Below are 72,089 nucleotides of genomic sequence, written 5' to 3' on the forward strand. Positions count from 1 at the left end.
ACTATATACTCGTCTTGTCTGCAATCAGCCAAGGCAGGTTTAGATGGTGCAGTCTGGATAACAAGCATTCAATACTGAAGTAGTAAAATAAGATAGAAACGGAGAAATTACTACTTGCACATTTTTTGCCCCCTTTAAGGCCTATTAATCCTCAGGCAGGGACCTTTATGAGCATGAAATTTCCTGCCTTGGGACTAATAATGTGCTTTAAGTTTTGCAGGGTCGGCACTGTGGTCAAACAGCACAAACCAGGATGGTTCCAAAAATGACAACTGATCTCTCTTATCTTCTGCTTGGGAGAAGGAATGAAAGAAGAGGGAGATGGAGGGAACTTAGCTGTGATCTTCTGCTTGAACCACTTGAAGGAGCCGAATCTTGTTTGACTAAGATAAAACCAGATCTCAATGTGCTTTCGTTAGGACAAAATTGACCCACTCTCCCCTTCCCCGTATTATTTTGTTCCAGATGTTGCTCTTTCCAAAGATAAAACTAGGATACTCTCCCCTTTAATCCCCCCTCCCTCTATCGGTCTGGATTATTTTTCTGAGTTTTCGTTTTGGGTTTTTTTTTCTTCCGTGAGATAAATTTGGGCACTTTTTCCTTTGGCTGCTGTTTAGAGAATTCCCCCTTTCTGTTTGAAAGGCAACCCCTGCCTTGTTTCCAAAGCTTTCTAAGTCCAAAGAGGGGGGGGGGGGGGAAGTGGGTGGTTTTTTGGTTAAAAGGGTGGGGAGAAGGACAACCCCTGGATTCAACATACCACTCAGGAAAGGGCCTGCCTCCAGACGATGCTGAGCCTTCTGCAAGCGGGATAATTGAAAGGAAGGGAGGGAAGGAAGGAAGGGGGCGTTGGGGTGAACTCTTTCTAAAATTACTTTTGGGCGGCGGGGTGGTGTTTTTTTTTGGGGGGGGGGCGGTCGGTCGGGAAATCCTTTGCCAGGCTCCCTTCTCAACCGGTCGTGGGCGGCTGGGAGCCCTTTGAAACCAGTGATTACAACCCCTAATTGAGTAGTAGTAGTAGTACTAAATAGGAGGAGGCGGCGCCGGCAGCGCGAGAGAGCAGAGCAGAGCAGCTTTCCGCGGGGGACTTTTTCTGGTTTTTCCACGGTTTCTCTTCGCCTTCCCCCAACTCCAGCCCAAGGCATGGACCCTCCACGCCGGCCGTCCTGGTCCCCGCTGCTCCTCGTCCTCCTGCTTCTGCTGCCCTCCGGCCGGGGACAAGGTAAGAGCAAAGGCGCTGCGCCAAAATCGCGGGGTTATGGAGAGGGAGGGTTGCGCAGAAGCCGGGTCTCTGGATGCGGAGAGAACTGCCCGGGGAAGGCGCGTGGAAATCTCGGGCCGGGGCGTGTGCGTGGGACCCTCCAGGCAGCATCCTCGCCCAGCCCCCACCCCCGTTTGTCCCCTCCTTGCAAATCGCCGAGTCGCAAATCGCTCCTTGCAAATCGCCGAGCCGCCGCCGGAGGGCAGCAAAGCGAGGCGAGATATTCCCTCTTGCCGCCCTCTAGCGGACTGGCAGAGTCCTGCAGGCCCGAACCGCGTAGCCCCGCAACGGGATCCGCTGGGAAAATGGGGGTAGTAGGCTTTCAGTGGATGAGTTCACTTCTCCATTCCTCACCCTGGACATTTGGTTTTTTTGTTCTAAAGTGGTGGTGGCTTCATGCCTTCAAAACCACCTGGGGAGGCAAAGCAAAGGGATCCAGTCAGGTGCAGTTTTGAATTGACGTTCCTGAGATCCCTCCAACATCTGGGCTACTTTGAAAATCCTCATTTTTGTAGCCAAAAGGGGCATGGGAATGGGAGGGCAGCTTGCGCAGAGGGCAGAAGGTTGGGGAAGGTTCCAGAAAGTCCTTGTTTTGACTTGTGAGGGGGGAAGCAGGGAGCCATTTCTTCCTTGTGAAAGATAAGGTGAAAATGCTGCTGCTGAACTTTAAACTTTCTCTTCTGTTTTCTGTGACGATAAGGGAAGGAAGTGGCAGTCCTTGCTTAGAAGTAACTGCTAATTTTATTCTTTCCAATGTACATGGCTGCCCGTCTTCACACAGATCTGGTTGAGATCCACGTGAAAATTGGAAAAATGCTAAAGCATGATGGTCTGAGAGAGGTATTAAGATGCTTTTCTTCATAATAAGTCCTTGGTAAGGTCACACTTGGAATACTGCATCCAGTTTTGGTTGTCACGATGTAAAAAAAGATGTTGAGACTCTAGAACCGGGATGGTGAACCTATGGCACCTCGCGTGCCACCTGTGCCATTTGTCCGGGCACGCGAGGCGCTGCCCCATCAGCTGAGTTCAGCCTTTTTCAAAGCCATTTTTCGCCCTCCCCAGGCTCCAGAGGCTTTATAGGAGCCTGGGGAGGGCGAAAAGAGCCTCCCCCACCCCCCCACCCGGAGGCCCTCCGGAGGCTTCATGAGCTTCCTTGAAGCCTCCGGAGTGCAAAAAAACGGCCCTATGGGCAAACCGGAAGTTCGGGAACGGACTTCCGGTTTGCTCGGAGGGTTGTTTTGAGCGCTCCGGAGACTTCAGGGACCTTCAGGAGGCCTCCCTGAAGCCTCCGGAGCAGTCAAAATGACCCTTCGAGCAAACCAGAAGTCACTTCCAGTTTGCTCGGAGGGTTCTTTTAAGTGCTCCGGAGGCTTCAGGGAGGCCTCCTGAAGGTCCCTGAAGCCTCCCGGGGGCCTCTGGGGGCGGGGGAGGCTCTTTTCGCTCTCCCCAGGCTCCTATAAAGCCTCTGGAGACTGGGGAGGACGAACAAAACATGCAAAAAATGGGGGGAGCGCCCGTAGTGCGCGCATGCGCACTGGGGGGATGTCACACATTGCATTATGGGTGCGGCACACGACCCCCCCTGAGCTCCCCCCACTTATGGCACGCGAGCCAAAAAAGGTTTGCCATCGCTGCTCTAGAAAGACTTCAAAGATGATTAGGGGCTGCAAGACCTGGGTAGTTTAATGAAAAGGAGGACCAGGGGAGACATGATAGCAGGATTCCAATATCTCAGGGGTTGCCACAAAGAAGAGGAAATCAAGCTATTCTCCAAGGCACCTGAGGGTAGAACAAGAAGCAATGGGTGGAAACTAATCAAGGAGAGAAGCAACCTAGAACTGAGGAGAAACTTCCTGACAGTGAAAACAATTAATCAGTGGAACAGAAGTTGCCTCCAGAAGTTGTGAATGCTCCAACACTGGAAGTCTTTGAGAAGATGTTGGATAGCCATATGTCTGAAGTGGTGTAGGGTTTCCTGCCTAAGCAGGGGGTTGGACTAGAAGACCTCCAAGGCAGTGGTGGGAGTCATTTTTTTTTTTACTACCTGTTCTGTGGGCGTAGCTTGGTGGGTGTGGCATGGCTTGGTGGGCATGGCAGGGGAAGGTTACTGTAAAATCCGCATTTCCTTCCTATTCCAGGGGAAAGTTACTGCAAAATCCCCATTTCCTCCCGATCAACTGGGACTCGGAAGGCAGAGAATAGATGGGCCAGTCAGAGGTGGTGTTTTCCGGTTCTCCGAACTACTCAAAATTTCTGCTACCAGTTGGAAACTGCTGAATACCCCCTCTGCTCCAAGGTCCCTTCCAACTCTGTTATTCTGTTTTCTGTTTTTCAGTATTCAGACTGGAGCCAAGAATCTGGATAGTTACGAATACTTTAGACCCCGTGTTTGAATTCTATTGAAATCATAATAGCCTTTTTCTTTTCTTTTTTCTTTTTTAAACAAAGTTTTATTGGTTTTTTTTAAAATTTGCAAGGGAAAAGGTAGTGGAAAAAGTATACAAATTTTGGCAGTTGCAAAGTGTGGTAGGCGCCCCCTCCCTCCAAACTCATAGTATACATCTGAGTAAAAATCATTAATACATAGTCATATATAATCAGCATGTTAATTCTGTTGATACTTTCAATCAATTTAATACATAGTAGTATATAGTCCACATGTTAATTTCATTGGTACTTTCGGTCAGTTTATGTCAATTTTTCTGATATTGGACGGGCAGACGATGTTTGTAGGACTTGGTGTCTCTCTGAAAAGTGTTTCTCAATCTTGGCAACTTTTAAGACGTGTGTATTTCAACTCCAGGAATTCCTCTTGCACCATCACACATCTTAAAATTGCCAAGGTTGGGAAAGACTGGTTTAGAATGCTGTTGCCAGCCTCTTTTATTTTTAAATAATCTCATTTGCTAAGAATGTGTAGTGCTGAGAAAAAATGCAACTCAGAAATTATAGCCAGTTGTGGCATTTTGAAAAACCAGTAGAACAAGGACATTTCTCTGGCTTCTATTCTTTATACTCATTGTAATTCATACCCCTGTAACCACACTGTGGCATATAATGTTTGAGTATAAATATTTGAAAACCTGATGGCTGCCATGATTAAGGTGTTGGGTTTTTCTTTCTTTCTTGGTCATGCCAAAGAGCAACATACTCTTGACAGCAAAAAGGCAATGTTAGACATACCGTATTTTTCAGAGTACAAGACGCACCGGAGTATAAGATGCATCAAGGTTTTGAAGAGGCAAATTTTTAAAAAAAGTTTTTGCACTCTGCAAACCTCCCCAAAAGGCCACTTTTTCACGAAAACAGGCCCGGTTTTTTTCCTCTCCAATGAATAGCCCTTTGGAGGCTTGTAGAGTGTTCCTGGAGAGGGGAGGGGGGCCAAAAACGAACAAAAAACAGCCTGTTTTTTGCAAAAATGGCCCGTTTTTGGTAAAAAAAGGGGGGCATTAGGAAGCTTATAGATTGCCCCTCGGAGCTGGGGGAGGGCCAAATTGAGCAAAAAACGGCCCATTTTTTGCTCATTTCTGCCCTCCCCAGCCCCCAGGAGCACTCTGGAAGCCTCCTAAAGGCTATGCACGGCCATTTTGGTGAAGGTGGAGGGGTTTCAGGAGGCAAAAAAATGCTTCATTCAGTGTATAAGATGCACCTAGATTTTCAGCCTCTTTTTTTGAGGGAAAAAAGTGCATCTTATACTCTGAAAAATACGGTAAGTACATTCAGGGGTGAAATCCTCCCGGTTTGGCCAAACCAGTAGGGACGATTGTCGTGGGTTCTGTGAACCGGTAGTTAAAAAATAATCTTCCGAGGATTGCGCGGCTCAGCTGCTGGAATAGGCAGGAAAAAAATCCTTTAAAAAGTGGGGGGGGAAAGAGCTTCCGATGCTCGCGCGGCTCACAGCTGATCTGTGCGATCATCGGAAGCTCCCCCCCCCCACTTTTTAAAGCATTTTTTTCCTGCCTATCCCCCCGAACTGGCAGGAAAAAAATGCTTTAAAAAGCGAAAAAAAGCTTCTGACGATTGTGTAGATCAGCTGTGAGCCGTGCAATCATCGGAACGGCTCCCCCACCAACACACCTTTAAAAGCATTTTTTTCCTGCCTATTCGCCCGAACCGGCAGCAAAAAAAAAATTCTTTAAAAAGTGAAAAAGAGTTGGCCACACCCACCCAGTCACATGACACCCCCACACCAAGCCACGCACACAGAACCAGTGACAAAAAAAAATTAGATTTCACCACTGGGTACATCTTTAATTTACATCTAGTCCAGGTGTTGATAGAGAAGTGAACAGCCAAGCTGCATCAAGGTTAGAAGACCAATGATTCCTCTTGAGGCCTAGCCAACCTGTGGCTTTTGGTCTGCATTGGGTCACCTGTAAACTTTATAAATGTATCATCCAGTTCAGTGACGAGTCCTCTGACCCTCCATTCAGGGAGCCTTCTTCAGGTGCCATAATTCACCCAGTTGTAAGTCCACCTAACAACCAACTTTTCAACAGGAGACCCTCATGATTCTGCGTTGAATAAGTTGTCAACGTTGAGAAACGTTGGGAGATGAAGTTGGACTGGTGTGATTTGTTTATAATAAAGTTGGTGCTGGCTCCTATTGCTAGCAAAAAGTCTATCCAAGTCCTTGCAAGCACACTGTTTTGCCATCTGTTCCTGCCCAGTTTGCAATCAACTGATGGGTCTATTATTTCTATGGTCCTTGGTCTAATTCTCTCTGCGAAACTCTAAAGCAGGGATGTTAAACTCAAGGCCCAGAGACTGGATCCAGCCCGCGGGGTGCTTAGATCCCCTGCCTGGAAACAGCAAAGGATCTCCCTTTTCGCTGGCAGGGGGCTGCAGGAGGCTGTTGGGTCTGAAAAACAAAAGGAGAAATGTTTCCCTTTTTGCAGTTGACTATCCAAGAAGGGACAGGAAAGGAGAAAGGGAAAGAGGAAAGACAAAAGAAAAAGAAGGAAAGATGGGAAGAGAGCAAGGAAGGAAAAATAAGGAAAGAGGAGAAGGAAGAATGAAGAGGGCAGGAAAAAGAAGAGAAGGAAGGAAGGAGATTATAATGAGAGTGAATGAGGGTCTCAGGGAAATCCTAGCTTACCACTTTGCCACCACAGGTACCCCCAACATGAGTCCCGTGACCAGCATGCCACGGTCATGGCCACCATGGCCACGCCCACACCCAGCCCTCCAAGGTCAAACAGAACCCTGTTGCGGCCCTCAATGAAATTGAGTTTGACACCCCTGCTCTAAAGCCTCTGAGATGAATCTGTTTGATTGTTAGAATTTTAAATAAACGCATTGATTGATTGTTGCGCCATCAAATTGGTGCCTAGGTTCAAATTTCACTTGGCTCAGTTACTCAATGAGTGGCTCTCTCTAAGCCTAGCCTTACGTCACAAACTTGATGCTGGGATGCTATAAGAAAACATGACCCCCACGTTATGGCGCCTCAAGTTGATTTCAGGAACACGCCCCATACATGACCTGGGGAAAGGAATGGCACGGACCTTGCAGAGGTCAACACTACATGAACAATGTAAGCTGTGTTTGTGCATCATTTTTTAATCTGATGCAAAGTGATGCACGTCTGTATTTTACATCATTTACATATAACAGGACATTGTTTCCAGGTTCATGTATGAGCCATAAAAACATAAGCATCTATTATGATTCTCAAAGTATTGGGACCTTTTCTTCAAAAGCCTAGGCTCCTTTCATGGTTTGTCTAGAGGTGCTATGCTTGTCCTTCCAAGGGATTTTTTTATTTATACCGTATTTTTCGGAGTATAAGACGCACCTTTTTCCCTCAAAAAAGAGGGTGCAAATCTGGGTGCGTCTTATACACCAAATACAGCATTTTTGGCCTCCCAAAACCCCACCCCCCTTCACCAAAATGGCCGTGCATAGTCTTTAGGAGGTTGCTGGGGGCTGGGGAGGGCAAAATGAGTGAAAAACAGGCTTTTTGCTCGCCCCCCCAGCCCCCAGCAGCACTCTATAAGTCTTCTAAAGGCTGTGCATGCCCTTTTTTGGACAAAAAATGGGCCCGTTTTTGTGAAAAACGGGCCGTTTTGGGGAGGTCTGCAGAGTTCAAAAACTTTATTTTAAAATTTTCCTCTTCAAAATCTTGGTGCGTTTTATACTCTGGTGCATCTTATAATCCGAAAAATACGGTAAATATTAAGCCCATTAAAATGCAGGTAGTCCTGGGCTTACCGAGTGGTGTGGTAGCCTAGAGATAGAGCTCTCACTCGCAATCAGGAGGCTGTGAATTCGATCCTATGTAGAGACAGATATTTCTCTCTCTGGGCATCCTGAGAATATATCTACTGAATAACACTTCGCATTGGCGACAGGAAGGGCATTAGGGCAGTAAACTCTCAGCTCCATTCAGTTCCCCAGACTCCACCCCACAAGGGATTATGGGATCATTAAAAGAGGATGATGAGCCCTGGACTTACCACCACAAGTGGGACCACAACTTCCACCACTGAGTCATGTCTGATTTTACGACCTTTTTTGTCATGGTCATTAAGTGAATTCAGCTTTCCCCATTGACTTTGCTTGTCAGAAGCCTCTGGGAAGGTTACAAATGGCACTTGCATGACCACAGGACACTGCAACCATTGTAAACATAAGCCAGTTGTCAAGCACCTGAACTTTGACCATGTGATTGCAGGGACACTGTCAGACATAAGTGTGAGGACTGGTCATAAGTCATATATTCCAGTACCATTGTAATTTCAAACAGTTGCTAAATGAATGATTGTCACTGGAGAACTTCTATGCATCAATCACTCATGGGTGTGCAAAAATGTACCAATGCGTACTATTGAAATTATAAAGTTGCTATTGAAATTGTCAGTACGGAATATATGTTGCAAATGAATAGTAAACTGTACTCTGTGTTGAGTATATTTATATGCCCATACGTATACACCTGCTCACAGGCACATGTCCATATACAATTGCTAGATTACTTTATAATTTTATTATTTGCATTCTGATGAACAAATCCAAATTATAGAAAACTCTAGTGAATAGGAAAGGGACGTAATGTAATAATTGTAGGAGAAGCAGATCTTGGGGGGGGTGGAATCAAGAGAGGAATAAGCCTAGAATCTCTATATAGACACAAACGGTCCAAGTCCAGCCCCCTTTGAATTCCGTTGACTCTTATCTAATGCCAATTTAATGCTGACCATTAGTTGATCAGACTCTTGTGTATAGCCATGAGCAATAAATCATCTTAATTGGAACTAAATGTGTGGTCCCAATTCTTCAAGCCTGACAATAATTCGGAAACTCAGTGCATTGGAGTCAATTCTACCACCAGATTTCTGAGAGTGCGCTTGTGCGTTTGTGTTTAAACAGGAGTTCGTTTACTGTAGCTCTGCGTGATTCCTGTTCTCTCCTGGTCTTTTCAGTTGCTTTCCAGGGGCACTTGCAGGGAATGACTCTTCTATCACTCTGCATTGAATGTGAGTGAATTTGCCCACCAAAGGCAGTGCAAACATTTCACCAACATTACAATTTTTCTTTTTAAAAGAGGGTGCATCTCTTCATGTTTTCCTATTCCAGCTGCTCTTTTTTTTTCCTGTGGAAAAGGTATGGATTACATACCTTGAAGGGAGGTAATTCTTACTTTCATTTTTTAAACAGAAATAACTTTGTGGTAGCGGTGAGTTATACCTCTTGGTATAATTCCAATTTTTAAAAAAGGGGGAAAAAAGCTCTCTCACATTGCATAAATTTGGACGGGTGCTTGCGAAATTCATTCTTTGGCTGGCTTTCATTGCACCTGGGTACATAGTACTATAGCCCATTTAGTAGTAGGGCTAAGAAACTGGAAACCTGTGATTGAACCCAGCAAGTCAAGTGGGTTGTTAGTAGCAAAAAATAAATCCAAAATCTTGTGCAATTGTGTGTGCATGTGTGTGCACTTACACATTTAATTGCAAGTTATATATTAATTGCAGTAATAAATTGTATATGAAAAGATAAAGGTTCCCCTCGCACATATGTGCTAGTCATTCCCAACTCTAGGGGGTAGTACTCATCTCCGTTTCAAAGCCGAAGAGCCAGCGCTGTCCAAAGTCGTCTCCGTTGTCATGTGGCCAGCATGACTCAACACTGAAGGCGCACGGAACGCTGTTACCTTCCCACCAAAGGTAGTTCCTATTTTTCTACTTGCATTTTTTACGTGCTTTCGAACTTCTAGGTTGGCAGAAGCTGGGACAAGTAACAGGAGCTCACTCCGTTAAGCGGCGCTAGGGATTCGAACCGCCCAACTGCCGACCTTTCTGATCGGCATGCTCAGCGTCTTAGCCGCGGAGCCACTGCGTGCCCTAATAAATTGTATATTAGGGTTCTTGTATTTGGCTTGGGGCATCTAAAGTTAAGAAATCGGTAACCTATTGTTTTTGCAAGCTGTGAAGAAAAGAACATAGATAAACATATTCGAAAACTTTCAGCAATCTTTCGTTTTCAACAGACTGCATATCAAAAAAAGATTAGGCAGGAGAATACTATCTCCAAAGTGTCCCCTCACAATTTTTTTTACATAAAGCATAGTTCCACTGAATGAAAGGTTACATTTGAAAATGATAACATTTATTATTCATCTTTGTTATCAGTGAAGTCATTTTGTTCTACATCAATTCTTCATCGAGAATACAAAGCATGTACTCCCTACCTCCGCACACACTCAATCCCACTTTTCTTGTATAGTTCTGCAGGAGTAAAAAATAACCAGGGAAATCAATGATATAAGTAAAACCAGTTTATAACAATACAATTCCTAATTTTCCTGGATCTTTTTCCATGCGATGTATCCAAACACCCTTTTGCACGTTGCCTTTGTTCTTTGAATCTCTCACTTTTTCAAGATCACATTTGATTCCTTATCAGGGATGATTTTCTTGTCTTCTTTTCCTCTCTCAACTCGTTTGCTCTTCCTTCATATTTTTGTTTTGCAATTTGATCCTCATTTATTCACTCTCTATGACCAAACGACTCCAAAATTCCCTTTTTTTATCGTCGACTTTTATATCTATCCCACAACTATTTAGTGCTCGTTCATTCTTGAATCAATTTCTTCTTGTTTATCCACACACCCCTTAAGTAACTTATTCCCACTGCATTCAATTTACTTTAATGACATAGTTTCCAGTTTCATATAACTTTTGGCAAACATTCCTGGCCACAGACCACGTGTCGCGGCGCTTACTACCTTTGTCCCAACATTTCCACTGCTTAAAATGTTTTCTATATTTAGGAAATATTTTCAAAAACTACACAAATTCTTCTACTGTACTCTCTTCTAAAAATATTGCCACTGTAGTTTTTCGTTGGTTATGTGTAGTTTGCAATTGTTCACTCCATCTTTCTGTCAAAAGAACTAGTTTTCAGGTCTATACTACTGGTTGTATCATATAATCTATTGAACTATTGGAAGAAATGTCCTTCTGGGTTCAGTTCCAAGTGGGGGGGGGGGAAGACCCTGGATTCATGGAAGTTGCTTGGAAATAATTTATTGATGATGGACAGGACCACATGATTTGAGGTCCTGGGGGGAAAAGGTGATCACATGCCTTGAAGATCTTGAAGAAAAAAGGGAAGAGATGCTGAGAGAGTCTGAGTTTTATACCCTCTCTTGGGCCCCGCCTTAGAGCTTCCTGTTCCTGTGTAAGGGATGTATTCTGATTGGTGGTCAGACTCGCAGGGGGCGTGGTTCTTAGCTAACTGTAGGCTGTCTATCTCCCAGGCTTGGTTGAGCTGTTGCTGGGTGATTATGTAATGAAAGTGCTTTGGGATTCCTATTGTAGCTCTGCCTGAAGGAGATAGATCTTTGTTATATAGAGTAGACTGGCTCAGGCCTTAATGGCCCATTGACAAAGGTGGTGGGGCTGAGTTTCTGTCTCCCTTTTAGGGAGAAATATTCTGCCTTTTTAATATTTCCTGAAATATTTCATTTTCTAGGAGAGGGGTGGGTGCTAACTTCCTACAGAACCTTCACTGCAAATCAATTAAAATACAAAATGTCATTAACCTCAATCATTAGCAGTAAGAAATGGGGTGAAAGATTTTAACCATTTCTGAAACGGTAGTGGAGCATGAGTCTAACACATCATCTTGGGGAGATCATTCCATAGCCTGGAGATGTCCTTTTCCTAGCTAATTGACAATCAAACTTCTGTCAGAGACGTAGAGGGAAAAGAAGATGATTTGGGCAGAGATAGACCAGCTTTGTTACCAAAGTGAGAAGGGAAAAACATAGATTAAGTTCAGAACAAGAAGAAGATAGAGTATACACAAGCAACTCTGGCTAATTCATATGGGTACTGGGGGGTTAATAGAGCATGATTGCTTTTCTTCTCTTAAAAAATGCAGAAAGGCTCTAGAAGTATATAAAGTCTTGGACAAGCATCTGGAATACTTTGAAGACAATAAGTATTTTACAAGATAGTTGTTTCTCTATTTTTTCCCATTTTCTGTCTCTGGCTTGTATCTACTTAAAAGTACATGGTGACATAAGACAATTTTGCCAGGAATCTCCTTCTACAAATAGAAGATGGCAATAATAACAATTTATAATAACTGGCCCAAAGTTTAGGTGTTATAGTGGCAGGAGGTAATTTATCTGGAGCCATATTTAAATCTATTTCTAATCCTTCTTAGATGGGTTCAGGGCTCTATGATACAGGACTATGAAGTCATTGGCTTGCTTGAGGCGGTTGCAAAACAGAACTGCCTGCTCTTTCCCAAGTCTAGATTTTTATCGCAGTCTAGACCACAGCGCCTCATTAGCTGATTCATTCTGACATCTGATTCGTAACGAGAACTGTCCAGAAAAAAAGTCAACATAAGATTTGTATTGAAACAGTCATAATCTTATAACCAAGCAGGAAAGATCGCACTGACTTGATGGCTGTTTTATTCCAACCATCAAGTTGATTTAAGTTATGACGTTATTTCTTGGCTCCCTTAAACCAAGAGTGAAATTGTTAGATACTTGCTTCAGCTATAGTGGTTTCCACCAAGGTCCTCTGTTCTGGCGGTTTAATCCTATTGGTCGAAGGGTCTGACAGCTCCCTATAAAAGGGCTGCTGTCAGACTCAACTTTCGCTGGATTGTTCTTGTTGTACTTTAATAAAGAGCTATTGTTGCCTTTAGTCTTGTGTGCCTTTCCATTACTCGATCTCACAGAAATACCGCCAACTGAAATTTCTCCAAACACTACAGGGTTTCATGTTTCTTGTTAAACTTCCATACTTAAAAAAAAAAAAAACCCAATAGCTTATTATTCCTCTTTTGCCTCTTGCATATAAGCTCACCTATTACAAATTACTTACAGCCCTTTTTGTGGGCTCGTGCTTGTCAAACATTCTCCCAAAAGAGACACCCAAACCCAGAAGTGATCAGGTGACCTGGAACGCTGTTACTTTCCCACCAAAGGGATTTTTGCATTTTTACATGCTTTCGAACTGCTAGGTTGGCAGAAGCTGGGACAAGAAACGGGAGCTCACTCCATTACGTGGCGCTTGGGATTCGAACCGCCAAACTGCCAACCTTTCTAATCGACAAACTCAGTGTCTTAGTCACTGAGCCACTGCGCACATACATGCATACATAGGTAGATCTTAAGATATGATTGCTATGGAGACTGCCCATTATGGTCACATGTCACAATGATCATTAGATGAAGCATCTCACCTAACGACCTCCGTTCTTACTCACCCCACTGAATCGTTAAATGAATGCCTGGGCCGGTAAGTGGAGCAAGGGATGCCCCAGGGGTGGGGGAAGACCTTGGAGGCCTAGTACAGTCCGAGGCGCACCTGCCCTGGTCCTCCCAGAGCCTTCCCAACCCCCGAGATGCCCTGTGCCCCACAGGCCTTTTCCTGCTCCCATCTAGTTCCCCCAGGCCTGAGGCCTGATTCCCGGCCAACCCGGCCAACCATCCTCCTCCTCCTCTTTTATCTTTTGAGAAGCTCCCAGGCCTTCCAGAGCCCTGGAATGATTTGCTATTTAGCACAGCCACTTGGTTCGATTCCACAAGCAGCCACCATTATTATGTCCTCGCCGCAAAATGACGGCCCTGTCGGGGTCACAGTAGTGCATCCCAGGGACAAACTGCTTCCTTTTGCTCCTTTCATGAGAGCTGCAGAATGGCTTCTTGCAGCATTCAGAAACATCTGCAGTGCTGTGCAGACCCTTGTTAGGGCAGAAAACGAAGTGGGTTGTCAGGCGGCCGCCATTTTGTCCCAGCTCACAATGGGAGAGGGGAGAAAATGGTGCCTGTGTTCAGGTTGCCAGTGCGCAGCCCAGGGACACGTGGACCGCCCTCCTCCCCCAACGTGAGGCCCAGAGAGCTTCAAAAAGTAGATAATAATAATAATAATAATAATAATAATAATAATAATAATAATTATTATTATTATTATTATTATTATTATTATTATTATTTCTTAGCCGCACCCTCTCCCGAAGGACTCGGGGCGGCGTACAATAAAACACATAAAAATACAAATATAGACAAAACATACATATAATATAGACATATACAAGGAGGAGGTGGGCAGATGGATAAAAACAATTAAAATCGCAATGTTAAAAAGTCCCCTAAATAAATTACAAAAATAAAAAACCCGTCAGGAGCGATATGGTCAGATTATGGTTGAGCCAGGCCAGCTACTTGGAATAGGTGGGTCTTGAGCTTTACACGGAAGGAGCGGAGGTCAGAGGTAATCCTAATATCCGGAGGGAGGTCATTCCACAGGGCTGGGCCCGCCACAGAGAAGGCTCTACTCCTAGGCGCCGCCCCTCGGCACTGTTTGGTGGACGGCACCTGGAGGAGTCCCTCTCTGTGCGAGCGAATTGGTCGCAGGGATGTATGGGGCAGAATACGATCCCGCAAGTAACTAGGTCCTGAGCCATGGAGCGCTTTAAATATCGTTATCAAAACCTTGAAACGCACCTGATAGACCACAGGAAGCCAGTGCAGCTCGCGCAGGAAAGGTGTCACATGGGAGTACCTAGTACTCCCCATAATTACCCGTGCGGCTGCATTCTGGACCAACTGTAGCCTCCGAGTGCATTTCAAGGGAAGCCCCATGTAGAGAGCGTTACAGTAGTCCAGGCGAGATGTCACCAGCGCATGAGTGACTGTGCGTAAGGCGTCCCAGTCCAGTAGGGGGCGTAATTGTCGCACCAGGCGAACCTGGTGGAATGCCCCCCTTGCCACGGCTGTCACATGGTCATCCATGGACAGCCGGGCATCCAGGAGGACGCCCAAATTGCGCGCCCGCTCCACGGGGGCAAGTTGTACGCCCCCAATGGCCAGAGATGGAATTAATTGGCTGAACCAGGGAGCCGGTACCCACAGCCACTCCGTCTTGGAGGGGTTGAGCTTGAGTCGGCTTTCATCCATCCAGACCCGTACGGCTTCCACACACCGGGACATCACTTCGACGGCCTCGTTGGGGTGGTTCGGGGTGGAAATGTACAGCTGAGTATCATCAGCGTACAGATGATATCCCACCCCGAAGCCACGGATGATCTCACCCAGCGGCTTCATATATGTGTTGAACAGGAGTGGCGAGAGGACCGACCCCTGTGGCACCCCACAAGTAAGGGGGCTTAGGGTCGACCTCTGCTCCCCTGCCAACACACGTTGCGTCCGGCCGGAAAGGTAGGAGCCGAACCACCGCAAAACGGTGCCCCGGACCCCCAGCCCCTCCAGTCGGCGCAACAGGATACCATGGTCGATGGTATCAAAAGCCGCCGAGAGGTCTAATAGGACCAGGATAGAGGAACAACCCCTATCTCTGGCCCTCCAGAGATCATCTACCAACGCGACCAGGGCCGTCTCCGTGCAGATGTACTTTAACATAACAGTAACTGAGTTGGAAGGGACCTTGGAGATCATCTAGTCCAACCGTCTGCTCACGCAGCAGACCTGTACTAGGGATTCGAACCGCCGGACTGCTGACCTTTCTGATCTTAGCCACTGAGCCACATGTGATGGGTGATGGATGTTTTGGGAAGGGGCTCAAACACTGCAGGCTCCAGGCAGGGTGAGATGGAAGAAAGGGGGATGCCCTGTAGCGTCCTGAGGTTGGGTTATAAGGGTGAATGGCCGCAGGGATGTTCCAGCCGTTGTAATTTTGAAACCGTGTCGTTTGTTATTTTGGGGTGTCGTAACTTTGAACGTTCATTGAAGTGACCTGTCGTATATCCAAGACAACCTGTATCGTCTCTATATTTAATTTGCCCATTCTTTTTTCCCCCTTGATTCTGTCATTTCCATTTATATATTTTCTTTTTATTAAGCTTTTGCATTGGTCTTTTAAAAATCATAAATATATTTCATTTGTTATGGTTTCATAGGAATTTCCATTGTGTTATTAAGGCAGTGTGTGTCTGCATATGTGTAACATAATGTGAGAAAAGTAAGGTGGGATATCTGTCCTTTTTTACCTTTATTTTTACTTGCAGTGAGTTATCTTTGCATCCTTTTATTTAATTCAGTGTTCCTTACCTTCTGCAACTTTAATATATGTAGATTTCAGCTCTCAAAATCCCCCCCCCCCTTAGCACATTCTCTAATTGGATTCAAAACATACCATTGTGTAGTATTGCTTTCTTGGCCATTATAATTATTGGTTAAAATATCCCCCCACTTTTTTTTTGAAACTGAAATTAATTCCAGAGGGTCTTAGCAGTTAGCTATCTGTTTCCAAACTTAGCAAACAGGACATCTGGAAATAAATACTGTGGGGGTAAGACAACCCTAACAAACCTTAGTGTGTGTGTGTGTGTGTGTGTGTGTGTGTGTGTGTGTTTTCTAGCCTAACTCTGGAACTCCTGGGCCGCTGAAATGAAAAGGAATGAATTATATCTATAGTGTCAAATCACAGTACTTTTAACAGTGATAGTGTGCATTAGTGTGATAGTGTTACGATACAGCCTGTTGTGCCTTAAGATGGCGTCTACTGTACAGCACAGTTGCCATGGTAATGGCTTCACAGTACTCCACAAGGGGGCTCCAACCTAATACAGAATTAGGATAAATAAATACCTGGACAACGCCAGGTTATCAGCTAGTTATTAAATAAATCACCATGTGTGGGATGTGTATAGTTTGCTAATCGTAAATTAAGTAAATCTTAAATGTTTGACCCTTTAAATGATGGGAGAATGATGAAAGTTCAATATGTTACTCAAGATTGTCCTTAGGATATAATTATATCTGCCTGTGATAAGGGAATCTCTCATTTAGATTGCTTTTCTTGTCCGGAGCTGAACAGATTGCAAGTTGATTTCCAGCAGAATTCTGACCTGGCTGAGAAGAAATTAGAAAAGAACATTTCAAATGTGTTTGCTTGTCTGGATCCATTTTTTGTTACAGATATAACAGATTTATGATTATGAAACTCTATATTTTACAGATAGCTTTCAATACATGACCACAATTTGACCTAGAATTTCTGTTGCTAAGTGAGTTGGTTGGGGAAGTGACTTATGCCTGATTTTATGAACTTTTTTTGCTATGGTTGTTAATCAAATAACTCTAGTTGTGAAGTGTATCATGTGGTCCTTAAGTCAATTAGGCGCCCCCTAATTGACTTTGGTTGTTGGAAGCCAGTTGGGAAGGTCACAAATGGTGATCACATGTCCTTTTGACACTGCAGTTATCATAAATGCTGATTGCCAAGCCCTTGAATTTTGATCATGTGACCACGGAGATCCTTCTACAGTTGAAAGTGCAAGGATTGGTTGTCAATCACTTTTTTTTCAGTGCTGTTGTAGCTTTGAACAGTTGCTAAGTGAATTGTCATAAGTCAAGGACTACCTATAACCAGAGTGAGAAAACTTACATTTTGCATGTTTTCAGGGTCGTGATTTAAGACATGATCAGCTGATGCAATAATGGGAATGAGTCAGCAAGCTTTTTGGCTGCTATCCCTTTAAGAGCCTGTATAATAAGAAGAGGTCCTGTTAGACGCCCTCTCTCTTGCTATGTGTTCTTCCCTGCTGTAATTGCTGTTTGTTTGACCTCTTCCTATAATACATGTATGTATAGTATATATTCTTTTGTAGGATAAAACCACTATTTATTAAAAAAACCCTGTTTGCTATTATTGCTCCTGGGTTGCCTCACATAGTAAAGCTGTGCGCACTCTGACAAATGTGTGTATTGTAAATGTATTTACATCCCGATGTAAAGTCTATGTCTGAATGCACATGTCATATGCATGCACATCCACCCCCCAAAATAGATGGACAAGCATGTCTGCAGGTGTGATCAACACTGAGAGGCTTCAGTGGTGCAATCAAATGAAAGAATTATCGAGATAAAATAAAAAATTGGGATATGATCTGAGCGTGTAGGTCAAATCCAGGACAGGAGATATTAAGTAAGATGGTTGGGGAGGTTCTTTTCATTCCATGAAGGTGAATCACCTTAAAACTGTACTTTGTCAATGTCGTTTCCTGAGCCTGCAAACTACACATTTTTTTTCACTCCTTAGAAGCATCAATGGAGACCTGCTGTTCCCGTGGATATGAATGGGCAAGTCAAAAGAAAGACTGTAGGTTTCTCTCTTCAGATCGGGATTCCAAGGAATGCAGGTAGAGGAACAAAGTGTTTAATGTAGTTGCATCATCCAGTTATATATTTATTTTTCCTCGCCTACATTGTTTTGATAAATAACTCAAGGCCGCGAACATACCTGATATTCCTTCTAATGTTTTACCTAGGCCTCCGAAGAGCATGAAACAATTCCTTGTCCTGACAAAAAACCCTTTAATTAATTGACTGTGAATTCTGCTCATTCCCATCCAGCAAAGTCTTTCAAGGGAGGATTTACAGTCACAGACCTTATATGGCTTGGAGAGCTGCCAGGCTGATATCTGCAAAACTTGGCAAGGAGTCTTGGAGAATCACAAACCAATTAAGCGAACTAATTTTCCCCCTGCAAACTCCACTCCCCTTTCACTCCTTTTTTATTTCCTCTGGGAGGGGCCATTCATCGTCCACCTATGACCTTATTCCCAAGTTGACCCCTGTTCTTTAGCAGTTCCCTTCGTCTGGCAACTCTGTGCATGCGCACACTGGGAACAGGCTCCAGCTGTTTGTCTGTCTCACTGATGTCTGACTCTGAAGGCAGCTGATAACTGTCAGACGGCTCTGGCCCCCTCTCTGTCTCCGACACAGAGCCCTCATCAGAGCCTTCCCCAGACTCCAGGACTGGCCCATGCTCCTCCCCAACCTCCTCACTGTCCGAATCTGCTGCCAGCTCCTCTGACTGCGTGTGGGCCACAACACCTATTTTCCCTACAACAACAACCTTGTGAGGTGGGTTGGGCTGAGAGAGAGGAACCGACCCAAAGCTTCAGGCAGCACTTCCGGCAGCACTCAAACTCAGAGTCTTCAACTTTCTAGCCTGGTGCCTTAACTACTATACCAAACTGCCCCTTCATCCAGGGCACGAACCTTGCCTCTTTCAAGCTGACTTCCTGAGATTTTCATTGGCACATCTCTGTGATTTTTGAACATCTGGGTGCTTTTCTTAGCAGCGATATCGAAATTGCTTGCCGTTATTTTCATTTTTACTTTCCAGACAAGTCTTAGGATAAGCAGGTAATCTCCCACCCAAGTATGAATCAGGTCCATTCCTACTTCTCTTCCAAGCTGAGACAAATTGGCCATTTCCTGCCCCCTGCTAAGATGCCCCTGGTATCCATTTCCCAAGTTGAACCCATTTTTCCAATTTGCCTAATCCAATTTTGGTTCCTGCTGGAGAGTTAAACCCTTCTGAGAAAAATGTTGTTTTGATTTTCGAAGTTGCAACTTTTGCTATGTTTTGGCAAGTGTGTTGTGCGATCATATCACCCATTACAGAGCTTCCATTACAGATGTTGAGGCTCTAGAAAGACTGCTGAGAAGAGCAACCAGGATGATTAGGGGACTGGAGGCTAAAACATACGATGAACGGTTGCAGGAACTGGACATGGCTAGTTTACTGAAGAGGAGGACCAGGGGAGACATGATAATAATAATAATAATAATAATAATAAATATTTATTTCTTAGCCGCACCCTCTCCCGAAAGACTCGGGGCGGCGTACAATAAAACATAGGAAATAAATATATAGACAAACATACATATAACAAGAACATATACAAGACATATACAAGGAGGAGGTAAGCTGATAAATAAAAACAATTAAAAACACAATGTTTAAAAATCCCTAAATAATTGAATACAATTAAAATACCCCAAATAAAAAACCCGTCAGGAGTGATATAGTTAGATCAAAGTTGAGCCAGAGTTGACATGATAGCAGTCTTCAAAGTTGACATGATAGCAGTCTTCCAATATTTGAGGTGCTGCCACAGAGAGGAAGGGGATCAAGCTATTTTCCAAAGCACCTGAAGGTTAGACAAGGAACAATGGATGGAAACTGAACGAGAAGAGCTTCAACCTGGAAATAAGGAGAAATGTTCTGATAGTGAGAACAATCACCCAATGGAACAGCTTGGCTTCAGAAGTTGTGGGAGCTTCATCACTGGAAACTTTCAAGAAGAAACTGGACTGCCATTTGTCAGAAATGGTGTAGAGTCTCCTGCTTGGGCGGGGGGTTGGATTAGATGACCTACAACAGGGGTGTCCAAACTTGGCAACTTTAAGACTTGTGGACTTCAACTCCCAGAATTCCCCAGCCAGCTGGCTGGGGAATTCTGGGAGTTGAAGTCCACAAGTCTTAAAGTTCCCAAGTTTGGACACCCATGACCTACAAGGTCCCTTCCAACTCTGTTTTTAATCTGTAATCCTCTGTCTGATTCTCTTTGTAGGATAGCCCAGGAACAGTGCTGCCTCAGTCAGCTGGAGGTCTTGCATTGCACTACCGGAATGGCCATTGCTAGTAAGCAAGAAAATTGTGACTTGCCAAGGGAGAATTCCACCTGTGAAGACAAGATCATTAAGGTGAAATTGTAGAGGGGGTGTTGAAATGACTGCATAGCAATTTGGAATTTTTCTTTGTTATCAGAGCCGGATGCTGTTGGTCTACTTCGGTACATTTCACATTGTAGTTCTAGAATTTGCAGGTTCCTGAGCAGTTCTTTAAGGGTTCCTAAAAGGGAGATGGACAAAAGGATGTGGAAAATATTGGGTGTTTTCATTGTTTCCTCACGGTGCATCCTATAAAACCAGAGAATCCCTTAAAAAGATAATTTACAGCAGGGGTCGCCAACCTTTCGGACCTCAGGGACCACTAAATTCATATGTTTAAATCCTGTGGACCACCAATATGAATTAGTGATGGAAAGGGGTCCTTCAGGCACTTAACTTGGCTGCTTGTTAGCGGAGAGAAGTACCGGGGTCAACCCTAGGTTTGCTGTTCATTGCAGCTAGGAATCTCAAATACGGCCAAGAATGAATGTTTGTCTTGTAGCCAGCCCGGGCGCTAGATTGGCCCTTGTATGTATTTATTTATTTATTTATTTATTTATTTATTTATTTATTTATTTATTTATTTATTTATTTATTTATTTATTTATTTATTTATTTATTATTCGTATTTATAGACCGCCCCCTCTCCCGAAAGGGACTCGGGGCGGTGTACAGTCACTAAAATGCGTTATAAAATACATACATAAAACAGTTAAATAATTAAATACGTAGGTGGAGGAGGTTGCAAGACTGTACGTAGAATAATAAATATAGTACATTAAAAACTCTAATAACCCAGGAGTTAAAATATTACCCAAAATTGCCCATTAAAATATATCCACCGGGAGGTAAAAACTAAGAATGTGCCAGGCCAGCTAATCGAAACAGGTGGGTCTTTAATTTTTGACGGAAGGAACGGAAGTCAGTGGTAGTTCTAATGTCGGGGGGGAGGTCATTCCAGAGGGTTGGGCCCATCACAGAGAAGGTCCTACCCCTAGGCGTTGCCCGCTGGCACTGCCTAGTGGACGGCACCAGTAGTAGTCCCTCCCTGTGAGAGCGGATTGGTCGTAGGGATGTGTGCGGGAGGATACGATCCCGCAGGTAACTTGTAAATTCTGTCTTTAGAGGAGCCTGGCCGAAGTTTCGCGCACCGCTCATTGAAGCGCCTGGACTCCCAGGGAGGGAGGGAGGGAAGGGCTGGAGCTACTAAACAGGCAGCCAAGCCAAGTGCCTGAAGGACCCCATCCCATCAGTGAGTGGGAATAATTGCTTCGGCGGGCCGTATCCGTCCAAGGGTCGTAGTTTGAGGATCCCTGATTTAGTGCAATATAAAAAAATGCAAAAATGCAAATAATTTTTCTGCGGACCACCAAAATTTTCTCGCAGATCACCAGTGGTCCAGAGACCGCCAGTTGGTGACCGCTGGTTTACAGCACTCTTAGTGATTGTTCTGCCTTTGTTACGTGTGCTTAAATCTGCATGGTGGCTTTCAGACAGGAGGAATCTCTGTGGGGCCCTTTCTTTGATGACTGTTACATGAAAGCATGGATACGTCACAATGGGCCATGGTGCTAGATGTGGAAAGTACCAACTCCTCTACGAAGCATTTCATGCTAGCAATGAAAAAAATACTGCGACAGAATATTATCATAATAAGAGCATATCAAATTAATAGTTGGATATAAAAATGTAAAATGTGAAATGAGAGGAAGTTGGCAGGAAAGGGTGAGGATTAGAGGTGGTTGTTCCCGGATCGACCTGGATCAGGCAAACTGGTTGTAGCGGCAGCGGGAGGCTCTGCCCACCTGCCCAGACGCTTTTGCGTATGCGCAGAAGTATCGCGTGTGAGCATGTGTGCTTGCCCGAGCAAATCGGTAGTAAAAAAATTGGAAACCCACCACTGGTGAGGATTCTTTTTTTCTTTGCCTTTTTTTTTTGCACATGGATAGGATTCCAGTAAAGTAGTAACTGTAAATGAATTGTTAAAAAAAATTCTTGCCAAATTGGATATAATTTCTCCAGGATATTGCTGTGAAATGCATAATTTGTTCAGGCCTGTCAAACATCTGAATTTTCATCTTAAGGGATGGAGAACCCTGTAGCTCCATAATGAGGAAGGGTTCTCAGGCTGTATTTTGATCTGGAGTTGTCAAATGAGATATATAATTAGATCAATGGCATCTTTCCAAAATAATGCAAATAATTTGGGCAGACTTGATTCAGATTAGGGAGCAGGAGAACTAAAAGGAACAGCTGACTGTTTGGAAAACCCACTTGTCAAGAGTTGATCTATTAATGAGTCTTGAAGGCTTTTATTTTAATTGCTCCTAATTGCTCCATGTTTGACCCTTGCTATTTTAATTCCCCCACCTTCCTGTCGTTACTTGTTATATTGTCATAACCGAAACAATCTTTTAATATTTCAGTTATAGATTGCAGTTATGCTGCTGAGAATTCCAAATGTGTTCAGAGAGTAAATGTCCCAAATTCTTTTTTTTATTTTTTTAAAACCGCAAATAATACAAACAGTACATCAGTGGAGGGTTCCGGATCCCATTGCAACCGGTACGGTGCAACGGGGCCGGGCGCCCACCGCATGAATGTGTGCAGTGCGCGTATGCGTACTTACCACCTGCGACGCTCCAGCTGTTCGATGGAGCATTACGCCGGCACCCTGCGCTCTGTGCGCCTACACAGAAGCCCCCAAAACTTCAAATACCGGTAAAGAGCGCGGGCGGGCAGTATCTCCAGAGCACCCTACCTGAACGGTATCTAGTGCTCCCGAAAGGCACTGGTACGCCCGTACCGGGGCGTACCGGTCGTAACCCAACACTGCAGTACATGTACATCTGAATACAAAAAAAAGAAAGAAAAAGGAAAAGAAAACCCACATATTACAGTGTACCTCCTCCCCCTGGAGACCCTTTCCGCCCTCCTTATATTTCTTTATCTATAACTACTAAAAGTATACAATATATTCCAATCGTGCCTTATCCCCTCCAAAGCAACCTATATTCTTGAGTAGGTTTACTCCCTTTGCCTTCCACCAACACTGATTGTATAAAATCCCCCCCCCCATTTCATTCTTGTTTACTTTAATCATCCCTTTTTAAAAATTTAATTTCTGTTGTTGATTTATCATTTGTTGCCATACTCCAGATATCATTATACCACTCATTTCTTTGAATATCCCAATTTCATCCTCAATATTTAGCCATCACTAATCTAGCTGCCATTGTCGCAAATTCAAAACAGGCTACATATTCTGAATTTCATAAAAGCATTTCAGTCTCCAAACGCTTCCAGGATGTTCATAGCGGTCATACACTTGAGATTTCTTGGGGGTTTGCAACGGAGCAGTTGTTGCCCAAACCTTTTAAAACATCCAATTATTTTCAGAAATGTTCTGAAAGGCTTAACACAGGGTTTCCAACTTCGGCAGCTATAAGGCATTCTGTCTGAGGAATTCTGAGAGTTGAAGTCCATGCATCTTAAAGTTGCCAAGGTTGGGGGAAACCTTGCACGAATCCCACAAGGTAGCCCTGAAAATTGTGTTTGGTCTCTGCGTTTGAAGGATAGCTACCATAACGTAATGCATCCATTTCCGCTACACAGAAATGTTGTCACTGCTGCTTTTTGGGGAAAGAGGCCCAGAAACAAGGCAATAGCTGTGAACAGAGCCTCTTAATGGGTTATCAGTGTGGATTGGTGTTCAGAGCTTGCTGTGTCGAAGGGCATGAAAACTCAGATGCTGGGATTGTTGACGGTCCTAACAAAGAATTGGGTAAGTTGTTCAAATTAATTTAAAAAAAAAAACTTTCTGAGATGAAGGAGCAGCATGTTTTGAACTGCAGGAGAGCTGTTGCACGCTGTTTGTAAAATGGATTAAAATGTGCAGGGAGATTTAATCTGTGGAATCTGAGACTAACCTGTAACATCTATTTTTTTGCTTCAGAAGTTTAAAAGGTTGAATGCTGCTCTCTCTCCCCAGAAGAGCAAAGTTGGAGTATCACCATCTGCTATCTCAATTTTGAGTTCATTCTTCCCTCTAGACCAGTATTTATCAACCATATCTTTAAAAACTTGTAGACTTCAATTCCCGGAATTATCCAGCTAGCATGCCTGGCTGGGGAATTCTGGGAGTTGAGGTCTACACATCTTAATGTCACCAAAGTTGAATAACACTGATTTTAAACATCTAGATCAGGGGTGTCAAACTCGATTTCATGGAGGGCCGCATCAGGGTTATGTTTGACCTTGCGGGTGGGCGTGGCCAGCTCATGTCAAGGACACCTGTGGTAGCCCAAGCACTCTGCCCGAAAAAACAGGCTCTTGAGCTCCATTTTCACCTGCAATGGCCTCCTGCAACCCTCTGCCAGTGGAAACGGAGCTCGGGAGGATCCGTGTGCAGCCCTCCCAAGCTCCGTTTTCGCTGCCAGAGGCACTGTGGGCTGGTCCTTCGCTGTTTCCAGGGTGGCTCTGTGGGCCAGATCTAAGCACCCCCCAGGCCGGATCTGGCCCCCAGGCCTTGAGTTTGACACCACTGATATAGATGTTACTGGAAAAGCTTCAAAGGAAACCTTCCCGATTTCCTATATTGTTGTTTTGACTGTGAATGAACCAGCCAATATCTCTAGCAAGAGTTCAGTATGACTAACAGCGCATCTCTCTTTCACTCCTCAATGCTGACTTGTTTTCTCCAGTGGAAATTAACCTTGAGGACCATTACCTGAATGACCGTTGCAGAGGTAAGCTTGTTCATATTTGTGACAAGGGGCCATCGGAGAGAACAGACCTTTGGTGTTAAATAAACTTGAGAGTTTGTAGAGTGAAGTGTGAATTTTATTTCAGTGTTGTCATTCAATGTTACCTTCTAAAATATACCAGTTCTCCATTTGGCAAGTCTTAACTGACCTTGTCTGAAGCAGGTTTGAAGCTGGTTAATTCTTGGATAAGAGAGCATCACAAAATCCCAGGGCTGTGGGCTAAATTGAATTTCACAATTGTATTGTGAAATAGCTTTACAATTTAAAGGAGCCATTAGATAGATGAAACCTGGTTGGATGTAGCAGTCCTGACGGTGCTTCATAGGTTTTGAAGGACTTCATAAGTTAAAATTAGAACCTTGAAACATATTGAGGAACATCTTGGCAGCCCCTGGAAGATCCATGGAATTAGTCCCACCTGGTTACTAGAGAAGTTTGCTGTTATTGGGTGGGTTACTGCTGCTTCTGAGTGGTCTTCACTACTTGGTGGATTGCATGTGTTTTTAATGTCCTACCCGCAAGTCCTTTGCAGTAGTGTATCAATATGGCTGGGAAATTGCTAATGGAAAATATGCCAATCTTTGGAGAAAGGGATATATTCTGCCATAATTCTTGGGTTTTAGGTGGAGGTCCTTGTACCCAACAATGTAGGGACACAGGAACTAGTGTCCTCTGTTCTTGCTTCATGGGCTACCAGCTTCAGCCAGATGGCTTCACCTGTGAAGGTAATGAAACATTTGATTTCCTTGTATATATTTTTTAATATTTTTAACTAATTAGCCCTCCTTATGTATTGGCTCTTTTTCATGCGGCTGTTGACAAAAATAGGATTGCCAACATGATCGCCAACGTCCAATGATGGATGTGGCACAAGAAGAAGAAGACACTGTCACATCTCTTCCCATCTCTTTCCTTTTGATCTAAAAATCCTAAACATTGCGGTTTTGGCTATTACCTCTTGATTATTTTTCATAATGTTTCCTGTCTCGTGTCTTTTTCTGGTTCAATTACTGCAACTAATTGTAGTTGCATAAAGATTTCTAAAGACAATTCTACTTATAACTTTCTTAAAGTCTTCAACGTCAGCTGTCCCTACATCAGTCTTGGGGCTTGAAGTGATACATGAACTAGCACTTGATTATCTCTGAACCATGGTTTGTGGTTTGAGGTTTATAAATGCAGCCATTATGCCTAATTCAGTAAATCATGGTGAAATCACTAATTAATATGTGAAGCCAGCCCCAAGTCCACCTTTTTAATTTGACTATCTTAAGATCTCTTTCCTGGTCCTTCAGCACCAGTTCAGACCTAATCAACACATATGTTCAAGGAGGGGAGCATGAAGCAAACTCCTTGTCCCGACAAAAACCCCTTTTATTAATTTGCTGTGAATTCTGCTCATTCATGTCCATCTTTCAAGGGAGGATTTACAGTCACAGACCTTATCTGGCTTGGAGAGCTGCCAGGCCGATATCTGCAAAACTTGGCAAGGATTCTCGGAGAGTCACGAACCAATTAAGCAAACTAATTGTCTCCTGCAAACTCCCCTCCCCTCTCGCTCCTCTTTTATTTCCTCTGGGAGGGGCCATTCATCGTCCACCTGTGGCCTTACTCCCAAATTGACCCATTCTTTAGCTGTTCCCTTCGTCTGGCAACTCTGCGCATGTGCACCCTGGAAACAGGCTCCAGCTGTTCGTCTGCCTCACTGAGGTCTGACTCTGAAGACAGCTGATAACTGGCATATGGCTGTGTCCCCCTCTCTGCCTCCAACACAGAGCCCTCATCAGAGCTTTCCCCAGACTCCAGACTGGCCCATATTCCTCCTCAACCTCCTCACTGTTTGAATCTGCTGCCAGCTGTGCTGGCTGCTGGTGGGCCACAACAGGTGCAGTGCTTAGAATGCAGTATTGCAGGCTAACTCTGCTCACAGTCTGAAGTTCGATCCTGACAGGACTCAAGGTTGACTCAGCCTTCCATCCTTCCAAGGCCGGTAAAATGAGGACCTAGATTGTTGGGGGCAATAGGCTGACTCTGTAAACCGTTGAGGTTTACCGTGCTCTAAAGCACTGTGGAGCTGTATATAAGTCTTAGTGTTAATGTCAATCAATCAATCAAACTTTTATTTATAAACCGCACCCTTTCCTAAGCAGGACTCGGGGCGGTGTACAGTCATTATTAAAAACCATATACATATCAAAATAGAATACATATACATAAAAACCCCCTAAGTCTTCGCTTCCTCCACCTCTCGGGGTTAACAAACCCGTCATTAAGGTGGGCCCTTGAAAGGGCAAAGGGCCATATCTGCGAGAGGGGCGACTCCCGCAGCTGGAGCAAGTCTGACCTCGAGTATAGTCGTACGGAGCTCAGAGGTCGGCAGCCATTCCCTGGAAGCTCCTCCTCCTCTATATGTATGGTGGGCATCGCCAAGTGTTTAAAGCCTTCCCCCCTTTCAACATGAATTTTGATCATTTAAATCATGGTTGCCATCTTGCGTTTTTGACACACCCATATACACACACACTGCAGTTGCTTTTGCACGTTCTCATCGTACCTGTTGTCCATGCATAATAGTTTATATTGGATGATGTTAAACTGCAGTTTTTGCTTTCTTGTCTTCTCTCGAGTTTGGGAAAATAATTTTGCACTACTTCAACCTTACAACGTGTTTGCCGTTCTAAAGGACGGTGTTTTAAGCAAATGTTTCCATTTAACTAACTTATAGTTAAGAAAAGGGAAGAATTTCATTCTTATCTGGTTTCATTGTTTAATTCCAGATTGCCTCTGATGGCTTGAAAAGCTCCACTTCTAAGGCAAAGCCTTCAAACAGACCATTGTTTACATCCTGCTTTTTTGAGTCATGTTTGCTCTCTGCTTTTAACCAGTTACTAATCCATGGGGGATGGTGGCTCAGTGGCTAAGATGCTGAGCTTGTCGATCAGAAAGGTCAACAGTTTGGCGGTTTGAATCCCTAGCACTGCGTAACAGAGTGAGCTTCCATTACTTGTCCCAGCTTCTGCCAACCTAGTAGTTCGAAAGCATGTAAAAATGCAAGTAGAAAAATAGGGCCCACCTTTGGTGGGAAGGGAACAGCGTTCCGTGCGTCTTCAGCGTTTAGTCATGCCGGCCACATGACCACAGAGACGTCTTAGGACAGCGCTGGCTCTTCGGCTTTGAGATGGAGATCAGCATTGCCCCCTAGAGTCGGGAACCACTAGCACATATGTGTGACGGGAACCTTTACCTTTACTTTAATCCATGGAAGACTTTTCCTCTTGTTCATCCCAATTGCTAAGTTTGCTTAGACCTTCATTTATCAATGGCTGTTTCAAAGGCCGAGTAAAAAAGGCTTGCTCTTTGACTCCGTATTCTTCTTGATACTCTCAGTCAACTTTAAAAGCCGGGGAGGCAAGAATTATCTTTGCAGATGTCTGGCTCGATTCTTAGCAAAAAGATGACTGTGGGATTTTCCACTGTTTTACTCAAAAGGGACATTATGCTAACTAGGCTGTATTTTCCTGGCTCTCATCCTTCGATCTCTTTTTGAGAGATGGATGTTCCTTTTCCATAGTGCTGCAACTGATCTGAGGGATAATGTTTTACAAGAGAAGCGATTTCACGTTTGTGTTTCTTTAGAGATTTTGGATGGATGTGCCTATAGTAAACAATTGACTTGATGGTTCTATTTCTTTGTAGATATTAATGAGTGCATCACTTCCGCCAATGCCTGCAGCATCGGTCAGATCTGTGTCAATACTGTGGGCTCTTTCCGTTGCCAGCGGGAGACCAATTGTGGGACAGGTTATCAGCTGACAGATCACAATCTCTGCAAAGGTACCTTTTAGAACGTAGAACATAGAACCGCAATGGCAAACCTATGGCACTCGTGCTACAGGTAGCACGCGGAGTCCAGTGACGTGCAGTCAGGGGAGGCAGGGGAGGCAGAGCCTCACCGCTCTCATCAGGAAAAGAAAAGAAAAATCTCCCCTTTTCTCTTTCATCTCTTTCTTGCGCGTGCAAGCAAAATACCCCAGGATCACGGTGGCGGGGACAGCAACTCCTTCTGCTGCGCTGCGGAGAAGAGCCACCGGAAGGAGGGGAATGGAACCACGTGGGCAGGAGGCAGCCCTTCATGTTGGCTCAGGAAGGAGGGGAATGGGACCATGTGCGCAGGGAAAGGGGACCGCGGCTCGCGCTGATCTGAGGCTGGCGCTGAGGAGTCTCCTGCACACGTGGTCCCATTCCCCTCCTTCCTGTGGCTCTTCTCCGCAGCGCAGCGGAAGGAGTTGCTTGATGACGTCACCAGCCTCACCAGCCCTAAACCTCACCGCACGTCACTGGTGGAGTCATATCTGGGGGTACACGAGGCGTTGCCCTATGTCAGCCCCAGCATGCATGCGCACACTGGCCAGCTGATTGTCAGCTTTCTGGAAGGCGAGGGGAGGCCGTTTTTGCCTTCCGCAGGCTTCAGGAAAGCCTCCGGAGCCTGTGGATGGCGAAAAATGGGCCCAATGGGCCTACCGGAATGTCCGGTAGCCCGTTGGGCCCATTTTTCACCATTCACAAGCTCTGGAGGCTTTCCTGAAGCCTGCGGAAGGCGATAAATGGCCCAACTGGCCTACTGGCAGTCGGGAGGCTTCAGTGAGGCCTATGCGCATGCACTGGGGGGGGGAGCACGGAGGAGGTTGTATGGTCATGCGCCAGGGGAAGGGCATTGCATTATGGGTCTGGGCAACCATGTCCATGCTATCGTGTGTGTGCATGCTCTTTTGACACCCTAGTAGAAAAACGTTCGCCATCACTGACATAGAATCATACGGCTGGAAAGGACCTCAGAGGTCTTCTAGTCCAACCCCCTGCTCAAGGCTGGAGACCTTATACTGTCCTGGTCAAATGGTTTGTCCAGTCTATTTTTGAAAACCTCTATTGATGGAGCACCACCAATTCACAACTGCCCGGGAATGGCAGAGATTTAATCAAAATACGAAATGTTACAGATGCAAACCATCTTTACTCTCTTGAACTTCACAGCATTAGCTGTGTACAATGCTTGCCCAAGGTCTCAGGTTTGCAGCGATTGAAGTAGATACTTGTCTTCGAGCATTCCCAGATGGATTATCTGCAGGGGAGTTTGAAAAAGTCCTGACTGCCATCTTCTATTGTTTGGTGGGGGGTGGGGGGGAGGAGGAGAAGAGGGTATCCTCCTGCAAATGTTTTGGGGTTCCTGAGAGACAGAAGGATCTGTGTTTACAAACTGACTCCTTTAATGCTGCAAAGAGCCATCAATCTGTAGCAAATATTGGGCAGCGCTAGTATAAGGGAGAGGCAGAGCTTCCTTGGGGTGGGCAGCTTTTGCAGGAAATGTACACCTCGTCCCTCTCCCGCCACTTCAGCAAATTGCTTTAAAGTCCCAAATGGGTTCCTTTCAATAATGCTTGAACCTCCCCAGTTGTTAAAGGCTTGTCAGTTTTTCTCATAAGGCCCCTCTTGGCCTTCCCTCTGGAGCAGGGGTCGGCAACCTACGGCTCTGGAGTTGCATGTGGCTCTTTCATCCCTCTGCTGCGGCCCCCTGTCGCTCAAAATATGTGTCACAACCACCAATGTGTAAAACCCACCGGCACCGATTTATTGAGCTTTTCGACACCCAGTAGGTTTTGTGGCTCCTGGCCTTTTCTTTTCTGTGGGAAACGGATCCAAATGGCTCTTTGAATGTTTAAGGTTGCCGGCCCCTGCTCTGGAGGAAAGAATCGCTCTGTGGTCTTCCTCCATATTCCTAAAACCAAGAGACCCCTGTTCTAGGAAAGGGGGTGGAAATGTTTCGGTTACTGACTCCGAGCACCAGACTTGGCTTTTTGAGAACTTGAATGGTCAGAGTGTGAAATCTGCGTGTGCCCTGCCCTCTCAAGAGTTACGGGTCGCTACCACTTGCAGACACCAGCAGGACAAATGGATGTTTGTGGTTCAGCAACATTGGGAAGACCCAACGGTATCCCACCTCTGATCTGAAGCAAAGATAAGAGTTGTTGAGAAGCTGCTGGCTATAAAATCTTCTGGTCTTCAGAAGACTGCTGGGTGAGGCACAGAGTAGGCACAGCTGCTTCAAGAGACTTTCAGCAGGATGATTAAAGACGTATAACAATAACAACCCCCACTGCAATAGCAGCACCCCACATATTATTTTTTCTAGAAATAATGCCTTTACTCCTTAATAACTACTGGTATTTACAGAAATCCCAGGCCAGGTTTCCAAATACACATTGAATTGGTCTAGATCCGTGATGGCGAAACTATGGCAAGCATGCCACAGGTGGCACATGGAGCTGTATCTGAGGGCACGTGAGGCGTTGCCCTCTGTCATCTCCAGTGCACATGCGCACTCTAGCCAACTGATTTTCAGCCTTCTGGAGGGCGGGGAGGAGGCCATTTTCGCTCTCCCCAGGCATCAGGAAAGCCTCCGGAGCCTGTGGTAGCGAAAAACGGGCGCAACGGGCCTACCGGAAATTCCGAAACGAACTTCTGGTAGGCCCGTTGGGCTGTTCTTTTGCCCTTCCTCAGGCTCCGGAGGTTTTCCTGAAGCCTGGGAAGGGTGAAAAATGGCCCAACTGGCCTACCGGAAGTCTGGAGGCTTCAGTGAGGCCTGTGCGCATGCACGGGGGCGGGGGGGCGCGCCCTTTTGGCAGCCGAGTAGAAAAACATTCGCCATCGCTGGTCTAGAGATAGGTTTAATCTGTCAACTCAACAGCTTGCTTTTATCTCGGTCATGACAGGATGGCTGCAGGAGACCTGACGCTAACTCATTCTTTCTTTTGTGATGTGCCAGATATTGACGAATGTGAGACTGGTATTCATAACTGCCTCCCCGATTTTATCTGTCAGAATACGCCAGGATCATTCCGTTGCCGGCCCAAACAACAGTGTAAGATCGGCTTTATACAAGATGCTCTCGGCAATTGTATCGGTAAGGCCTGCAGCTGACCTCCTCTGCTGCTTACGTTACTAGGGCAAGCAATGTTTTCAGCAATGGTTTGTAGAATGTTTTTTTTTTCTTCCTTCCTTCGGTCTCACCTCTTCCTTTTTAAATGCATGGCTGTGTTTTTGCAGATATTAATGAATGTTTGACTCTTGCTGCTCCTTGTCCTGCTGGGCAGGCCTGCATCAACACAGATGGCTCGTTTGCTTGCCAGAGGAATGTCCCAAACTGTGGAAGAGGCTACCACCTGAATGAAGAGAAGACCAGATGTGTTGGTCAGTACCGAGATAGCCATGTTTCATTTCCCCCCACCCACATTTATTCAGATGTTTTGCTTCTATTTCTTTTCCATTGACATTCTACCTTCACAAAACTGTGCTGAGAGGAAGGTTTAGGGCAGGGGTTAGCAACCTGTGGCTCTGGAGCCACATGTGGCTCTTTCATCCCTCTGCTGTGGCTCCCTGTTGCCGGTCGGCACCACAATTTTGAGAGGAGCTTCCGGTTTTGGGGGGGGGGGGAAGCACAGCACGCCAGAAAGAGACTCTATGGCAAGGGGTAGGGCTTTCAGTTAGGATAGATAGAGGAAAAAGGAGTGCTAGGAAGAGACTCTATGGTGGGGGAACCGGACTTCTGTTTGGCTGCAGAATTGAATGGCTTCTGGTTAGGACCTTGGTGGCTCTTTGAATCTTTAAGGTTGCTGACCCTGGCTTTAGGGGGTATGAAGGTGACATTCAGTAAACCAACCAACTATAGGTGGCAAGATGTCGTTGAGAGTGGTGTTTGTGTAACGTGGGTGGAAGTATGAATGGAAGAATTTGTGTGTGACAGAAAGCGTTTTATAAGTCGCGGAAGTTTTTGTGTGTTTTTGAAATGAGGAATGCGTTGATTGTGAACTTCCTTGCTCCTTTTAACTTGGGGTTTTTAAAAAAAAATTCTACCCTGGAGTGAGTATGCTTTGCTCTTCTCAAGCTTTTTGCTGCCTGGGAGCAAACTTGCAATGGGGCCATTTCCCCCACAAATGTCTATTGCTGGTGGGAGTTATGTTCAGCCCTCTCTGGAGGAGGAGGAGGAGGAGGAGGAGGAGGAGGAGGAGGAGGAGGAGGAGGAGGAGGAGGAGGAGAAGAATCGCTGGCTGGATGAAGTTCTGGCTGATGGTCAGGTGGACATTGTAGCGGTGGTGGATATCATCACTGGACGAGATCCAGGTGGTGGCAGCAGTGGGAGAGCCATTTTGCTTGCTGGGCCTCTGTTGCCAAGCGAGACATATTATTTTCCACGGCCTCCAAATTGGGCTTTCCAGAACCTGGAGAATCGGTTTCTCACCCCTGAGTTGGGGAGGTGGTTGGCTATATTGGGAGAGAGTAGTAGCAGAGGAAAGTGGGTGCTTAAGGACTACCGTGCATTCTCCAACTGTGGAAGACAGTTTGCCGTCTTCACAACAAAGGTCAAAAAAGGTCTACCATGGTGACCATTTTTGGGTCATCCGTCTTGCGTACAAACCAGGGGTGACATTCATTTTTTTCCCTACAGGGTTCTGTGGATATGGCTTGTTGGTGGGAGGTTCCCTGTGACTGAGTGGCCATGGCCAACTCAATGTCACTCACGGCCATGCCCACTCAGTCACATGAATCCCCCCCCCCAACAAGCCATGCCCACAGAACCCGGTAGGGAAAAATGCATGTATGGGCAAGAGAAGGGTTCATAGTGAATGCTGTGGCAGAGAGAAGCCGAACGTTTCTCCCTCCATTCACAGCAGTGCTGCTGCTTCCTTTATGGTCCTTCCTGGCCCCCTCCCTCCTGGGGGTCGAAGAACCTTAAAGGGACAGGCTGCAGCAGCTCCACTGTGAATGGAGGGAGAAAAGTTTGGATTCTCTCTGCCACAGAATTCAATGTTAAAATGCAGCAGAGAGAATCTGAACATTTCTCCCTCCATTCACAGCAAAGCTGCTGCAGCCTGTCCCGTTAAGTCAATTTTCCTTCTGTTTCTCTGGTGAGCTCCAAAACATTCCATCTCAAGATAGAAATGATCTAAAACCTCCAAGGTTTTTTTTTTTAAAGAATCCAGGAAGTGGTTGTAATATTTGAATTGCGGACTCACAAGGTTAGTTTCCCCAAGGAGGCAAAAAGCCTAATTGTAGAAGGGTTCCTGCTTTTTATAGCCTCTCACCAAACCCCAAACCCTCGGCTCAAGAAAAGGCCTGCTGGCTTTAACTTAAGAAACTCAGCTCACAGACAAGTGAATATTTTCCATGTCAGCAGAAATTTTCCTGAACTTGCAGTATAGCGTGTGATTTTTTTAACCCACCTGTTTGTTTTTCTACTCACATTGTTCCACGTTCCGTGGCCAAAATACAAGTGAATAAGTGAATCTGGCTTCCCAATTGACTTTGCTTGGCAGAAGGTTGCAAGGAGGCGGAGGGGGGGGGCGTTATATGAACCCTGGGTATTGCAATCGTCATAAATATGAGTCAATGGCCAAGCATCTGAATTTTGATCATGTGACCAAATGAATCGAATACAACGTTAAAATGTTGTGATATTTATCTAGTTACTTACCAAGCACATCTAAGTTATATTAAAGTAACCAGAATATCTTTACCATCCTCAAGACGTGTTACAACTTTTGAACACCCCTAATGTTTGGAAATTGAAAGTTGAAAAAGTAGGCAAAGGTTCCCCTCGCACATATGTGCTAGTTGTTCCCGACTCTAAGGGGCGGTGCACGTCTCTGTTTCAAAGCCGAAGAGCCAGCGCTGTCCGAAGACGTCTCCGTGGTCATGTGGCCGGCATGACTAAATGCCAAAGGGGCACGGAACGCTGTTACCTTCCCACCAAAAGTGGTTTCTATTTTTCTACTTGCATTTTTTACATGCTTTTGAACTGCTAGGTTGGCAGAAGCTGGGACAAGTAACGGGAACTCACTTCTTTACGCGGCGCTAAGGATTCAAACTGCCGGACTGCCAACTTTTCTCAACGACAAGCTCAGCGTCTTAGCCAATGAGCCACCTTTTGCTGAAAAATTAGACACTCTCTAATTGGGGATGTCACAATGGTTGTGAGAGTTAAAAACGATAAGTCGCTTTTTTCATGGCTGTTGTAACTTCGAATAGTCACTAAATAAACTGCTGCAAGCCGAGGACTATCTATACTTTCTTTCTAACCTTCCACTGAGCTGGAAAGAATGAAAACTCTGAAGGCCATGCAGAATTAGAGACTCTAGAAAGAGTGCAGAGAAGAGCAACAAAGATGATTAGGGGACTGGAGACTAAAACATATGAAGAACGGTTGCAGGAACTGGGTATGTTTAGCTTAAGAGAAAGAAGGACTAGGGGAGACATGATAGCATTGTTCCAATATCTCAGGGGTCACCACAAAGAAGAGGGAGTCAAACTATTCTCCAAGGCACCAGAGGGTAGAACAAGAAGCAATGGGTGGAAACTAATCAAGGAGAGAAGCAACTTAGAACTGAGGAGAAATTTCCTGACAGTGAGAACAATTAATCAGTGGAACAGAAGTTGCCTCCAGAAGTTGTGAATGCCCCAACACTGGAAGTCTTTAAGAAGATGTTGGATAGCCATCTGTCTGAAACGGTATAGGGTTTCCTGCCTAGGCAGGGGGTTGGACTAGAAGACCTCCAAGGTCCCTTCCAACTCTGCTATTGTATTGTATTGTATAATTAGCTCCAGATCGTTACACATTGACTTTGTTTCCCTCCCTCCCAGTTGGTTTTGCTTTTCTTCATATCATTGCCATCATCATCATCATCATCATCCAAATTTGTATACATTGCTTGATGACCTTCCTCTCCCATGACTTCTCAAACCATTTTTCCCCCTTCCCCAAGATGTAGACGAGTGCTCAGGGTCCCCCCAACCTTGCGGGGAGGATCACACCTGCATCAACTCACCTGGGAGCTATCGTTGCCAGTGCCAGCTGGGCTACTATTTTGATGGGATCAGCAGAACTTGTACAGGTAAGAGCCAGGTGTCACCTGTGAGTTTCATCGAGCATGGGAAAAAACCCACTGGGCAGAAATCCCATCAATGGGTATTTGGTTGTCAACTTTGCTATATCCAGTGGTTGTGTTTCAAGATGTTGGACCAACCTGTAGGGTTATTTTTGTCTTGGGATATGGTAGGAATCAGGTTATATGCATCTGTCTGGAGATAACATCTTATTGTGAGTGTCTTGTTTGTCCCTATGAAAATTGGCTGGGAAATAGACAAGGAGCCATATTTTTTTGCTCTGTTATAACCACCTCCTGCCCCCCCCCAAAAAAAACTTATTTTCAGAATGATCCCATATTATTTTCATATTTGTGGGGCCGATATCTTGCTGCCCTTTGAAGAGTGCACATTGCATTTAAGTGGGAGTTAAGTCAGTGTAACGTGATGGTTCAGATGAGATGGATACATTATTTTTGAGGACACCCAATTTTGCTATGTACGCACAAGGAAGTTGACCGTGACTTATTCATGTCAGAGTTTGTTGCAGAAATCAAATCCAGAAAGCACACACAAGTAACTGATGCAGTAGGATTCATTAACTTCTCTTTATCTATAATATAAATGAGACATACATACAATACCAAGAGTCGTTCTTCCAACTTGGTAGAGAGTAGAGATAGATTTCAGTTTCAGTGGAGCAGACCAGTAGACTAGTTCTTAGCTTTTGCACAAACTCAGAGCTACAGAGCTAAGCCACACCCAGGCTCCAAAGTGTTTCAGCTCCCATTGGCTGACCTTGTTAGTAAGCCCTATTCCAGTTCATGAATATATCTACTCTGACAATTCATCTCCCCAGATGTTAATGAATGCCGCCGATACCCTGGTCGCCTCTGCGCTCATAAGTGTGAAAATACCGCTGGGTCCTATTATTGTAGCTGTACAATGGGATTCAAACTGACCTCTGACGGGAGAACTTGTGAAGGTAAGATGCTATGAATCAATGAGAGAGAGAGAGAAAGGGTGGGGGGGGGAGAGAGAAAGAGAGAGAACGCATTTAGCTACATGAGCCAGTTGTGTTACGCAGCTACAGAGAAGGTCAATACACTTTTAAGCTGTAGGAGTAGAAGAAACATTTCTGAATTTCAGGAAGAACCATTCCACTTGATTCCGCTTTGGTTAGACCCCCCACCTTGAATGATGTGTCTTATCTGTGCACCAAACTTTCCAATGGATTCTGAAAAATTGGGAGAGGTTGTTCAGATCTAGGCTTCCCCAGCAGCACGAAGCCGAATCCTCATCCCAATAAAACCCCTTTTATTTCATTTACGGTGAATTCCTCTCCAGCAAAGTCCCGTCCCACAGTCTTTCAAGATAGTTCACAATTACCGACCTTTATCAAGACTTGGAGAGTGGCCAGGCCGATATCTTTCAGACGCCGCAATACTTGACAAGAATGCAGGGATGAACGAATTGTCTCCTGCAAACTCCACTCCCCTTTCGCTCCTCTTTTATTTCCTCTGGGAGGGGCCATTCACCGTCCACCTGTGGCCTTACTCCCAAGTCGACCCCTGTTCTTTAGCTGTTCCCTTTGTCTGGCAACTCTGCGCATGCGCACACTGGGAACAGGCTCCAGCTGTTTGTCTGTCTGACTGACTGATCTCTGACTCTGAAGGCAGCTGATAACTGTCAGACGGCCCTGTCCCCCTCTCTGCCTCTGACACAGAGCCCTCATCAGAGCCTCCCCCCTCCAACTCCAGGACTGGCCCATGTACCTCCCCAATCTCCTCATTGTAGGAATCTGCTGCCAGCTTTGCTGGCTGCTGGTGGGCCACAACAGAGGTGAAGGGCAGGATGAGAAAGAAGACTTGGGGAGCTTAAAACATTATTGTATGAAGAGTGGCTGAAAGAGTTGGGTGGGTTTAGTCTAGAGAGAGGGCAACTGAGACAGGACATGAAACACTTCTTCCGATAACTAATAGGGATGCTGCATAGCCACACCTGATTTTATGACCGTTTTTGTGGCAGTCATTCAGCAAACTCACGGTTTTCTAGGGGCATTTCTTGCCAAAAACTGGAAGTAAATGCCACTTTATGACAAAAAAAAAATGGAAATCGTATTCACATGACTGGGATGCTGCAAAAGGCCATCAATATGGGCGAGTTGCTGACTACCCAAAATTTGATCACGTGACTGGGATGATGGTGGTGGTAGTCCAGACGTCACAACTTTGAATACAGGCACCTTTTGGCAAGTTCATCCTAACTTTGAATGAATGGAATTCATTCACCGCCAGGCAACTGTTTTAAGCCAAGGACTACCTATAATGGACATTTGAGTTATAGAATGGCAAGTTCTGATTATGTATGGGGGGGGGGAGCCCAACATCTGTTCAATGATTATGATGGACGCCCCCTCATTGGATGTGTCCAACAGAGACTTGCCTTTCATTGGACTCCAGGAAATTAGGCCCCCTCCCAATTTTAGGGTTTAGAATAGAATAGAATAACAAAGTTGGAAGAGACCTTGAAGGTCTTCTAGTCCAACCCCCTGCTTAGGCAGGAAACCCTACACCACTTCACACAAATGGCTGTCCAACATCTTCTTAAAAACTTCCAGGGTTGGAGCATTCACAACTTCTGGAGGCAAGTTGTTCCACTGATTAACTGTCAGGAAATTTCTCCTTAGTTCTAGGCTGCTTCTCTCCTTGATTAGTTTCCATCCACTGCTTCTTGTCCTACTCTCAGGTGCGTTGGAGAATAGCTTGACTCCCTCTTCTTTGTGGCAACCCCTGAGATATTGGAACACCGCTATCATGTCTCCCCTCGTCCTTCTTTTAATCAAACTAGACATACCCAGTTCCTGCAACCGTTCCTCATATGTTTCAGCCTCCAGTCCCCTAATCCTCTTTGTTGCTCTTCTTTGCACTCTTTCTAGAGTCTCAGCATCTTTTTAACATCGTGGCAACCAAAACTGGATGCCGTATTCCAAGTGTGGCCTTACCAAGGCCTTATAAAGTGGTTTAAGAGAGCTAACCCATCAAAAAGAGGCTATAGGATTTTAAACTTGCTAGAAATTGGAAGCTCAGATGAGGACCAAACTAGATTCAAACCAATATTCGCATGGATACAATCAACAGGGTGTGAGGGCAGCCCTTGAAGCAAAGCAGGGAATGAATGGAGGGAATCCTGTTTCGTATTTTTGATACATATTTGTGGGTTTCAGACTTAAATGAGTGTGAAAGCAGCCCCTGCAGCCAGGAGTGTGCCAATGTCTATGGCTCCTACCAGTGCTATTGCCGTCGTGGCTACCAGCTCAGTGACATAGACGGGGTCACGTGTGAAGGTGAGTAGCCATCATTCCCTTCCCCTTTCATGTCGAGGTTTAGACAGTGATTTCAGACCATCATCCTGCCTGGCTCGATAGGGTGATTGTGACTAGCAACTGCTCTCTTAAGAACTCATGGTACCTTAGAAAAATGTGCATGGAAATTGGATTTCATGCACAGTTCCATCCAGGGACACAATCTTGTCCTTAGCATTTATTTACACAAAGTGTACGTATCACTGGCCAACGACGGAGGTTGGTATAGCTTCATTGATCCCCTGGAGAAACGATAGATCTTCCAGTCCCATTCAGAAATTTACAATGGGCTCTATTTGAACTTTAAATTCCATTCATGCAGTGTTTCTGAAGATGTGTGGACTTCAATTCCCGGAATTCCCCAGCCAGCAAGGCACCCTGGGAAATTCTGGGAGGTGAAGTCCACACATCTTAAAAGTTGCCAAGGTTTCAAAAACACTGATAGAACAGGTGTGTAGAACAATCAGAGGTGTGATGAAGTACAACCAAAAATATAACAGTAAAATCAGAAAAGGTATATATTGCAAACCAGCCCATTAAGTTGCCCCAGTTTTCCTAGGTATTGAAGTGTACAAAGCTTTGTGTTCTTTAAATGAAGCGTAAGAAACAATATGAACAGCACAAAACACACCCTGTAGCGTTTAGATTAAGACATCTGTAAAAACATTTTTTGCAGAGGAACACAAAAACTCAGAAAGCTCACACTGTCCAAGGAGCTGCTGATTCAGTTCTACAGAGGTGGTAGACTTTAGGAGAAACCCTCCCATACTACCACCTCTTACAATACTAGGCAATACAGTATTAACAATAGAGATCTTCAAATGTCTAGGTTCTATCATATCTCAAGAACTGAAATGGACACCTAACATCAAAAACATCATCAAAAAAGCACAACAAAGAATGTTCTTTCTGTGCCAACCCAGGTAGCTCAAACTGCCCAAGGAGCTGCTGATACAATTCAACAGAGGAATTATTGAGTCTCTATAACTGTCTGGTTTGGCTCTGCAACCCAACAAGACAGACACAGTCTTAAGAGGATAATTAGAACCGCAGAAAAAACAATTGCTACCAACGTGCCTTCCACTGAGGACCTATACACTGCACGAGTCAAAAAGAGAGCTGTCAAAATATTTACATCCTGGACATAAATTATTTCAACTCCTACCCTCAAAATGATGCTATAGAGCACTGCACACCAGAACAACTAGACACAAGAACAGTTTTTCCCCGAACGGCATCACTCTGCTAAACAAATAATTCCCCCAACACTGTTAAACTATTTACTAAGTCTGCATTACTATTACTATTAATCTTCTCATCGTTCCTATCACTCATCTCCTCCCACTTATGACTGTAGGACTGCAACTTTGTTGCTTGTATCCTTACGATTTATATTGATTGTTTCCTAGTATGATTTGATTGCTTATTTATATCCTATCGCTATCATTAAATGTTGCACCTTATGATTTGTAACAAATGCATTTTTTCTTTTATGTACACTGAGAGCATATGCACTAAGACAAATTCCTTGTGTATCCAATCACACAGCCAATAAAGAATTCTATTCTATTCTGAATTCTATTCTATTCTATTCTATTCTATTCTATTCTATTCTATTCTATTGGGGAACACAAGAAAAAGTGGAAATTCTAATAGCACCAAGGGAACGTGATAGATTCACATAATACACCAAACCACAAAATAGATAAACAAATACATACAAATGCTATGACTACCCATTCCTTAAGTGCTATGTTGTTTAAACTCAGCCTGAGGGCATTGGAATTGGGCGGAATAGGATATTTAGAGATTTTCAGGCTGGATTTCACCCAAAGTGGTTCTGTGTTCCTGGTATCTGCTTTCTCCCTAACCTGGTGAATAAAATTTTGGAACTGTGATTCAAAAGGATTGAAGGATGTCAGATTGGAGAAAAGGGCCTTGGGTTATTTATTCGGGGTGTCGAGGCCTCTAGTACCGAGTGGCTTAAAACCCACCATTGGGCTATACCATTAAGACTTCTTTCTATTTTTGATTTTCAGATATTGATGAATGTGCTTTACCAACGGGGGGACACATCTGTGCTTACCGGTGCATCAACGTGGCGGGCAGTTTTCAGTGCACCTGCCCCCCTTCGGGTTACAAGCTGGCTCCCAACGCACGGAACTGCCAGGGTGAGTCTCGGAAACAACTCAGAAGGTCGTTTTGATAATGCAGCGTAACCGAGTCAAGATGCTTTTTCCAGCATCCTTTGCAAAAGATTGGGGAGGGGGGTTTCCCTGCACTTTTCTCCACCCTCACCCCCTTTCTGGGGCACCAAGAAACACCGCTTGCTTTTTTGTTGGTTGCCAAAATGCCAGGGATTGCCACACATCACTCTTGTTCCATCGGTAGAAAGGAGCCTGTGCCATAGCACCCTCTGCTGTGGAAAGGAAAAAGCTTGCAAATTGTGCTAGAACTTAGTTCAACCAGAAAAAACCTGAATTCTGAGAGAGAGAGGGGGGAGCTCGGATTTTAAAAACAAAGACATATCCATGGTCCTTTGGTCAGGAAAGCTGAAAAACACTTATTTCCCAGATCCGAAGTTTCCCTAAGGAGATAGCCCGAGGCATACCTCGCAAATCGTTCTAGAACTCAATTCAGCCAGAAAAGTTAAAAATTAAAAATGCTGACTGAATGTAATAATAATATTTAATCTGATCAGTTTCGTTTGTATTGGAATATACAGTGCCCAGGTGCCACATTGTTCATGCATTGATTTGACATTTTTATAAAATACCTAAAGGGCTACCTCGCTATTTGGAAATTCTAAATTTACGTGACTTGGACATTCTGATTCTACAAAAAAACACCCTACTTGGAACAACTTATATCCTCCGACGTTACCTTAACAGTTCCTAGGTCCTTGGTTAGGACTTGAGCTGTTAGGCTACCAACCAGCCCCAAAGGCTGTGAATCTCACCAAAGATTAACCATCATCATCATCATCATGAATATGTCCTACGCTTTACACCCACGAAGTAACATTGGCAGGTTGTACCTGCCAAGAAAAACAGGGGGCTATTGCAAATCCATCAAACTGTAGAAGAAGAAAAACGAAGTTTGAATGATTATGTGAACCAAAGTACAGAAAAATTGCTGCAGGCTGTGAAAACGGAGAACAATATAAAAACAACAGAAACAAAGGCAGGATATAAGGAAACACAGTTGGATGGCAGATTAAATGGATGGGAAACCAAAGTTTTGCATGGACAGCATTTGAAAAACATTGAAGGAAAATGTGATGACAACTTGAGATGGGGATGGCTTAAGATGGGAACTATCAAGAAAGAAACGAAAGGTTTAATACCGGCTGCTCAAGAACAAGCACTGCAAACTAATGCCATGAAAGCAAAGATACAAAAATCCAATGACAACCCAAACTGCCAACTTTGCAATAACAAAGTTGAAACTGTTTCACGTTTAATATGTAAATGCAGCAAAATTGCACGAACTGATTACAAAGCTAGACATGACCGAATTAAAGCTAGACCAGACTAAATTAATCCACTGGTCATTATGTAAAAAATATGATTTATCCGTATCCAGAAAGTCATGGGAACATAAAGTGGAAAAAGTTATCGAAAATGGGAAGGTGAAGATCTTGAGGGACTTTCGAATACAAACGGATCGTCATTTGGAGCACAACATGTCAGATATCATGGTTGTAGAGGGCCGAAATGAACAATTTATTGACATTGTGGTACCAGGAGATGCCAGAGTCGAACAAAAAGAACTGGAAAAAATCACGAAATACTGCAACCTGGCCATCAAAACTACGCAATTATGGATGAAACATGTAACAGTGATACCCATTGTCATCAGGACACTTGGCACCATGTCCAAGAATTTTACAAGATACATCCACAAATTGCAGCTTCCTGCAATAACACCAGCGGAACTGCAAAAAACTGCGCTATTCGGAACATTGTATATTTTAAGAAGGTCCTTGGTTGATACCTAGGACGCTGGCAGCAAACCGTATCAACCATTAGCACCAGTCACTGGTATTTGTAGTGCATTTTTGAATGTTCAGTTGGCTGAGTTTCATGTTTAATGAATAAAGTAAACAACAACAACAACAACAACAACAACAACAACAACAACAATAATAATAATCGGCACACTGGGTGCTATTCCAAAAGCACTGGAATTACATTTAAAACAGTTAAAACTTGACAAAATCACCATCAGTCAAATGCAAAAAGCTGCACTGCTTGGATCTTCACGTATATTACGAAAATACGTTACGACGTCCTAGGCCCCTGGGTGGGGCCCGACTAGTAATCAATGCCAAATCCGGCGAATCAACTGGCCGCTGTGATACAATCGTATAGTAGTAGTAGTAGTAGTAGTAGTAGTAGTAGTAGTAGTAGTAGTAATAACAACAACAACAACAACAATAATAATAATAATAATAATAATAATAATAATAATTAAAAAAACAGGTATGAAAAAGCAGCTCAAATAGTTCTGTTCAACAGTAACATAGACCTGCCAAGCTGTTTAGATTAAAGTTCATTTCCTTTAAATTGGTCCCTCAGCCCCCCTCCCCCCCCCCAGTCAGTTGGGATGGGAGAGTTTTTACACAGAAGAATCTTCAATCCTGTGATCATGAATGTAAATGGATCCCCTAATCACAGTTTGCTGCTGTAATATCAACAATTTCTTCCTGGAGCACTCCAGTTAATTTCTCTTTCCTGCTCTCTGCCTCTTTCTTCCCTTTCCTAGATATTGATGAATGTCTTACTGAAACGCATTCCTGTTCACACAACCAGACCTGCTTTAATATTCAGGGAGGATTTCGCTGCCTTTCTCTGGAGTGCCCGGAGAATTATCGCAAATCTGGAGATACGTAAGTGCCCCCTCTGAATTCCCTTCAGTAGCTTGAGGATGGTGGCATCACCAAAGTTGACTAAGAAACTGCCTGCCCAAGTGACCTTCTTTCATTCTTTACCTGTTTGCTCAGCAAACCTAAGACTGGATGCTGAAATTTAGCAATGGCAATAGCATTTAGACTTATATACTGCTTTAAAGGGCTTTACAGCCCTCTCTAAGCAGTTTACAGAGTCAGCCTATTTGCCCTCAACAATCTGGGTCCTCATTTTACCCACCTTGAGCCTGGTGAGATTTGATCTTCCAAATTGAAGGCAGCCGGCAGAAGTAACCTGCAATACTGCACTCTAACCACTGCGCCTCGGCTCTATATTTAGATTGTGATGCTCATCCTGGATCATATAACAGAAAGATGATAGGAACTATGGTGAAGGGTTTCTTAACTTTGGCAGCTTTAAGATGTGTGGACTTCAACTCCCACAATTCTCCAGCTAGCCAGGAATTCTGTCATGGGGATGGTTCAGTAGGCTTATCCTGAAGGGGTTTCCTCCCCCTACTGTTACCATACTGCTCCCAAACAGATAGTTAAGAGCTACATTAGGAATTATGGCTGTTTTGGAATTTGGAACAAGGAAAGAAGAGGCTATTGAGAGGATTGATATAAATAAACCAAAAAGATAAACTCTTCCTTAAGTCAAATTTGTCCATGAAGATGTCTTTGTCACCACAAGGACCTTCTTCAGAGGATACATTTTTTATTTCCTACTGTGTCCTATAGTCTTGGGGTTTCTGGTGGTCTCCCATTCAGCCCTGAACCAAATTACCGTGTTTTCCCCAAAATAAGAGAGGGTCTTATTTTCTTTTGACCCTGGAAATAAGCACTTGGCCTTATTTTTGGGGAGGTGTTACTATTTTCGAGGTGCAGGAGGCAGTGAGCGTGGTCACCTCATGACTGCTGCTGTGTTGCAATATTTTCGGGGAGGGCTTATTTTCGGGGGGAGGGCTTATTTTAGCACATGTGCTCAAAAGCTTGATTGGACTTATTATCTGGGGAGGTCTTATTTTCAGGGAAACAGTATAGATTAACTTTCCTAAAGTCAAACTACACTGGTCAGATTTGTAGCAATAGCACTAAGACTTACATACCGCTTTACAGCCCTCTCTAAGCGGTTTACAGAGTCAGCGTATTGTCCCCCCCAACAATCTGGGTCCTCATTTTACCAACCTTGGAAGGATGGAAGGCTGAGCCAACCTTGAGCCTGGTGAGATTTGAACTGCCAAATTGCAGGCAGCCGGTAGTCAGCAGAAGTAGCCTGCAGTACTGCACTCTGACCACTGTGCGACGTGGCTCATATGTATGTGTTAAAGAAAGTTGGTCTTGATTCCTGGCAATTGCATGGACTGTTGTCAATGACAGCCAACGACTTAATAGCCAGCCATCAACACCCCAATCTATATCTAAAAATCTACACACAACAGCCACCATATAAATATCACACACAGAACAGCCCAAAGCACAGAGAGCAGTTCCGTGAGGATGGGCTCCAGTATGAGTCCGAAAGCTGGGAAGACAAAACCTCTCGTCCTGGTGACCGACTCAGACTGGATCCTGTAACATTATCCTGGGTCACGTATATTCACCTTTGCTCAATCTTCCTCACCTTTCATTGCAGAAGCAACAGTTTTGCGGTGGGGTGGATTAGAAGTCCTTAATGCATGGGTGAAAATATGGGGGGTTTAGTGTAAAAAAGAAGGGAAAAATACATCACTCACCTTTTGCACTGCCTTCAATGTCAAATTGTAAAGGGAATATTTGTGAAAAATTGTCCTTTGTTTTGGCATAGAGGCCAATCTCATTTATTTGATTATTATTCAAAAGTAGTAATAAATCTGTCGGTAGGCTTATCACAGATATATATGTGGCTCTTTATATCCACTGGAAGTGATGCCATCTTCTATTTTATAAATTTTATTATAAACAAAGGTAATTTGCAAGTTAATAACAGCTCGTGCAATATAATGATGTTCTAATAAGGCAAAACACATCCTTTGAAATAATATTTCCTTCTTAACCCCTAGAAGAATGATAGCTTCTATGTTTATATGTATTGCTTTTATATAGCTAGTGGCTTTTTATCCAGGAATTTATTTGGTTCAGAAATGAGTGTGAGATTTATGTGAAACACAAAGGTGTTTCCAATACACAGATGTTTTGGGTCTCATTTATATTTCAACTCCTCACTACAACATTTCAGTATTTCAACACCCAGTTTATGAAACATTCCACAAATAAATTCCAGTACAAGATAAAATATTCTGTCAAATCCTGGAGGTATAAAGATTCTCCTTCAGTTTTTATTTTGTGTATCTATGTGAACGCAAAATCTACTTTTTTACTGCATTTTTAATGTCTTTGTTCTTAACAAAATCTTAACAACAGAGTAAATATTTATAGCTTCTGAGCCTCAACAGAAAACCAAGGATACTGATTATTGGGGGGGAGGGGGGAATCATTACTTTCAACTAAAATAATCAAAATTCCCACCCATGAGTACTTGTCTTTTGAGCTTGGTGGTTGGGTAATTTAATTGCTGAGTCCTGAAAGTAGCTACATAAAGTTGCTTTTGGAAATGTGCTCCAACTTTTGCTCATTCAAACCGTTGGGTTTCCTCTGTGGTTGCGTGGCCTGGAGAACCGCCAAAGTGGACAGCTTCCATAACGGAATGGTTCTGTTTGCTAGGCTCCAGGGTTGAGTTTAAGGTTCCCCATGGATGCTGTGAGTTCGATCCTGGGTTAGAGGTAGATATTTCTCTCTCTGGGCACCCTGAGAATATATCTGCTGAACAAAACTCTGCGTTGGCCAGACTCCATCCTCAAAGGGATTATGGGGTCGTTAAAAGAGGATGATGGATGCCGTCTTCTTTTTGGAGATGTCCACAGAGAGAATGGTGGGTGAGGTGTTGGCCTCAAAGCCCTGCCTCTTTTCCCCATGCATGCATTCACTCGTGATGATGCAAATTTTGACCCCAATTGAAGCAAAAGCTTTTAATACCGATTGCTGGTAGCAACAGGAGGGGGAGGCTCATGGCTTTTGCTCTCCAAAGCCTGTGGAAATTGCGAGTGATTCTGGGCAGTGAAATATTCTCGTTCTGATGCCTGTTGAGGAGTACCAAACAGTCCGATCAAGACGTTATAAAACAATTGGTTGCCACCAGCATCTCTAGATCTAGCCATCTATTTCCAAAAGAGCAGTTTTTGTTCTTTTTAAAACTTTTCTTTCTTAGATTCTAAGATCCGGTGCTTGGGGGTGTGAAGAATGCAAGAAAGGATCTGTTTGCATTTTTGTACTTCTTTACAAATTAGCTTGAGACGGTCGCCAGAAAAAACAGTTCTGTTCCTAGATTTTATAAACTAGCTGATAATCCAGCGTTGCCCAGGTATTTATTTATAGGGGCGAAATGTCCGGACCAAACGTAATTTCTAATGTTGGATTTTCCCCATTACCAGAGGGAGCCCCCTTGTGGAGTACTGTGAAGCCGTTACCATGGCAACTCCACTGCACTACACAGTAGAAGCCATTTTACAATAGTACAGTAGAAGACATTTTAAGGCACAACAGGATGTATCTTAACAGAACACACACTTCGGCCTGTTTCTGGACTTCTGGAACTTTCAGGAGGCCTGTTTTTCCCTCTCTCTAAGCCCCCGCACAGGCCCTGCACTTGCTTCGCATACAAAATGGGCCACATCGAGACTCCTGGGAGGCGAGGGGTGGGCGGGGCCAGCCAGCGGTGGGATTTGGAGGTTCTCCAAGCTGGCCATAATGTTAACTATGGGTTTTCCTGACCCCGGGCGAACCCATAGCTGCCCACACCTGAACATAGGCTTGGAGCAGTATACCCCAGGAGATCCTGCACAGAGCAGTTTCTCGACCTCAAGAACTTTAAACTGTGTGGACTTCCAACTCCTAGAATTCCCCAGCCCGCAAGTTCAAGTCCACGCAGCTTAAAAGTTCTTGAGTTCTTTTATCCTAAAGGATGAAAGTCTACTTTCCTTGTGGTCTCCTGTTCATTTACTAGCCACAATGAAACCAGCTAAGCTTGGAGTTGGGCCTAAAGGTTAAGCATCTCTTTAAAGTGAGCTCAATTCCAGATGTCATGATGGACACATTGGTGGAGTTTTCTTGCCCTGATTTTCTGTGGGACTTTTTTTTGGCAGCTTGCCAACTGAATTTTCTGCGCTGGGACTCTTCCCAGCCCAGCATCACCCCTGATTAGCTTCTCAGATCAGACGAACTGAGCATGCTCGAGGATTTTCAAGAGTAGCCAGGTGCTTGGGGACATTTTCCTGCATGGTTGATTGGGCTGCTCTTAAGCCACAGTTTGAAGCTACCCCCTTCTGCATGAAATGCATGGGTTAGAACCTTTGCCTGCTCTGCTCCAGGCCTCGGTGATATGGGAGTCCCGATCCCCTTCGCCCTGCGGCTTTTCTCCTTCCGGCCGAACGGTTGCTAACCCCTTCCCCTTCTTCTCCCCTCCCCTCCCTTGTCTTGCAGCCGTTGCGAGCGCTTGCCCTGCCCTGACAGGACGGAATGCCACCAGCTGCCCTTGAGAATCACTTCCTACCACCTCTCTTTCCCCACCAACCTCCAGGGCCCCCTTGACATTTTCCGCATGGGCCCGTCCAATGTCGTTTCCGGGGATCACCTTCACTTCGCCATCCTGAGCGGGAACGAGGGCGGCTTTTTCGCGGTGAGGAAGGTGGACGGCCACCGGGGAGTCGTGTCTTTGCAGCGGCCCATCCCGGAGCCCCAAGACCTCCACCTGAGGATTCAAATGCAGGTCTCCCGCCACGGAAGGGTCAGCACCTCCCTAGCCGAGCTGTGGATCTTTGTTACCGCGCAACTTTGACCCCTTGCATGCTGACTTTGCCTGGGCCTGCGCCGATGCTACTTTTTTTTAAAAAAAAGCATATTTTAATAAAGTTTGGATGGCACAGCGATGTTGCATGCTGTGTTGGCCTTTTGTTTCACCCAGCCTGATCTGTGTTTTCCTTTAATGCTTTGTACTATGGCAGGTTACTTTCTGTCTCCACTTAGAGAAGTTCTGCATGTAAATCCATCAAGGTTTGCTTTCAACCAGTAGTATCTCCCGGTCCAAAAAAACCCCCCAAACCAAGATGGCAGCCTCAACACAACAGGAGTTCAGCTTATCCATTTTGGTCCTTTTTATGATTATTATGATTAGGATGATGAGGGGGCTGAAGGCTAAAACATACAATGAACGGTTGCAGGAACTGGACATGGCTAGTCTAGTGAAGAGAAGGACTAAGGGAGACATTATAGCAGTCTTCCAATATTTGAGGGGCTGCCACAGAGAGGAGGGGGTCAGGCTATTTTCCAAAGCATCTGAAGGCCAGACAAGGAATAATGGATGGAAACTGAACAAGGAGAGATTCAACCTAGAAATAAGGATAAATTTCCTGACAGTGAAAACAATTAACCAATGGAACAGAAGTTGCCTTTGGAAGTTGTGGGAGCTTCATCACTGGAAGTTTTCAAGAAGACAATGGACTGCCATCTGTCAGAAATGGTGTAGGGTCTCCTGCTTGGGGGCGAGGGGTTGGACTAGATGACCTACAAGGTCCCTTCCAACACTGTTAATCTGTATCTGCTGCTGACCCAAAGGTGCTTTTTCAAGAGGCAACTGGACTTTTGGGTTTTTTTCTTTTTTCTTGGAAGATGTTTCACTTCTCATCCAAGAAGCTTCTTCGGCTCCGAGGAAGCTTCTTGGATGAGAAGCGAAATGTCTTCAAAGAAAAACCAGAAAATCCACTTGTCTCTTGAAAAAGCACCTTGGGGACAACCATCACCTGGGTGACTTGAGAATCTCCATAGACATCATCTGCTGAGCAGGGCCCTGGCAGAGCAAACCGTTTTGATTGACTAAACACGATGCAGATTGTCCTTGACCTACACCTACATTCATTAATTTAGCATCCGATCGAAGTACAATCACGTGGAAAGAAGTGACTTATAGCCCAGTCCTCGCCCTTATGACCACCACAGCATCCCCACAGCCATGATGTGATCAAAATTTGGGCACTCGCCAACCAGCATATATTTGTGATAGTTGCAGCGTCCCAAGGTCACGTGGTCTCCGCTTGTCCCCTTCCCAGCCAGATTCCCACAAGCAAAGTCAACCCCCCCCCGGATTCACTTAATGACCATGTGATTCATTTAACAACTGCAACGATTTGCTTAACTGCCACTTAAAAAGGTCATAAAATTGTACACCGCTCACTTAACATCCATTCTTGCTTAGCAACGGAAATTCCAGTCCCAGTTGAGGACTACCTGTAATCACAGATTAATAAAATAATTAAAAGCAACAATAAGACCATAGGCACTTCAGCCCCACCAAATGGCCGAGTGCAAGGGATCGATCAATCCAAAATAAATAAAAAACCAAAATAAAAATGTAACTTTAAAATAAACACCATCATAAACCGCATTCCATTTTGCCGCCTCGGCTTGAGTTTTGCCCAAAGACAATTTGCGCATAATTCTTAAGATGATTATTGGATTGGAATTCCATAATTTGATTTTGGCTAGCCTGGATAGCTCATGGTCCAGGATTTTGTGGGTGGCTGGCTGGGTGGGAGATCAAGAGGATAGGTGAAGATCAAGATTGTCCCTGACCCTGTTTAATTTGTATCTCAAAAGGTGTGCAACCGATATCTTCAGTTTTTTTAAAAAAAAATCTCCCCTGGGATCAAATTGTTAATGCAGAAATCAGGAGATGCTTAAGAATTTGGAGATTGCCTCAGATTACTAGATTAATACATGCACTCCAGACAATATTACACTGTGTCCTATTCTCCCAAGGTTTTTGGCTGAAGTTTTGTGTTATTCCATTCCTGCTAAAGAGCGTGGACAAGTTAAATCAAACTGCCCAACAGCTTCAATGTGATCCCTCTACAGATAAGAACTTTTCTCAAACTCTTCACCAAAGTGCCAAATGGGAGCATGCGTGCACATGCATGATGGAAAATGTGTGCACTAGGCGGCTGCTCTTCCTTTTTCCGGTATGCTCATATGCACAGGCCACCTGGTCTTCCAATTTCTGGTGTGCAAGCACACACAAAGACCAGCTGGCCAATGCGCATGCTAGGTGGATGCCCTTCCAGGTGCGCACCGGCCACTTGGTCTTCTGGTTTCTGGCATGGATGCACGTCTGAAGACCAGCTGTCTGGTGCGCATGCACGTTCTGGAAACCAGAAGAACAGCTGTCCAGTACACAGGCGCATGCCAGGAAAATGATTTGGTTTCCAGCGCATGCATGCGCCTTGGCCATCCGGGCTTCGCGCATGCATGCCAGAAACCAGAAGAGCAGCCACCCGATGCGCATGCGCATGCCGGAAAATGGAAGAACAGCCACAAGTCAGCTGCTTTTCTGGTTTTCGGTGCTCTCGGGTGCGTGAAAACCAACTTGTTGGTGCGCCAGAACCTGGAAGAGCAACGGGAGCGATGCCTCTGCATGCCACTTCTGGCCATGGGGTTCGCCATCATGGCCCTAGCGTCTTTTCAGATTGCATTCGTTTCATGAATGAATTTCCCAAAGAGCTAGATCAGAGTTTAGGCTCTGGAACGCATCTCCATAGGTTGATAACATAGTGAGATCAAAAACTTATCTTCACTGCTGATCATTTGTGCCATACAAATAATTTGTGGGATTGTCCAAGAGATGTGCTCAACAGATGGGAGCCATGAAGATGCAACCCACATAAAAAACCAGATAGAGTTTTATCACATCATAACAATCATTAACACGACTCTTTAGACTCCAGCGGTTCTCAATCTGTGGGTCGGGACCCCTTTGGGAGCCGAACGACCCTTTCACAGGGGTCGCCTAAGACCATCGGAAAACACATATTTTGATAGTCTTAGGAACCGAGACACCAATTTGATGGTTGGGGGTCATCACAACTTGCTGGTCATCCAGCAAGCTGGCTTGGCCTGTTAATTTTAACTCATTTTTAAATGTATTGTCTTATAAATTCGGTTTTTTTTTTGGATATGTATTTAATTTCTTTTTAACTTTTGGGATGTGTTTTTTTTAATGTTGTATGCCGCCCTGAGTCCTTTGGGAGAAGGGCGACATATAAATCCAATAAAAACAAAACAAACAAACAAACAAACAACATGAGGAACTGTATTAAAGGATCGCGGCATTGAGGAGGTTGAGAACCACTGCTCTACTCCATGGACACCCTGGGACATTTGTTTCTGGTCTTAATTTGTATGTCTTTCCTTTTCCATTAGAGTCAGACATGAGAAGACAGATACCGTTCGCTGCATTAAATCCTGCCGACCAAGTGATGCCAACTGTATCTTAGACCCTGTTCACACGATTTCCCACACGGTTATCTCTCTGCCCACTTTCCGGGAATTTACGAGACCAGAAGGTAATGTGTTTCCTTGCTCCATAAAGTTATCCAGAGGAACATCACCTAGTGTGGGGTGATGATATTGGAAGTGATGATGGTTTTAGGCATCTTGGATTCCTTACTACCCAATAAGACTGTTGAGCACACTGGTTAGGATTGGAAGTCTTTATAGTCCAAGATCTCTAGGGGGCACAAGATGGAGGATAGTCCTATGTCATTGCAAGGAACCTGCATCCTATCAGTGGCACAAACATGTGATTCCTAAAATAGTCCTTCCTTTTAGCTTATCTGGGCATGGCTGCTGAGATTAGGTTCCAGAATGAGATTCTGAAATCATGGGTTCCTTGTTGCGTCAAGTTGCAAATATTCTAGTCAGGGAGAAAAGGCTGTTCCTTTCCCCCCAAAGCAGTAGTGCCAATGTCCTATCCTGTTGTTATTTTCTTTAACTAAATTGGTCCAATTGGCAACTGATAACACCAGGCTTTGGGGTAGTTATTTTCCATTGCTGCTGTCTTCAGGTGACCTTCATGCTCTCTCTCTCCTCAGAGATTATTTTCCTTCGTGCCATCACGCCAGCATATCCGACCAATGAGGCGGACATCATATTTCATATAACTGAAGGAAATTTACGGGATTCTTTTGACATCATCAAGCGCTATGCAGATGGCATGACTGTGGGTAAGGCATACCTCTTCAATGCTCCATTCACCCATTCAAACTTCCATCCATCTATTCATCTACCCATCCATCCACCCATCTATCCACCCATCCATCCATTCATTTGTCCACCTATCCACCCACCCATCTATCCATCCATCCATCCATCCATCTATCCACCCACCCACCACCCATCCATTCACCCATCCATCCATCCATCCATCCATTCACCCACCCACCCATCCACCCACCCATCCATTCACCCATCCATCCATCCATTCACCCACCCACCCACCACCCATCCATTCACCCATCCATCCATCCATCCATCCACCCATCCATCCATCCACCCACCCACCCACCAATCCATCCATTCACCCATCCATCCACCCACCCACCCATTCACCCATCCATCCATCCAACCATCCATCCATCCATCCATCCATCCAACCATCCATCCATCCATTTGTCCACATACCCACCCACCCATCTATCCATCCATCCATCCATTCACCCATCCATCCATCCATTCACCCACCCACCCATCCATCCATCCACTAGTATTTCAGATAAGTGACTATTTAGTTTCTTCTTAAAAACCTCCAGTGATGGAGTGCCCACGATTTCTGAAGGCAAGCTATTCCACTGGTTAATTGTCCTCCCTGTTAGGGAAGTTTCTCCTTAATTCCAGGTTGCTTCTCTCTTTAGTTAATTTTCCAACCATTGTTTCTTGTCCTGCCTTCTGGTGCTTTGTAGAATAATTTGACCCCCCCCTTCTTTGTAGCAGCCCCTCAAATACTGGAATACTGCTGTCATGTCATTCTTCTTTTCTTTAGACTAGCGAGTCCCAAAACCTTCAGCTGTTCTTCATATGGTTTAGTCTCCAGGCCTTTGAAAAAGTTCATCTCTGAACTTTTTCCAAGATCTCAACATCTTTTATGTAGTATGTTTAGGGTCATCTCATTCTTCCCCTGAAGAGGCTGCTAGGTTTGGCCAACATTCTGACCTGAGAAATAAAAAGAATAATTAGAGATTTCCTCCAATCATTGGATTGGACAGTGGGACCAGTTTCAAAGCCGAAGTGCCAGAGCTGTCCGAAGACATCTCCGTGGTCATGTGGCTGGCATGACTAAATGCCGAAGGCACACACTGTTACCTTCCCACCAAAGGTTGCTCCTATTTTCCTACTTTTAAGATGCTTCTGAACTGCTAGGTTGGCAGAAGCTGGGACCAGGAACGGGAGCTCACTCCATTATGCAGCACTAGGGATTCAAACCACCGAACTGCCGGCCTTTCTGATCGACAAGCTCGGCGTCCTAGCCACTGAGCCACCATGTCCCTTTTAAACATGCTGAGTGATGGTCTAAGCCGTGTTTCTCAATCTTAGCAATTCCACGAGGTACTCACTTCCACTCCCAGAATTCCCTAACCAGCGTGGTTTCTGGGAGTTGAAGTCATTACACCTTAAGAGTTTCTAAGGTTGAGAAATGTTGGACAAGCAGTATCCATGCTTAACTTTTAGAACCTGTTTTATAGCTTGGCCTGAAGATGGTGCTGTGGTCATGCTCATTCCAATTTATTTCAAAATTTCTCCAGCAGAAGTGATGACTTGGTGCCAAAGGGGAAACATGTTTATGCAGGTTTCTAAGCTTTGGGGTGTTAAAGAAGAGCTGTTGGGAAATTAAAGACCCTCAAGATGATTTCCTGCAAAGACTGCTGATGCTAACGTAGAAATGATGACATTGGGAATGACAATCAATATATACAGTACATATGCACCCCAAAGGTTGCTCATTTTAAAATCAGGCAGGGAGAAAGACTGCATATTTTAGGGGCCTCTATTTATTTATTTATTTATTTATTTATTTATTTGGATTTCTAAACCGCCCCCTCTCCCAAAAAGGGACTCGGGGCGGTGTACAGTCAGATAAAATGCAGATAAAATACATGAATAACAATATAAATAATATAAAACAATTAAATACTAAACATTTAGATGGAGGAGATGAGACTGTACAAGAAATAAATATGCTATGGAAACCCTAAAAAACATCCCCAATTAAAATACCCAAACCCAGTTAAAATATATCCCCGGGAGGCAAAACTAAGAGAGTGCCAGGCCAGCTGATTGAAACAGGTGAGCGCATGTTTTATGTGAAAAACGAAACAAAAGGGGGAAATGTTTCCCCTTTTTGCATTTGAGCAGGCAAGAAGGGACCAGAAAGGAGAAAGGGAAAGAGGGAAGACAAAGAAAAAGAAGGAAAGAAAGCAAGGAAGGAAAAATAAGGGAAGAGGGGAAGGAAAAAGAAAGGAGAAGGAAGAGGGAAGGAAGGAAGGAAGGAGATTATAATGAGAGTGAGGGGTCTGAGGGAAGTCCAGCCTTAGCACTTGGCCACCACAGGTGTCCCCGACACGAGTGACATCATGTTGGCCATGCCTCCCCCAGCCCCCCCCCCCAAGGTCAAACACAACCCTGATGCGGCCCTCAATGAAATCGAGTTTGACACCCCTGGGCAATGAGCTGCATTAAATGGAACCCCCAGCAATTCAGAATCATAATTAACAACTAAAAGTCAGCCATAAAAGAGAGAAGTAAGCACTAAAAGAAAGCTTCTGCACAGTGGTGAAATTCATTTTTTTTTTACTACCGGTTCTGTAGGTTTGGCTTGGTAGACATGGTGTGGCTTGGTGGGTACGGCTTGGTGGGCGTGTCAGGGGAAGGATACTGCAAAATCTCCATTCCCATCCCATCTGGGGCCAGCCAGATGTGGCATTTGCCGGTTTTCCGAACTACTCAAAATTTCCGCTACCGGTTCTCCAGAACCTGTCAGAACCTGCTGGATTTCACCCCTGCTTCTGTATGAAAGCAGGTATTTCAAATCCTTTTCTGATTGCTCTTTGTGGTGTGCATGTTTGTTTTATACCTGAAAACATTCTTCTTACCTAATGGCCCCTTGCAGCTTGAAGGCTCATTTCAGAGATTAGAAGAAGCCTTTTCCTGCTTCCCCCAAAAAACTGCAGCAGCTGAAGCCAGGGGGTCACCCCCTTGCAGGTGAAGATGTTTGAAGGATCAAAATTATTGCTTTAAGTTTTCCCCACCAGGAGGCGGTAGATGACTGGAACTGGCTTGTCCAATACCGCTTTCTCTTCCAGGTGTGAATTTAGAAATGCAGGTCAATCACAGGGCACCTTCTGAAGTGCCAGAAACCAATGGGAAGATTTGGGTCCTGCATTGAGGGGTCTGGAAGCTGCAAAAGCAGGGCCAGAGGTAAAGCTGTGGGCCAAGACAAAGGCTGGGGGTGTTTCTCGGCGCCCAGAAATTAAGGGATATGGGTGGACCAAGAGCTGAGCTGACTGCAACCCAACTTGTATATTAGTTTGGTGTAACAAACTGTTGTGGCCCGCAGCAGAGTCGGACAGTGAGGAGGTTGGGGAGAAGCATGGGCCAGTCCTGGAGGCTGAGGAAAGCTCGGGCGAGGTCTCTGCATTGGAGGCAGAGATGGGGCCGAGGCCATCTGGCAGTGACCAGGTGCCTACGGAACTAGACAGTAGTGAGGCAGAGGAACAGCTGGAGCCTGTTCCCAGTGTGCGCATGCACAGAGCTGCCAGAAGAAAAGAACAACTCAGAAATCAGGGTAGACTAGGGAATAAAATCACAGGTGGAAGGCGATTGGCCCTTTCCACAGGAAATAAAAGAGGAGTGAAAGGGGAGTGGTCTTTTGCAGGAAACAATTCGTTCGGTCAGTCGTTAAGATTCGTTTCAGGAGTGTGAAGATCTGTCCGTGAATCTCAGAGACTCTGTGCCCAGTCTTTCCTTGCACAGCACCTCATTTGGAAAAATATTGACATGGCAGCTTTCCAAGACAGATAAGGTCTGTAGTCATAAATATTCCTTTGAAAGACTGTTCGCCAGGCCTTGGCTGAATGTGAATGAGAGGAATTCACATTCGTTTAATAAAAGGGGTTTCGTCGGGGCCGGGACTCTGCCTCGTGCTTTTTGGGGAAGCCTCGGTCAGAACACAAACTCAAGCGAGCCAAAGAGGACCATTTTTTTTTCACATCTCCCCCTGGAGTATCACAGCTGAGCCAGGAGAAAGGGTAAACAGACGTAAAGCCTCCGCTTGTTCTCTTTAAGCCTTTTTACAGACTTTCAACTAGAAGGCTATTCAGCTTCTTTCTCTCTCTCTTTTTTTTTCTTTAACCAGCTGTCAAGGAAGAATTCATTTCCTGCCTGTAAAAAAAAGGTTTTATTAAAGCCCAGGGTATCAGAAGGCTTTCCCACCCTTAGCTGTGCCTAATTCTCTAATACCACTTGTATTCAGGCAATGCCACTAATTCCTGCAAAGGAAAACTTCGATACAGTTGCCCCGAGTTAATCGAAAGCACATTCTTGGCTTTAAAAATATCTACCTCCCAATTAAATTTTTTTCTGGCTTTGTCAGATGTCCTATTGCGGTTTTTTATACGGCACTGCACGCAATGCGCTATTCAATGTAAATTGTTCCGCGCACGTGCCATCCCTGGTCTAGCAAAAGGAACCAAAGCAATGCTCTTCGTGTCACAGGGATGAAAAACGTCGATGTTAATTCTTGCTGCTCTCGTTGCTGTCTCTCCGTTCCCAGGGGTCGTCCGGCAAGTGAAACCTGTCATCGGTCCTTTCTACGCCACCCTGAAGTTGGAGATGAACTACGTCGTCGGAGGGGTTGTCTCACATCGTAACATTGTCAATGTGCACATCTTTGTTTCGGAATATTGGTTCTGATGGGCTATTTAATGAAGGGAAGAGAGCGTCAAAGCGAAACTCCACCACAAATTATCTGGAAGCTCTGTATTCATGGTTTCGGGTAGGGGGGAGGATGTGTAGAAAAAGGGCCACATAGCCTTCTCTTCCAAGGATGTAATCTGGTTTCTAGCTTAATTGCAGGACAAATAGCAAACTATCTAAAATAGAAGTAGGATATCAAGGCCTGTAAATTCACGGTAGTTAACATTGTGTTGTATATACAGTATGATTTATTATTATTTTTGCCTCTGGTGTCTCTCGCTAAGTTTTAATCTCAGCTATTTTTTTAAGTGCTTGAGACTGGATTTGGCAGATCTGTGTCTTGCTGTGTCTTTGATGCTTCCACCTCCTTGAAGTTTTTACCTGGCTATTAATTCTTTTTTTAATTGTAGAACTTTTTAGTAAAACTAACTGATTGGGTTCTGGTACTGGAAATGGCGACATGGGTCTCCTAACTGGTAGGGATGACATGTTTGCCACGTCACCGAACCAGTTCCCCGGTCGCTGCAACATCTTTTTTTTTCATCTTTTTAAATCTTCTGCGCATGCACAGACCTATTTATAGGCAACTACATGTGCGCAAAATCGCTTCCGCACCGAACCGGCAGTAATGCTGGCAGACACTCACTCCCGGTTTCTTCCTACTGGCATTGCACCCCCTAATTCCAAGTCACCAACAGTAGTAAGTCCAGGGTATTGTTTAGTAATATTTCAGATCCCTGTTTTACCTGGCTGTGTGCTTTGGTTTCTTTTAAAATTTGAGAATGTCATTAAAGGAACACGGGACAACATGGGATTTTCAGTCTACAGTACACAAAGCACACTCTCTTTCTAACGCTGCAGTCACAGTGAAATATGTATCTCAATGCAAGACAATCGTGGATTGTTGGTGGTGTTAATATTACCGGCCTCTTGCTGTTGAAAGAGGAGACAGAGTCTTCAGCTCACATAAGGGGCCCCTTTGGATCCCTTTAAAAATTAATCTCCCTTGAAATGTTAGGTGTGGAATATGCTTTGTTGAAAGCGCTGGAAGCCCCCACGTATATATGACTTTCTTCTTTTCTGCAATAAAACAACTTACCTGACTATTTCTGCTGTCAGCTGATTCATGAATGCAGCTTTGTGTTTTAGCTCAGCTGAAGCGCGGCAATCTGCTCTCCTGCGCAAATCAGCTGAGCTAAAAAAACCAAGGAGATATTTGGACAGGGAACGACGGGGGCGGGAGGGCGCGGCCAACCAGAGGTGGTATTTGCCGGTTCTCTGAACTACTCAAAATTTCCGCTACTGGTTCGCCCGAACTGATCTAAACCGGCTGAATACCACCTCTGTAAGAGATCACTTTGGGGGTTTTAAGTATCCATGGATGATCAACTTAATTAAATGATTCTTGTCAGTTTAAAGAAGCAGAAAGCGTTCACAAATGGGAAATGAGTAATTTTAGATGAATGGCTAAGTAGTGTGAATGTGGAAACGATCGACATTTCTTAATGTGTCTGGGTCAACATTGCTGTCAGGTTGTGGCCGTAAGTCAAGAAACAATGCTTGGAGAATGGTTGATATTCACGAAAACATGAAGAGGAGAATGTAAACATGGAATCCCTTTTAATTCATCCAGTTCCTAATGAAGCAGTAAGATTTCTTCGGGTTGACCACATTTCCAAGCCTTTTCAGACCATCCCAATGGTACATTATTATTTTTTTGAAGGGTGATGGAATGTCTCAGCTAAAAGTTCATACTTTTTCTCACTAATAGTCCCTAGGTAAAGATAAAGGTTCCCCTTGCACATATGTGCTAGTTGATCCCGACTCTAGGGGGCGGTGTTCATCTCCATTTCAAAGCCAAAGAGCCAGCACTGTCCGAAGACGTCTCTGTGGTCATGTGGCCGGCATGACTCAACGCCAAAGGTGAACAGAATGCTGTTACCTCCCCACCAAAGGTGGTCCCTATTTTTCTACTTGCATTTTTGCATGCTATCGAACTGCTAGGTTGGCAGAAGCTGGAACAAGTAACAGGAGCTCACTCCATTACACGGTGCCAGGGATTCGAACTGCCGAACTGCCGACCTTTCTGATCGACAAGCTCAGCGTCTTAGCCACTGAGCCACCGTGTCCCTATTTTCCTAAAGGTTTCCTAAAAACGGGAGGGCTGGAACTACTCTACTATAAGCTTCCAGTCTGTTGAACACCAAAAATGACTCTGTGATTTTTGAAATGCCTATCAACCCACAAGTTTTACATGTATTTAACTTTTCTCATGATAATATGCCATTTGATTGCAACATTAAAAAAATAATCAACAGCATTTTCCTACCTAACCCTAACCCTCCATCTTTCCCAGAATGAGACTCTTCTCTAGGGAGTCCTTCCTTCTCATTAGGTGACCAAAGTATTTGAATCTCATCTTCAGGATCTGGCCTTCTAATGAGCAGTCAGGGTTGATCTCCTCTAGGACTGGTTTGATCGCCTTGCAGTTCAAGGAACTCACAGGAGTCTTCTCCAACACCATATTTCAAAGGCTTCAATTCTTTGGCGCTCATCCTTTCTTATGGTCCAATTTTCACAGCCATCCATTGCAACTGGGAAAACCATAACCTTGACTATACACACTCTTGTTGGCAGGGTGATGTCTCTGCTTTTTAGTATGCTGTCTAGATTTGCCATAGCTTTCCTCCCAGGAACAAAAAAAAAAATCTATACAGGGCAAATTATGACCTTACCTTCTCTACCTGTGAAGTAATTTGGTTGGGAGGATTGTGAAACTAGCAAACACATTTTAACAGATTGAACATGGAAAGCATTTTCTGCAAATCCAAACTAAGTTGAACTTCTAGATCCTTCCGACCCTTTGAAATAATCATCTACATCCTTTCTGCTTTTCAATTTTAAACAATTTTAAAATGTAAGTTTCTGTCATTGGTTGGGAATTCTAGGAGGGTTTAATCCCAACACCTCTGGAGAAAATTAGTCTGGGGAAAACCAGTTTACAAGGGGAAGGTCTGTTTATAGAGGAAAATCTCTCCTCCTCACTTATTCCATTAGGTTTTCTAACTTGCAAATTACATGCTTGCTTATTTATTTTAATATGTACATCTGCTTGACTTGGAAAGCTTTTGACTGAGGATAGAAGCATTACATCTTGGGGTTACTCATAATCAAGTTATAGCCATTTCTTCCCTTTCTTCTTTGCTAGATTAAATAGGAAAAAGACATTGAAAATAATACATTCCTAGAAAATAAATATAGTTTTAATATATTATTTGACATTTGCCAACAGTTTGGCCTTGATGTTCTAAGAATAGTGGCTGGTTTAAAGTTTACTGGGCTGTGCCTTCGTAGTACTGTATGCCAAAACAAGTAAATTATTTTTTAAAAAAACATGCCTACAAGAGGAAAATATTGATATGCATCAAGGCTATATTTGATTTAAAATAATTACACACTCCAATAATTACACAACGAAGGAAGGGTATTACAGTTGTTACTAAGGGGATGCCCATGGACTTAGACTTCCTGTTTTGGCCACATTATCTGTACATTTTTTTTGGTTCATGCCATACTCCTGTTGTGGCCCATCAGCAGCCAGAGGATCTGGCAGCAGATTCGGACAGTGAGGAGGTTGGGGAGGAACATGGGCCAGTCCTGGAGTCTGGGGAAGGCTATGATGGGGGCTCTGTGTCAGAGGCAGAGATGAGGCCAGGGCCGTCTGACAGTTATCAGCTGCCTTTAGAGTCAGACATCAGTGAGGCAGACAAACAGCTGGAGCCTGTTCCCAGTGTGCGCATGCGCAGAGTTGCCAGACGAAGGGAACAGCTAAAGAACAGGGGTCAACTTGGGAGTAAGGCCACAGGTGGACGATGAATGGCCCCTCCTAGAGGAAATAAAAGAGGAGCGAAAGGAGAGTGGAGTTTGCAGGAGACAATTAGTTCGATTAATTGGTTCGTGACTCCTCCGAGACTCCTTGCCAAGCTTTGCAGATATCGGCCTGTCAGCTCTCCAAGCCAGATAAGGTCTGTGACTGTAAATCCTCCCTTGAAAGACTTTGCTGGATGGGAATGAGCAGAATTAACAGTCAATTAATAAAAGGGGGTTTTGTTGGGACAAGGAGTTTGCTTCATGCTCTTGGGAAGCCTCTGTCAGAACAACTTCAGCCTCAATGACTGAGTTGATCAGAAAGAAGGAATGATGGCAGCAGAGCCTAGCCGACAGGACTCACGCCAAGGTTGATTTGACATATGACTCAGTCACTCATATTTTAATTAAAGACATAAACCAGCATAATGCATCCAGTTTTGGTCTCCACGATGTAAAAAAGATGTTGAGACTCTAGAAAGAGTGCAGAGAAGAGCAACAAAGATGATTAGGGGACTGGAGGCTAAAACATATGAAGAACGGTTGCAGGAACTGGGTATGTCTAGTGTTAGATCGGGTAATGGAAAGGCACACTCAGGCTAAAGGCAACAACAGCTCTTTATTATAACACAACAAGTTAGAACAATCCAGCGAAGGGTGAGTCTGACAGCAGCCCTTTTATAGGGGGCTGTCAGACCCTTCACCAATGAGATTAAACTTCTGTTCCCGCCGGAACAGAGGACCTTGGTGGAAACCATTATAACTAAAGCTAATATCTAACATCTAGTTTGATGAAAAGAAGGATCAGGGAAAATATGATAGCAGTCTTCCAATATCTCACAAAGAAGAAGGAGTCAAGCTATTCCCCAAGGCATCTGAGGGCAGGACAAGAAGCAATGGGTGGAAACTAACCAAAAAGATAAGGAACCTAGAACTAAGAAGAAATTTCCTGACAGTTAGAACAATTAATCAGTGGAACAACTTGCCTCCAGAAGTTGTAAATGCTGCAACACTGGAAGTTTTAAAGAAGAGATTGGATAGTCATTTGTCTGAAATGGTATAAGGTTTCTTGCCTAAGCAGGAAGTTGGATTAGAAGACCTCCAAGGTCCCTTCCAACTCTGTTATTCTATTCTATTCTGTTCCGTTCTGTTCCATTCCATTCTATTCTATTCTAGGTGGGATACCAACAATATTTTTTAAAATTATGCAAAATTAAAAAGAACATAAAATATATTTTAAAAAGCTAATATATGTAAAACAATAATCTAAAAAATCTTTATGCTAGTAAAACCATTAGATAAATAACAGAAAACATCATTAAAGCTAGTTTAAGACCCAAATCATCTTCTGGTGGACATCAGGAACGAAAGATATTCCAAAGACTGTAACACTATTTATTTATGGAGATAATAGTTGTCCAATAAAAGTCACTCTTACCCTTATGTTTAAGGATGAGGCATATGCCACATGAATCCCAAAGCTGCCCAGAGAAGGTATTGTCAATTTGAGTACATCATTCCTTCCACCGTCCCATTCCTGACCTCAGAATTGGTAAGAAAAACCACCTGTCCACAAATGAAGAGCAACTTCAAATTATACCCTGCAGTAGCTGAACTGCTTTGCCAAAATTTGGGGCAGATTTTGTAATAATAAGAAAAAGGCATCAGTATAATGGATAACATCTTCATAATTCCCTAAATGTACTTCAGGTTTTGAACACACTGCATGCGTTCAAAGAAGATTTAACCAGAAAATACTAGATGATATCTTCATTGCGGACAGTTGTTTCATCTAGTATTTAGAAATTAGAGTAGAATTTGTGTGAACAAGCTTTTTACAAAAACATATATACGGATTATTTGGTAAGAAAATGAATGTCAAGTATGTTTTGTTGAAGCAAGCATTCATTTGGCTATAATGAAACTCATGTCACTTATGATATGAACTTTTGGCAGCTTAATGCTTCAGAAATGAAATTAAACTGAGAACCCTGTCTTAAATTAAAGACTTGCAAGTTCCTCTGCACTTCTATAACTGTCTGGTTTGGCTCGGCAACCAAACAAGACAAACATAGATTTCAACGGATAATTAGAACTGCAAAAAGAACAATTGCTACCAATTTGCCTTCCATTGAGGACCTGTATACCAGTGGTGGGTTCCTATCAATTCGGATCGGTTCGCCCGAACGGTAGTGGTTTTGCGGCCTGGGTTGCTGGAACCGTCAGCAACCTGCCACTCCCACAAACTGGGTCTTGAGTATGACACCCCTGGCCTACAGTGACTTAATATATAATTTGTCAACCCATGTAATAACCCAAAATCTGCAGATTGCTATACGTACATATAATGCAAACTTTCCTGCAGGAAAGAAAAGAAAGTTGATGGTAGTTACAGCTATGCAGCTGAAGTCCTGGCCTTTTTTTCCCCATATTGATTGTCTTAACTGGGCTTTCACACCATTCATTTATAACTTAAAAGAGAAATAAAATACTTTTCCTTCGTATTGTGAGAATATGTTGAAAAGCATACCACCTTTTGTTTTCCTTTTTTTTTTTTAACAAGGTCGTTCTATGGAATTGAAGGTTTTGTGTGGCCTTTTTAAGATAACTAACGAGTAGCTTTGGCCAAAAGCAACAGATTTTTGCTTCTGTTTTTCCTGGTATGTTTTAGGAAATATATACTGTGGTGTGTCATTACCTAATGAGTATCTTTATTTTGACAAGAACAGCCAGTGAAGCAGGATAGGGTGGGAAAACTTACAGCATGGGGACGTGACCAGGGGTGGTATTACTTACCTTCCCTACCAGTTTGCAAATGTGAGACCACGCAAGAATGTGCTTTGGCTAAAAAAAAAGTGCCTAAATGGGATGCCATAGAACTGGGGCAGGTGGGCGGGGCCACTCTGGACACTTATGAAAGTTTTTAGGTAGGGGGAATAAGAAAACACAACAATGTAGATTCAGACTACAGATCAACCATGCTGAGGTTTCCTTTTTTTGGTCAATTTCTTTTTTTGCAAATTATTGGATATTTTACAGAGGACAGACTGCTGCTAAATTCTTTGATAGTGTGGCTTGACGGTCATCATGCTTGAAAATATCCCTCAGAGAAACTCCTTGGCAACGAGAGGTTGAAGAATCTGAAGTGTAGGATGGCAAACAGGCTGAAGATACTGGTACTTTTATCTAAGTCAAACACACAACGATGGTGATTTTAGTTCCTGTCTGTTCACATAGGCTCACAAACACAGAGGAGAACAAAGGCAGAATTATACTTCAAAATATAAGCAAAGTAAGTTACACATTCGTATCCATGTTGACCACAAGAATGTAGGATCAGCAGCGCATTCTTCCTGTTTCATTTTCAACAATCTTCATTCAGGAAAGAAAAGCCCTTCCTGGAATGATCTTCCCTTTGAGAAAACAAAACACGTAAGTGGCTAGAAGAGCAAGAGAAGAGCAAGAAAGAGGATTATGGGACTGGAGGCTAAAACATATGAGGAACGGTTGCAGGAACTGGGTATGTCTAGTTTAATGAAAAGAAGGACTAAGGGAGACATGATAGCAGTCTTCCAATATCCCAGGGGTTGCCACAAAGAAAAGGAGTCAACGGGGTTGGGTTCCGGCAGGCACTACTGCCAGTTTGCTCATGTGTAATTATAATTGTTCTGCAAATGCCTAGAACCAAAAAAAAAAAGATTCGGAGGAATGGCAGGCCTGGGTCGCTGCCAGTTCCAGTGACCCAGGCCGCCAAACCACTACCAATTCAGCCAAACCAGTCCAAACAGATAGGAACCCACCAATGGAGTCAAGCTATTCTCCAAAGCACCTGAGGGTAGGACAAGAAGCAATGGGTGGAAAATAATCAAGGAGAGAAGCAACTTAGAACTAAGGAGAAATTTCCTGACAGCTAGAACGATTAATCAGTGGAACAACTTGCCTCCAGAAGTTGTAAAAGCTCCAACACTGGAAGTTTTAAAGAAGATGTTGGATAACCATTGGTCTGAAGTGGTGTAGGATTTCTGCCTAGGCAAGGGTTGGACTAGAAGACCTCCAAGGTTCCAACTCTGTTATTATATAGTATAGTATAGCCCTATGATGGTGAACCTATGACATGCATACCAGAGGTGGCACGCAGAGCCTTTTCTGTGGGCATGGCCGCCGGCCATCTGATCTTCGGGTTTCCGGTGCTTGGCACATGTGCGTTCTGGTTTGGGCCCTCGGTGCCAAAAAGGTTCGCCATCACTGGTATATCCCTTATTGTCATTGTACATCATGTATACAACGAAAATGGTTTTAGCCTCACTGCTGCAATCCATGACAAAGAATACAAACAACATAAAGAGCATAAAGAATAATCCCAATGCAAGTAATTAGGGGGAAAAAAGAGAGAAAAAGAAAGAAAAAGAAAAACTAGTCATACATTTCCGCGTGTCCCTGGAGTGGTTGTGGTTGTGTTTAAGAGTTGTGTCTAAAAATCTGCTAGCAAATAGGAATAAAAAGAAAGACTGTGATACAATCTGAGGACTTAAAAAAAATTAAGAAAAAAAACCAGGGAGTACCATACTGATGTTGCCAAATGATTTGGAGATGAGTTCGCAAAAATGCAAATGGACCCACAACTGGGGTGCCAATGGAGCTCCACATATTTCTTATATATGTGGTACTGCTTTAATCGCATTTGTCGTGGCCTCCACCTTGCCTTTGACCGTCTCACAATACACCATTTAGGATCTCAGAAGAGAAATATGAGCTGAAGATGTCTCTCTCTCTCTCTCTCTTCACAACTGCTCCTGAATAAAAAAACAAATCCTTGCCAGATTTATTACCATTCCATTGGTTAGTCGGGAGTTGTACAGATGGGAGGTTAAGCAACTTGCCTTGTGGTGCAACCAGAACAATGTGGAACAGAACATACTCAAAACCATAGAAATGGTGGTAGACTTTAGGAGAAACCCATACTACCACCTCTTACAATATTAGATAACACAGTATTAACAGTAGCGACCTTCAAATTTCTAGGTTCTATCATATCTCAAGACCTAAAATGGACACCTAACATCAAAATTGTCATCAAAAAAGCACAACAAAGAATATTCTTTCTGTGCCAACTCAGAAAGCTCAAACTGCCCAAGGAGCTGCTGATACAGTTCTACGGAGGAAACTTTGAGTCTGTCAACTCCACCTCCATAACTCTCTGGTTTGGTTCTGCAACCCAACAAGACAGACACAGACTTCAGAGGATAATTAGAACTAGTCTGAATAATTAGAATTAGTTTGAAATGATATAAACAAGAGGTGGGCTGCACTTACCTTAACAACCGGTTCGCCGGTTGTTAATTCTGGTCCCAAGTTTGGTTGTAAGTTGAGGACTAACTAAAGGAGGAAGAAAGATGAAGAGAGATGGAAAGAGAAAGATGTCCTACGTACGTGGCTTAGAATGGACCGTATGTTCATGAACATCGTCTTGGGGCCTCCTTTGTGGATGCTTCTGGAATGGCAAAGATGACCACAATTCTATGCTCCTCTCCCACATCTATAAGAAATGGGAAATGTGTTTTGTTTTGAGCTCAGAACAGACAGCTCCACTTGTTTGGTGTCCCCTCAAAAGCAGTGTGGTTTGTTCCAGTCGAGAAGCAAACCAAATTCTCAGAAAGTGCCTGTTTTTATTTGATCTTAGGACACTCAAACAATCCCGCTTGCGGTTGGGACAACCCATTCAAGATTGACCAGACCATGTAAAAGCCTCCAGAAACACTCTGAAGCAGCCACATTTCATTCCAAAGTTTAAAATAGCCTCTTAAAAGAAATAAAAATGGAATAGCTGTACAATTCCTCAGAGCTGGAAAACAACCTTCGAAAGAGTTCATACATAACTATGTTAAGGTGGTTAATATATTAATTATTTTGCATAACTGGTAAGCTATTAGAAGGCTTAAAACAGGCTGAATCTACTGTGAAAACAATTTATTTCAGAATTTTCATAGACTGAAGTCAGATGTACATCAAGCATTTCAAAATAACTAAAATCCTGGCTAACTATTCATTTAGTCGAAGAATGTGCTTTTATCGCACTCCTTTTCAAAATGTAATTCGTGGTTAGTCACGTATATTTTAAGGTACAAAAGGAAGGATTTTATCGTAGCTGCCACTTGTTATCAGTTTCATTACCACTTCATTAAACAAATTGCTCCTCTCCTGTATAGCTATACATCAGTTAATTATAATAATGATGATAAGAACTGTTGAAATAAATAGATTTAACAGTTGGTTGTGTGGAAGAGCCTCCTTAAAAGTGTTAGGAAATGAAAACGGTGCCTCATTTTAGAGGGCTGTCCAACAGGTGGAGTTATAGCAACAGATTTCAGATTTGTAAATGTTTTTTCTGCTCCACGGCCTTGCTAAATAATTTTATAACAGGGGTGTCAAACTCCATTGCATTGAGGACCGCGTCAGGGTTGTGTTTGACCTCAGGGGGCTGGGGTACGCGTGGCCAGGATGGATGTGGCCAGCCTTAAGCTGGTCATCATCAAATTGCTGGCAGTCAGCAGAATTAGCTTGCAATACTGCATTCTAACCACTGAGTCACCGTGGCTCTTAATATACTTGTAATATACTTGTGATGATAGCGATAGCAGACTTATATGCCACTTCACAGTGCTTTACAACCCTCTCCAGTGGTGGGATTCAGTCAGTTCGCACCACTTCGGGAGAACTGGTTGTTAACTTTCTGAGCAGTTTGGTGAACTGGTTGTTGGAAAAAATCATTAGGGCAGAGAACTAGCTGTTAATGTCAGGCCTTCAGCCATATTTCTCTTGGATTTTTGGCCCGTCACACTTTCTATTATTCTACTATGCCTTTTTCTTTTGTGGGAAAATGGGAGGGGGGATTGTACGGAGTTACATGCTATGTAGCCAAAACAAAATTCCTTCTAGAAAACCAAGGTCATCCTTTGTCTCTGCACCTGACTGGAACTGGATGGGTGGAACTGCCAGCATGGCAGTGGGAGATCAGACCATGCAATGGATTTGTTGGTTGGGGCAAGATCTTGAACTTTCAACCGGGTGGGGAAAACTTGGAAGCTTTCAGATTCGGGTTTTCCCAGCTGTGCCAACATGGCTCTCTTAATAAATTGGAACTTTGAGGAATACTTTGCCTTGGACTCTGATTTACTTTTGGGTGCTATTTGGAACCCTGACAGTTAAATTATTTGAACCCCACCACTGGCCCTCCCTAAGCGGTTTACAGAATGATCATGTTTCCCCAATGATCTGGGTCCTTATTTTACCGATCTCGGAAGGATGGAAGACCGAATCGACCTTGAGCCAGTCAGGATCGCACTCCTGGCAGTGGCAGTGAGTTAGCCTGCAGAACTGCAGTGCAGTACATATCTCGAAAGCTTTTCTTGCTGTACACAAATAACATACATCTGTGAGAAGAGATGTGGATAAAATCAAGAGGCATCCATGGTTTGTGCGTATCAGGAAAGTCAAGATGGTGGCTAGGGACACACAACCCAAATCTCACACTATGAAAACAAGGAAAGACCTCCGTTTACACTGGAATTTCACTTCCAAGTGTAGTGAGCAGGAAATATACTTCCAATAATCAAGTGACATTCCAAATTTCAGGCATAGGATCAGTGGTGGGTTGCAAGCGGTACACCCTGGTACGGGCATACCAGAGCCTGCCTGGAGCTCCGGGTACCGTTCCGGTACGGTGCTCCAGAGGGCCCACCCACTCGCCCGCACTTTTTACCGTGTTTTAAAGCTCTTGGCGCTTCCGTGCATGCGCATGGCGCTTACAGCGCCTGCACGATGCTCCGCTGAGCAGCTGGAGCATCGCGGAGGCTTGCGGAAGCATCATTTGATGTGTGGGTGACTCCGTACCGGTTGGAACGGAATCCGGAACCCACCACTGCATAAGATGGTGCCGTTCCAATGTTTCAGAAACCTGCAGAAAGCAACTACAGAACGTTTCTCTGTCAGAGACTATTTGCAGAGGCGAGAAAAGATCAAAATGGCCCCATTAAAGACAAGCCAATTCATTACTTCTTCCTTTCCAAACAAAAGGGGGAGAGAAAGGGGGAATGCGTTCTCATGAGAAACTGTATGCTTTTCTTTAAGAGAGTGCACTTTAGATCAAGGATAGACGAAAATCTGTATGATGTCCTGGTTACTAAGGCAACTATGCATTTTTATGAATACCTGAGCAAACAGATGAATAAACCTCAGGTCAATCATTAATTCATATTACTATTTTTTGAGCTGGGGTAGAGCGATTTAGATACCAAACTTCCTTTTTATTTGGAATTTCAAATGGCATTATTTGATTTTAAAGTAAACACTCGGCTGCGCTTTAAAAAAAACAAAAAACCAGCATTGCCTTTCTTCCCCTGTTACACTTTTTCTTGAAACGGCAAATTATCCATCATAAGGATTGTTTCGAGGAGGGGGCGGCTATGCCACCCAGAGCGGTCTCTGATTCCACAAGGTAAAGAACGAGAGCGTTCACATTTTCGCTAAAATAGACGGAAGGGCCAAGGGTAAGGTCAGAATAAGTGGAGTCAGCCTCGCCCAGACTCCATTGTGAAGATCACGTCCAGTTTTGGCACCCATTGGCAGGGGTGGGCTCCTGGGGATTCGCAGGGGTTCGGGAGGACCTCTAGCTAAGCTTCTGTGCAGTTTGGAGAACCCCCAAATCCCACTCCTGGCTGGCCCCGCCCACCTCGCCCCTTTGATCCCAGGAGTCCCCACATGGCCCGTTTTGGATGCAGGGAAGTGCAGGGCACGCATGGAGGCTCGGGGAGGGCAAAAAATGGGCGTACAAGAAGTTCAGGAAAGCTGGAAATGAGCCCGTTTCCAGCCTCCAGAGGACCTCCAGAGCTGAGAGAGGCCATTTTCGCCCTCCCGGAAGCTTGAGGAAAGCCCAGAGAGGGCAAAAACGCCCCATCTGGTGCAGGAGGCCGACTAAGCCATGCCTACCATGGCCACGCCCATTCAGCAACAGGGTAGACAACCACCTGCTAACATTTCTGAAGCCCACCCCTGCACACTAGGGCAGGCTTGGAGCAGGGAGAGCCTGAGGTTTGCCCAAAATCTTATAAGGAATCATTGAGAGATGGAGGTATGTCTTTTCCTCTTAGAGCAGAGCAGACTGAGAACAGTGCAGGTAAGTCCTGCGCTTATAACCATTCATTGAGTGACCACTCAAAGTTACCATTTCACTGCAAAAAAAGGAACTGCTCACCAGTCTTTATATTTACTGTATGACCGTTGCAGCATCTCCAATGTCACATGATCAAAATTCACATGCTTAGCAGAGTTGGAAGCCACCTTAGAGGTCTTCCAGTCCAGCTCTCTGTTCAGGCAGGAAGCCCTATAAAATGGTTGTCCAATCTCTTCTTAAAAACTTCCAGAGTTGGAGCATCCATAACTCCTGGAGTCAAGTTGGTCTCACTGTCAGGAAATTTCTCCTTAGTTCTAGGTTGCTTCTCTCCTTGATTAGTTTCCATCTACATTTGGGAACTTCTCTTGCCCCAAGAAGAATTCAGGTAGTCCTTGACATAATAGAATAATAGAGTTGGAAGGGACCTTGGAGGTCTTCTAGTTCAACCCAGTGCTTAGGCAGGAAACCCTATACAATTTCAGACAAATGGTTATCCAACATCTTCTTAAAAACTTCCAGTGTTGGAGCATTCACAACTTCTGAAGGCAAGTTGTTTCACTGATTAATTGTTCTAACTGTCAGGAAATTTCTCCTTAGTTCTAAGTTGTGTCTCTCCTTGGTTATTTTCCATCTATTGCTTCTTGTCCTGCCCTCAGATGCTTTGGAGAATAGCTTAACTCCCTCTTCTTTGTGGCAACCCCTGAGATATTGGAACACTGCTATCATGTCTCCCCTAGTCCTTCTTTTCATCAAACTAGACATACCCAATTCCTGCAACCGTTCTTCATATGTTTTAGCCTCCAGTCCCCTAATCATCTTTCTTGCTCTTCTCTGCACTCTTTCTAGAGTCTCCACATCTTTTTTACATTGTGGCGACCAAAACTGAATGCAGTATTCCAAGTAAAGTGGCATTAGCACTTCATGTAATCTGAGGAATCTTGATAATGAATCTTCCTATCATAGTTGTAAGCCGTAATAATTGAAAAATGATTTTTAAATGATTTTATAACTTTTTTTTTTGCAAATCTGTGGTTGTTATGCAAGCACG

The 72,089-nt window shown here is 44.1% G+C and overlaps 1 protein-coding gene across 3 annotated transcripts; it reads left to right on the forward strand.

The window, feature by feature from the left end:
- The first annotated feature begins 229 nt into the window (after nucleotides 1–229).
- FBLN1 (fibulin 1) lies at nucleotides 230–59,108 on the forward strand. 3 transcript variants are annotated; one of them, XM_081957970.1, is made up of 18 exons: nucleotides 230–383; nucleotides 1,133–1,219; nucleotides 17,794–17,893; nucleotides 20,120–20,252; nucleotides 23,835–24,003; nucleotides 24,923–24,967; nucleotides 25,609–25,710; nucleotides 28,682–28,819; nucleotides 31,806–31,943; nucleotides 32,087–32,230; nucleotides 35,800–35,928; nucleotides 36,759–36,884; nucleotides 39,126–39,245; nucleotides 41,303–41,434; nucleotides 44,031–44,154; nucleotides 52,459–52,601; nucleotides 53,130–53,261; nucleotides 57,863–59,108. In XM_081957970.1, exons 1-18 carry the CDS (start codon nucleotides 254–256, stop codon nucleotides 58,000–58,002), a joined length of 2,232 nt encoding a protein of 743 aa, XP_081814096.1. In that variant the 5' UTR covers nucleotides 230–253; the 3' UTR covers nucleotides 58,003–59,108. The 3 variants fall into 3 exon arrangements, with proteins under 3 accessions (XP_081814096.1, XP_081814097.1, XP_081814098.1); XM_081957972.1 differs by lacking the exon at nucleotides 230–383 and having other exon boundaries at nucleotides 873–1,219; XM_081957971.1 differs by lacking the exons at nucleotides 52,459–52,601; nucleotides 53,130–53,261; nucleotides 57,863–59,108 and adding an exon at nucleotides 48,691–49,166.
- Nucleotides 59,109–72,089: the final 12,981 nt, after the last annotated feature.

Source organism: Natrix helvetica (genome assembly GCF_964273705.1).
Source record: "Natrix helvetica genome assembly, chromosome: 6".
Taxonomy (NCBI): Eukaryota; Metazoa; Chordata; class Lepidosauria; order Squamata; family Natricidae; genus Natrix; species Natrix helvetica.

Bases quoted from the DNA above. Each gene is read 5' to 3' on its own strand.
- FBLN1 (XM_081957970.1), top strand. From the start codon at position 254: ATGGTTCCAAAAATGACAACTGATCTCTCTTATCTTCTGCTTGGGAGA. The intron at 39,246-41,302 runs GTGAGTAGCCAT...TTTGATTTTCAG, and splicing joins AGACGGGGTCACGTGTGAAG to ATATTGATGAATGTGCTTTA. The intron at 41,435-44,030 runs GTGAGTCTCGGA...TCCCTTTCCTAG, and splicing joins CAACGCACGGAACTGCCAGG to ATATTGATGAATGTCTTACT.